This window comes from Lutra lutra, chromosome 5 (genome assembly GCF_902655055.1).
Source record: "Lutra lutra chromosome 5, mLutLut1.2, whole genome shotgun sequence".
NCBI lineage: Eukaryota > Metazoa > Chordata > Mammalia > Carnivora > Mustelidae > Lutra > Lutra lutra.
The window spans coordinates 121332511-121404599 of record NC_062282.1 but is presented as its reverse complement, the minus strand read 5'-3'; the positions used below and the strand labels follow the sequence as shown (position 1 = coordinate 121404599).

Sequence of the window (72089 nt, the reverse complement as noted above, 5' to 3'; positions counted from 1 at the left end):
GCTATTATGATTAATGTTATTAACCTGCCACTTTCCACGAGGAAATCAATATGTTTCCAGGTCAATAACAGTATTCATTGGCATAATTTTTAATGATTGAAAAGTTTTCTATTATATGAGTGCCCTATGGTTTATTTAACCAATCAAATATTGGGGGTCATTTAGATTGTGCCTACTTATTTGGCTATCATACTTCCAAGTAAAGGGAGCGGATTAAATTTTTTTTTTTAAGATTTTATTTATTTATTTGACAGAGATCACAAGTAGGCAGAGAGGCAGGCAGAGAGAGAGAGGAAGCAGGCTCCCTGCTGAGCAGAGAGCCCGATGCGGGGCTCCATCCCAGGACCCTGGGATCATGACCTGAGCTGAAGGCAGAACCTTCAACCCACTGAGCCACCCAGGTGCCCCCAGATTAAATTTTTGTGCCTATACTTACTCCTTGCCAAAAGCTCTCAAAAACTACAGTGAAGGGATTACTTAAAAACATAAACTCAAGCACAGGGAAAACAGAAGTGGAAGCAATAGCAAGAAAATTGTGGAAGCAGAAAAACAGATAGTTTAGCAGACCTAAGAAAATGAAATTTATTTTAAAGAATAGCTCTAAAAGAGCTGGTTTCTGCTAATAAGGGAAAAGCTGTGTGAATGAAGAGCCCAGTGGAAGAGTCAGGTTGCAAAGAAAATAGGCAGCCAGCATGGGTGTGGAGTCACCTCAGACTCAAGGGATCACGCTTGACTGAGCCTTAATTGTTTCACTTTCATCACCTCCAAATCCACCTCAAGCCCCTGAACAATTGTTACGAACATACCTACTTCATACGTACTGGACCATACTTGCCTGATATGGTACCAAGAGCAGATGATCCAGGCTTTTTTCGCACTTGAAAAAAAAATTATTTATTTATTTGAGAGAGAGAGAGTGTAACCATAAGCGTGAGCGGGATGGGGGGAGAGAGAGAGAGGAAATAGCAGGCTCCCCACTGGGCAGGGAGCCCAATGTGGGGCTTGAACAGGACCCTGAGATCATGACCCAAGCTGAAGGCAGACACCTAACCCATTAAGCCATCCAGGTGCCCCTCACTTTCTTTTTTTCAAGATGGATGTATATATATTCTTACACAACTGAAAATCTATTGCTTTTACAATTGACAACTTGAGTCAGTTTAAGACTCTCTCTGTTTTGTTTTTTGTTGTTGTTGATTAGTAATGCAACATATTTATTTATTAATTTTTCCTTTTTAACCTTTGGACCCCTTTCACCTGTTTCTCCTACCCTCCGCCTGCACCTCTGCCAACCACCAAACTGTTCTGTGTATCTTTTAGCTTGTTTTTGTTGCTATCTTGTTTTCAGAATCCACATATGAGAGAGACTGTACAGTCTTATAATTCTCAGATTTATTTTACTTAGCACAGTGCCCTCAAGGTCCATCCATGTGGACACACTAGCAAAATTTCATTATTCTTTATGGCTAAATAATATTCCACAGTATATATACTACAATTTCTTTATCCATTCACTCATTGATGGTCACTTAGACTATTGTGCCCATTATTACAATATGTAAATTATAAATAATGTTATTGTAAATAATGCTACAACAAACATGGGGATTCATGTATCTTTTCAAATTAGTATTTTCATTTTCTTTGATTAAATACCCAGAAGTAGAATTGCTAGATCATATGGTTCTATATTTAATTTTTTGAGGAAATTTTCACAGTGGTTGCATCAATTTAGATCCCGATGAACAGTGCATGACGGTTCCCTTTTTTTCCACATTCTTGCCAATACTTGTTATTTGTTGCCTGTTTGATAACAGCCATCCTAATAGGTATGAAGCAATCTTTCATTGTGGGTTTGGTTTTCATTTCCTTGATAATTAATTATGTTGAGCAATTTTCGTATACCTGTTGGCCATCTGTGTGTCTCCTTTGGCAAAATGTCTCTTTGGATCCTCTGCCCATTTTTAATCAGATTAGTTTTAATTGCTGTTGCTGTTGTTGTTGTTTGGTTTTACTATTGAATTGTATTAGTTCTTTATATATTTTGGATATAAGCCCTTTATCAGATATATGATTTGCAAATATCTTCTCCCATTCTACAAGTTGCCTTTTCATTTTGTTAATGGTTTCCTTTGCCATGCAGAAGGTTTTTGTATGATATAGTCCACTTATTTATTTTTGTTAATATTGCTTTTGCTGTCATATTCAAAAAATTTCACTAAGATTTATGTCAAGGAGCTTTTTGCCTATATTTTTTTCAAGAATTTTAAGGTTTTGGGTTTTACATTCAAGTCCTTAATTCTTTATTTTTTTAAAAGATGATATTGGCTTTATTCAATGATTCATGTATCGAGCAGCATCCCATCTAACAGAAAAGGGTTCTGAGGAACTATACAAAATGAAAGAATTTTACAGTCAGAAGGAAGAAGCCTTTAATTCCTTTTGAGTTAATTTTTTGTATATGGTATAAAACAGTGGTTAAGTTTCATTCTTTTGCATGTGGCTGTTCAGTTTCTCCAACACCATTTATTGAAGAGATTGTCCTTTCTCCATTGTATATTCTTGACTTCTGTGTTGTAAATTAATTGACCACATGTGTATGTGTTTATTCCTGTCTCTCTATTCTGTTCCATTAACCTTTGGTCTGTCTTTATTTCAATACCATGCTGTTTTAACTACTATAGCTTTGTACTATAGTGTGAAGTCAGGACATGTGATGCCTCCAGTGCTGTTTTTCTTTCTCTATATTTCTTTCTCTCTTTTTCTTTTGCTATGGCTATTTGGGCTTTTTTGATGGTACCATACAAATTTTAGGATTATTTAATTTTCTTGAAAAATTGCAACAGAAATTTGATAGGGATTGCATTGAATCTACAGATTGCTTAGGGCAGTAGGGACATTTTAACAATTTTTATTCTTTTGATCCATGAGCATGGCATATCTTTCCATGTATTTAGGTCTTCTTCAGTTTCTTTCATTAATGTCTTGTAGTTTTCAATAGACAAGTCTTTCACCTCCTCAGTTAAATTTATTCTCGAGTATTTTATTCTTTTTGATGCAATTGTAAATAGAATTGTTTTCTTGATTTCTCTTTCTGATAGTTTATTATTGGTGTATAGAAATGCAACAGATTTTCGTGTATTGATTTTGTATCAATCTTACTGGATTCATTTTTTTAGTCCTAAGGGTTTTTGATGGAGTCTTAAGGGTTTTCTATTGTTATTATAATCAATTTCTGTAAACAGTAATAATTTAACTTCTTCCTTTCCAATATAATGCCTTTTCTCTCTCTCCCTTTCTTTCTTCCTTCCTCCCTCCTTCCCTTCCCTTCCTTTCCCTTCCTCTCCCCTCCCCTCCCTTCCCTTCCCTTTCCTCCCCTCTCTCTCCCTCCCTCAGTTCCTTCCCTAAGAGAGGGAAGCTCTGGCTTGAACTTCCAATACCATGTTGAAATAAAGTGGTGAGAGTAGGTATACTTGTTTTTTCTTGATCTTAGATGAAAGCCTTCCAGCTTTTCACGATTGAGAATGACATTAGCTATGGCTTTGTCATATATGACTTTTTTTTCTTATGTTGAGGTATTCCCTCAACAATACCTCAAGGTATTGGTATTTCCCTCTGTACCAACTTTGTTTAGAGATTTTATCATAAATGGGTGCTGATTTTTATCAAATGTTTTTTCTGCATCTGTTGAGATGAACATATGATTTTTATCCTTAATGTTGTTAATATGGCATATCACATTGACTTATTTGTGAATGTTGCATCACTGGAATAAATAGAATTTAAATAAATAAATAAATAAAATTTTAAAAGATTTTATTTATTTATTTGTCAGAGAGAGTGAGCACAGGCAGACAGAGTGGCAGGCAGAGGCAGAGGGAGAAGCAGACTCCTTGCTGAGCAAGGAGCCTGATGTGGGACTTGATCCCAGGACGCTGGGATCATGACCTGAGCTGAAGGCAGCCGCTTAACCAACTGAGCCACCTAGGCGTCCCTGGTGTATAACCTTTTTAATGTATTATTAAATTTGAGTTGTTAATATCTTGTTGAGGATTTTTGCATCTTTGTTCAGCATGTATATTCACCTGTAATTTTCTTTTCTTATGATGTGTTTATCTGGTATTGATATCAAGATCATTCTGGTCTCCTAAAATGAGTTTGAAAGAGTTTTCTTTGATTCTATTGTTTGGAAGAGCATAAGAAAGACTGGTACTAATTATTCTTTGAAAGCTTTGCAGAATTTACCAGTGAAGTCATCTGGTCCTGGACTTCTTTTGTTAGGAGGTTTTTGATTATGGATTCAATCTCCCTACTAGTAATCAGTCTATTCATTTTTGTGTATTTCATTATGATTTAGTCTTAGAAGATTGTATGTTTCCAGGAATGTATCCATTTCTTCTAGGTTATTCAAGTTGTTGGCATATAATTTTTCATAGTAGTGTTATGATCCTCTGTATTTTTTGTGGTGTCAGTTGTAATGTCTCACCTTTTATTACTGATTTCATTTATCGTGGTCTTTTTTTTTTTCTTCTTGATGAGTCTGACCAAAGATTTATCAATTTTATTTATTTGTCCAAAGAGCCAGTTCTTAGTTTCATTGATCTTTTTTTTGAAGTCTATTTCATTTATTTCCATTCTGATCTTTTTATTTCCTTCCTTCTACTAACTTTGAGCTTTGCTTTTTTGTTTTTTGTTTTTTGTTTTTCCTTTTGTAGTTCCTTTAGCTATAAAGTTGGGTTGTTTATTTGGGACTTTTGTTGTTTGTTCAGGTAGGTATTTATTGCTACAAACTTCCCCCTTAGAACTACCTTTCCCTGCATTCCACGATTTTTTTTTAAAGATTTTATTTATTTATTTGACAGAGATCACAACTAGGCAGAGAGGCAGGCAGAGAGAGAGGAAGGGAAGCAGGTTCCCTGCTGAGCAGAGAACCCGATGTGGGGCTCAATCCCAGGACCCTGGGATCATGACCTGAGCTGAAGGCAGAGGCTTTAACCCACTGAGCCACCCAGGCGCCCCTCCACAAATTTTGATATGTTATATTTCCATTTTTTTATTTCTATCAAGATATTTTTGATTTCTCTTTTGGTTTCTTCTTTGACTCACTTTTTTTTTTTAGTAACGTTGTTTAATCTTCACATATTTGTGAATTTTCCAGTTTTGTTCATATAATTAATTTCTTCTTTTAAGGATTTTATTTATTTATGTATTTTGTGAGAGCAAGAGACAGACAGACAGATAGACAGAGAGAGAGAGAGAGAGAGCGAACAGGGGATGGGTAGAGGCAGAGAGAAAGAATCCCAAGCAGACTCACACTCCCAACATGGGGCTCAATCCCACAATCCTGCGATCATGACCTGAGCTGAAATCAAGAGTTGATCTCCCAACAGACTGAGCCTCCCAGGGGCCTCCATATAATTATTTTTGGATTTCATACAATTATGGTAAAAAAAAAAAAGATGCTTGATGTGATTTCAGTCCTCTTAAACTTTTTGAGTCTTATTTTGTGGCCCAACATGTGATCTACTCTGAAAATGTTCCATGTACACTTGAGAAGAATGTGTGTTCTGTTGCTTTTAGATGTAATGTTCTGCATAGATCCATTAAGTCTTTCTGGTCTAATGTGTCATTTAAGTCTGGTGTTTCCTTGTTGATTTTCTGTCTGGATAATCTATCTATTGATGTAAGTGGGATATTAAAATCCTCCACTATTACTGTATTTCTATTTATTTCTCCTTCTAAATCCGTTAATATTGCTTTACATATTTAGGTGTTCCAGTGGTGGATGTGTAAATATTTACAAATGTTACAGCCTCTTTTTGGACTGACCCCTTTATCTTTATGTGACACCCATCTTGGTCTCTTATTCCTGTCTTTGTTTTAAAGTCTATTTTGTCTAAGTACAGCTACTCCAGCTTTCTTTTGGTTTCCATCTGCATGGAATCTCTTTTTCCAACCCTTTACTTTCAGTCTGTATGTGTTCTTAACGCCTGAAGCAAGTCTCTTAGAGGCAGCAATACGGATGGATCTTTTTTAATCCATTCAGCCACTCTATGCCTTTTGAGCCCTATTTACATTTAAAGTAATTAATGATAGATACATACTTACTGCCATTTTGTTCATTGTTTACTGGCTGTTTTTTGTTGTTCCTTTCTGTTCCTTTCTTTTTCTCTAGCTCTCTTCTTTTGTGCTTTGATGACTTTCTTCAGTGGTATATTTATATTCCTTTCTCCTTATCTTTTGTGTATTTACTATAGGTTTTTGCTTTGAGATTGCATAGATTATACGTGACAACTTGTATCTCTGACAGTCTAATTCATGTTGGAAGCTGGAACAAAAAGAAATGCTAAAATGAAAAGAATTACTTGGAAGTCTGTTTTAGAAGCAGCTAGACCCCTGGTTCCCCCATCACTCTCCACTGCTGGGAAACGAATCATTTGCTGCCCTAGCCAAAGATAGAAGGTTTCTTCCCCAGAAAAGAAGAGAGTAAAATCGGGATTCGCCAAGGATTCACAGTCACAGTTAAAGGTGGAAGTTTCATTTGGAACTAAGTGAGGTCTAATGAATCCCGAGTTCTCCAGGCTTCTCTCGTCCCTGGCAGCCAACCCCTCTGCCTCCAGACTGAAGGTTAGCAAGTCTTCTCTGTAGGACGTGACTGACCTAAGAGGAATGATATAAAGACCTGACTTCCAAATTCCCTCAGCTCAATTATTTGGCTAGCCCATTCTATAGCAAAGCCTGCTGTTGTCAGTCTTTGTTGAAATGATCCGGACTTCTAATTGGCCTTTCCTGACTTTTTTCTTTTAAAGACTTTATCTATCTCTTTATCTATTTACTTGTCAGGGAGAGAGAGAGAGAGACAGAGAAAAAGAGCACAAGCAGGGGGAGAGGCAGACAGAGGGAGAAGCAGACTCCCTGTTGAGCAGGAAGCCCAATGAAGGACTTGATCCCAGGGTCTTGGGATCATGACCCAAGAGGAAGACAGCCACCCAAATGACCGAGCCACCCAGGCATTCCCCTTACCTGATACTTAAATAAGGCCCAGCAACCAAAGATCACCAGAGATCAGAGAAATGACTTTGTTATGACAGGAGGAGCCAAAATCAAACAAGAAAAAAATAACTTGGTGGGCAGCATAGGGGGAGGGAAAACTTCAAAAAAAAAACAACAAAACCCCAGCCCCCAAACCTTGTATGAATATTCTCAAAGACATGGCAAAAAATATTGCAACCATAAGAGAAAAGCAGGGACAAATAAAAAGGAATATTCCTAGGACAAACCAACAAAAAAGATCTCTTGGAAATAAACAATATGATGGCAAAAAGGACAATGAAAAAGTCAGTGGAAAGAGTGGAGTATAACTTAAGAAAAACTTCCCAAAAACAACAGCAAAAGAAAAAGGATTATAAATGAGACAGAAAAGAGAATGTTTATAATATAATGATTTGATGAAAATATTGGAAAGAAAAAAAATTTAATATATAAACCAGTAGATTTTGTAGCATGAGATAAAATCAGAAAAGAATTTAATTTCTAAAAGGTTTTTAAAAAATACAGAAAAGCAAGCAATAGAACTCTATTAGCACTCTTTCTAAATTAAACAGATTTTGTGCCTGGCAACAACAAAATTTTAAAAAAAAATCTGTTATATAAGGCTTATTGGCAAATCATGACCTCGATGCACCTATTTTTGATGGGAACTGAAAAGGCCTAACCCAGACATGCAGATGAACACAAAGGATACCCTCTTTATGTAAATCTCCCAGCTCGTCTTGTGTGCATGTGTGTATGTGTGTATGTGTGTGAATAAACTCTCAATGCCTCTGGCTTCTTCCATGACTACTGTGATTCAGCCAAGAGAAATTATTAACCAACAGACTTAACTTTTTTTTAACCTTCATTCCATATATTGTCAAGATTCATTTGGAATGTCTGTGAGGTTCTGTATGTTTTTAGGTGCTGAGAGTATTTTGACAAGATGAAGTATATGCTAGCAAAATAAAATAGAGAACTGAGACAATTAGGGAGAAATCCTAGACCTAATATTTCACTTTCCCTAAAATATGCAGGAATGGAGACTAAAATGTTCTTAAAATTCTCTGCTTTATTTTACTTCTAGTCTTAATGTCTATAGCTTGCAGAGGGGTGCGGAGAGCAGGCAATTGTCAAGTAAATCTGATCCACGTAATTCACAGGCATGCATTTAGTGCTCAGTGGAATCACCTAGAAGGCTCCATGCCACACCAGTTCAATCTTAATCTCTGGATATGCCAGAAGTGCTGCTTAAAAGCTCTTCAAATGATTCCAGTGTGCAGTAAGAATTGACAACCACTGATAATAGAATCTATAATTGAGGCTAAAAAAAAACTTGGAAGCCTGTGCTTGGCACTGGCTATTTATATTTCTTTAAAAGCTGGCTATTGCCAAATGTCTACTTTTTTGGAAGCTGTAGCCATAATGCCCAAATAGGTGACCACACTTTGTTAGTTTATGTGGTTTCAAATTTGGCCCTGGGCCTTCTCCTCTAGTTTCCCAGCACTCAGGTACAAGCAGGTGGGACTTGAGGTAGGAAGTGGGGACTGATTCGTCTTTCTTGGAGTGCTGGGCTGACTTGAAGCAGAAGATTAATATATGTAAGATTTCTGTTGGATTGCATGAATAAGGATTCTACATCTGGTTACGCTTCTTTATAGGAAAGATTTTAAAACTTATTGTCAAGGCATTACATTTGGGTCTAACATTAGTAAGCTCTGGACACAAACATGGGCCATTTTCCTCCTTGTGAGAGGGCTGGAACCCCACAGTGAAATGTGAGCAAATGATCACTTCAATCTAATGATTGTCTTTCTAATTGCTTCCAGGGAAGTTATATATATATTTTTTTCCTTTGAGTAATTACTCTGTATTTTTCCCCCCAGGTTTAGTGGCATTTTCTCTAAAGAGATAATAATAGAGCTAGCCTAATAGTGGAAAATAACCTCAGGCAGTCTATTTCAAATGCTAAAAAAAAAAAAAAAAAAAAAAAAAAAAGGAAAGAAAGAAGAGGAGGATGAAGAGGTTATGATGACAGGACCACAACAAAGGAGGAGGAGGAGAGGGGAGGAGGAGGAGGAGGAAGAGTGGGGTTGGAGTGCTGGGCCATCTCCAGTTAAGGGACTTTTACATATTTCTCAAAACCTCTCAGGGTATTTGCTAAAGTCTGCAGAGTCCTAGGGCCCACACTACCCCCAAATCACTATAAGAAGAGGGATGCTTAGGAATGTGCATTTTAAACAAGCTCTCCAGGTGAGGTTTATGCATTATAAGCTGAAAATTATTGGCTGACTATAGGCTGGGTACTAATAGCAGGGATGTCATCCAATATAACCCATTTATTTTTTTAAAGCTTCCAGCCTTCCAAAGCAACAGAGGGCAATCATATTTTCATATAATACAAATCCAGGGACATAGCACTTCTGGGATTAATCTCAGACCATGGGCAGTACTCTTTGATATGAAGCCAACAAAGTGACAAGAGAAGACAGACCAGTAATCATGACGGTCAGCCTTCACTGAGCACGTACCCTGTGCCAAACCCTGTCCTCAGTGACTGACAGGAGGTAGTCACCTTGAGGTCTCATGAACAGGTCTTGGTAATATTTTCTCAACTGCACAGAGGAGGACACTGAAGTTTCAGGGTAAGCAAATTATGCTAATTAACAATGCGAGTAAGGGATGGAGGACTCACGCCCTCCGCCCTCCACCGCTCAGACTATGACGAGTCAAACTATCCTGTGTCCGCAGAGAGAGCACTGCAGACCTGTGTCGTGGCTTCAGCTCTGTCAGAAGAGTTATGCAAACTCTGGTGGCCTCCCTGTCTGCAACTTCTTTGGTGAAATGAGATTGAGAATAATGGCGGAGTGAGAAGCAGGTAGCTGTGAAATCTTTGTATGAAAAGTATCAAGAACCATACAAATGCCTGCTGTTATATTCTGGTAATCGCAGCTCGTGTGAGCCAGATCTAAACCTTCCTGCACGAAGTTAGGAAATTAAAATGAAAGAATTGTGTGAGTGTTCAATCACACAGATAGAATTGCAGGCTGGCTCTAATATCAAAAGGACAAGGTGAAGGGGTACATTTTTTTAAAGGTGCTCCCTTTGTTTCCTTTCTGTACCTCGAGGTCTGACGGCCACTCTTAATATTGAATGCACTGACTCACGCTTCCACACGATTTCTTTCCAGCACATTTGACAACATTGAGTTGACATAGTATCCTGCTTTTTTAAAGGTGTCATTTTTATAGAATGTGTTTAGAAGGTGCAAGTCTCTAGGTCTTCCCATTACCTTGAACTCTGTCACTGTTTATCTTCCACCATGAAATCAAATGCCAAAAGTTCGAAGAGGAAGGATCTGCTATCCAAAGTTGGCTGTGGGAGCTGTGGGGAAATGACTTCACTCTTCTGCATTTCAGTGAACTGAAGCTAATCAAATCTGTCCTGCTTCTCTCAGCAGGCTTGTGAGAAAAATCAGCCAAGAATATGCAAGACTGTGATAGAAAGAAATAAAAGAGCAAGAGGAGCATGCTGGAAACTAGTGAGCAGGAAAAGAGGAGGGAGATATGAGAAGGGGCTGCCGGAGATGGGCAGGCTTCAGTTCTGAAATCATCTCCTTATCCCATGTGCCACCGCAACCCCACAACCTCCTTTCCATTTAAAAAACACTCTTATAACAAAAAGGTGTTTTCAGGGGGCTAGTTTCTCAGTAACAATAACTGTTATTTATTTGCCCTGGAAAACGTTGTAGGTATGTTATATATAATAACGACACCAAGAAAGTTACTATTGTAGCCCACCTTTACAAATGAGGAAACTGAAGCAAAGAAGACTCCTGCAAACATCCTCAGCTGTTAAATGGCGGAACTGAGATTCAAACCAGGCAATCTGGCTCCAAGGTCTGCTCTCATTTCTGTGCTTACTGCTTTTTGAAATAGTGTCCATCTAGATAGAGTTTGGGCCCGGTTTGTCAAATGATGCCAATTTTACAGCGAACTCTCAACTAACCTTGCAAATAAAATTAAAGCGCTTGCTTCTACTGTGTCCAGCAACAGAGCTGCACAAGGAGAAGAGAAAATGGATGGCCAGCCAGGGTACCCCACAAAACATTTTGACCCCAGCTTTCCCACTGCCAAACCACCACATTCCTGCCTGTGTCCGTGTGGCCCCACCCTAGATCCCTGATTAGTCTGGACTGCAGAGTCAGAAGAATCTAAATGGCCTTAAATTGACCTCTTTGCTTTGCTAACCTCCTTCATGCTCCCCCCCCCCCCCCCCCCCCCCCGCCACCCCTCACAGGCTCATCTCTTTCCTAAATTCAGGGCCTGGGAATGAACTCTTGCCATCTGTTAGTTTCTCCCTGGGATGTAACAACCCAGACCTGGTTAATTCATGTTTGCTTAAGATACTGGACCAGCTGATCTTTTGCCTCTTTCCTGCTATGATAGGGATACGGCATGGCCAAGTCTGAACAGTACAGGAAAGTCTGTGTAGCTCGGGGGAAAGGGATGCTAACACCGATATTCAGAGGAGACAGGCAGATAACCATAACTGAGTGGAGTAAGTCAGGCTTAAGAGAATATTGTCTTCAAACACTTGGTTCCCTCTGCTGTGTTTTGTTTTCCCACTTTTGATACAGTTAAGGTTACCTGAACTCGACCCTAAGAAGAAAAAAAAAAGTGGAGGGTAAACGTAACTGCAGAAATTGATACTTTGTCTTCTTGTGTGAGAATGATGGGGATTCCTGTTGTTGTAAGGGATCTCAAAATTACAGTTTCTAGATTTTTATGAGATATCTTTTGAGTTTGTCAGAAACCAATTTAGAATTTTTAAAGTAATGTGCTGTGGACTGATTTTGCTTTCATGGGTTTGTTTTCTTTCCAGTAGGTGGTGGTCAAAGAGGCCCAGGACGGGAAAGAAGAGATGAGCAGCTGAGAATTGAGTCCTCTGTGCTAAGGTGGGAGCAGATAAAATCCCCCCGCCCCCAGCATCCATCGGACTAGTCATCTTTAGGTTTTCTTTCTAGCCAGGCTGCTGAAAGATATGCAACAATGGACTGAACCCAACACTTTACCTTTGCTTCTCATCTCCCTCCTGTGAATGTGAATGTTGGAATTAATCTGCTTATTGTTTAAATAAATGCAAACCTTAAAGGACTGCATGGAAGCTATTGTAAACAAGCAAGGAAAAGCAGGCCTCAAATAATTGTCTGTAATTGTGGTTGAAAGGGTGGGCCAATCTTGATTCCAGATATGACAAGCAAGAAATACAATCAACAAGCCTGGAAATCAATCTCCTTATGTGCAGAGTAAAAACTAGTGAGGGTCATAAACATAAATAGCTGTGGAAGTGAAATTATTTTCATTTTATCTAAAAAATATAAATTTGGATATTATTAATATACTGTGGCTCTTCCTATCATCGCTTCGACAATTACTGGTATTTTTATATTGAGCACGGAAAAGAGATCTTTTTCTCCTTGCGTTATCAACTGGAAAGCACCTGATCCCAGAAGCACCAATAGTCATGTATTCACCCTGCGGAAGAGCCTGAGAAATGAGAGCTACAAAGATGTAGAAACTGAGAAATGAGGAAGAGAAGGAGAGAGAGAATGGAAGAAGGAAAGAGAGAGATACTCGCTAATGCTACTTAAGTCTCTGGGTATACTGTCCTTGGCCAGCTCTTTTTTCAAGCTTCCATTACACAAACCAATATATCTCTTTTTTCCTGCTTACGCTAGTTTCAGCTAGGATACACCTGTTTGTCTTTTAAGACCAAAATAATTTTGATTCCAACAAGATGACTTTTGTTTTGATAGATGAAAATGTTGTCTGTACCAGGTGATACTGTTATACTACTGAGACTTGCAGCTGATTCAAGAGGAGGAGGCAAGTAATATGGGTAAATTTCAATTCAAGAATTAATACATTCAAATAGGGAGACACCTGAACTTGGTGTCAGAGATCACTGAGGAATATTAGAAAGCAGAATAAGGATCAGTACTGAAAGACTGGAGATGGCCAAAAAGTCTCAGTTTCAAGAATAAAAAGAAGGAAAATTCCATGAACTAGATCAGTGGACTACCATTAATTTCAGAACAAATTATTAAAATTTTGGCTTCTATGACTCACAACATAAATATTGATCACTGCCACCTAGCATCACATAGAGCAAGTTGTACTAATGCCAGTGAGAATTAGTCCTGTAGTCACTATATATCTGGACCAGCCTGTCACGTGACAAGGTCTTTCTGCTAGCCTTTTGATATTTTAATTAGGTAAATTAGTAACTGTTTCTAATGCATAATAATTATTAAGTAAGTTAACTTGTAGGGAAGTTTCTGGTGGCTCTATCTTCTGTCCTGTCTGCAAATCTTTTTATTAATAGCCTGAATGAAGACACCAATGGAAAACTGACTCTATCTGTATATAGCATAAAGCTAGGAGAGAATAACTGGATGATGAAATCAAGATTCAAAATATCTGGGTGCCTGGGTGGCTCAGTCAATTAAGCGTCTGCCTTCAGCTCAGATCATGATTCCAGGGTCCTGGGATTGAGTCCTGCACATGGGGCTCATGGGAAGTCCGCTTTTCCCTCTCCCTCTGCCTGCTGCTCCCCCTGCTTGTGTGTGCCCACTCTGTGTCAAATAAATAAATAAAATCTTTAAAAAAAAAGATTCAAAATATCTTGAAAGGCTGAAATGAGTCTTATGCTTAGACCTCTGACCCATACATACAGATAACAAAAACACAGAAATTGTTCAAGTCTGGTGAAAATGTGACTCAGCAGCACATGTGACTATGAATAAAGATCCTAGTCGACTCTAAGTTCAGTAAGAAAAAATAAAGCACACTCAATTTTAGGCTCTAGTGGCAGAAGGATAGTTTCCAAAAAGAGGTGAGATTCTTGCTGTAATCGGCATGGATTTAGCCAACAGTACTACACCACACTTCACACGCCATGTATCAAAAAGTACATACAAAGAGATCCTGTCCAGAGAAGACCAACTGGGATGCAAAATCGTTAAAAAGACTGAGGGTGTTTAACCTAGAGTAGAAAAATGTTAGGCAAGACATGATAATCTGTCTTCAAAGTCTGAAGAGCTGTCATATATAAAAGAGATTGAGACTTATCCGTGTGGTGCTATAGGGCAAAATTAGCATGCTTGACTGGAAGTAGGTAATGAGGGACGATTTATGTCATTACAAGGAAGGACTCTGTAATCACTTGAGCCAGATCAAACTAAAGAAAGGACTGTTTGGGGAGACCATGAATTACCTCGCTCTTGACAGGAATATTCCCAAGGAATGTCATATATCGGGGTGGGGGGTGTTTAACTAGATCAATGCTTCTCAGAATTTAATTGCATATGAATCACCAAGGACTTATTAAAAATGCAAATTCTGATTCAGAAGTTCTGGGATGGGGGCTGAGAGACGGAATTTCTAACAAGCTCCAAAGTAATGCTTATCATGCTGGTATGTGGACTGCACTCTGAGAACCGAGGAACTAGATAACTTTTAAGATCATTTTACACTACTGAAAGTCTACAATTCTCATCAAAAAATGCACTTCAGGAACCAAGAAAGCAGTTACATCTTGGACTTTCCATAAGAAAATGTCAGTGTTTGAGAGCATAAAGGAAGCAGGAGCATGCTTGGAAATGGAAGCAGGAATGCTCCAAAACTCAGTCAGTAAATGCACATTTTAAAATAACTGTTCTAGGGGCGCCTGGGTGGCTCAGTGGGTTAAAGCCTCTGCCTTCGGCTCAGGTCATGGTCCCAGGGTCCTGGAATCGAGCCCCACATCAGGCTCTCTGCTCAGTGTGGAGCCTACTTTCCTGCCTCTCTGCCAACTTGTGATCTCTGTCTGTCAAATAAATAAAATAAAAATCTTAAAAAAAAAAAAGAACTGTTCTAAAGAAAGAAAGATTGCTGATAAACAATCTTACATATGACTACATTTAATTATCAACTTTCACTAGAAACAACCGATAATTTTTTAATAATTGGAATTAATAGCGCTTATTTCAATTTTAATAATTCGATTCTATATTAAAATCAAAACTCTGTCTAGTTTATTCCACAAAAGTCCTTTGTAATTATCCATCCACTTCAAAGTCTTTCAGCGTACAGGCTGCTTTATTTTTCTCTTACCTCCATTTCTGTAGATCAGAGCTTTCCAAATGGAATTACAGATGTCCCTCAAGATATTTGTCTTCTCAACCATTGGAAAGTCCAGGCAAATAGCTTTATCCTGGGCTCCTGAGAAAAAGACCCAACTAGATTGGCACTTAGGCAATCATGATTATCACTCATTGGTCTGGCCTCAGGGCAGTGAGCTCAACCTAGCTGAGTGTCTATGGCCTTGGTAACTACTTCAGCGACTTGCTGCGAGCATGTCCCTTTTCATCACGAGAAAGGAATCTGTGGATTTGCTAAAGGAGTTCATGTTCAAAGTGCTTAATTAGCATAACATGCCTACCAAAATTTGGCCATAGGAGAATAGATAATGAGAAAAAGTCAAGAGCTCCTGGTAGGTGTATCTTTAGGTATCTTCCCATACATTAAATACTTTTACCCATTTGTGGCAATGTTGATGCATGATAGCATCTTTAAAGGACATGTATTTCCTAATTTAGAATTTCAATATTATTTTGTAATACTTGACATATAAAATTTAGGCAATTTTAAATATCCAGAATCCCCATGAAATTCCAATGGTAAATTTGGAGAGGAAATAAAAGAATTGCTATATTTAAAATCAAATGTTGAAAAATTTTTAGTGGTTGTGAAAGTTGTTTCAAAATTTTTATTCCCTATTTGTACAAATACAATTTCTTGTTGACAGCAGCTATAAACAAATTTGAAAAGATCATTGATAAAGTGTCTTGATTAGAAATTATATATAAACTTTCAAACATAAAAACTGAGACAAAAAGTTATATTGATGGAAGTATATTCATATTTCTAAATTTAAGGTTATCTACATTCACTTTTATATCTTTCCTTAAACATCCCATTTTATTTCCTTAACAAAATTGTATCACTGGAAGGTAATGTAATGAATCATTACATTATTATTATTCTACAGAATCCCATACATATGCCTCCAAATCTCCTCTAGTTTACTCCAGTTTGTCATACAAATATTGTTATTTTCTATATTGGGAAACACTGAAATAAGTAGATTTAGTTCTATAACATGTTCTTTTACCAAATATCTTTTACTTAACTTATAGGCTAATTAATTATAAACTTGTCATAATATACAGTTAGTGTTACTCAAAGGAAACAAGTAAGTATATATAACAACTAGATAAATGTTAAACCTAAATTATTTCCTTGCTCCTCCTATGCTGCTTGAAACGGAATTGGGATATTGTTCAGAGGGCTAGCAATGTTCTTTTTCTTGACCTGAATGGTTACATAGTGTTCACTTTGTGATAAATCATTGCACACATTGTTTTGTGCCCTTTAGTGTACATATTTTATTTCATAGTAACAAAAGTTTAAAAAAATTTTTTTAAAGATTTTTTTTTATTTATTTGACAGAGAGAGATCGCGAGTAGGCAGAGAGGCAGGCAGAGAGATGGTGGGGAAGCAGGTTCCCTGCTGAGCAGAAAGCCCGATGTGGGGCTCGTCCCAGGACCCTGAGATCATGACCTGAGCCGAAGGCAGAGGCTTAAACCACTGAGCCACCCAGGCGCCCCAAAATTCTTGTTTTCTAATACTAAAAAGATATGGTGATTATAGACCTCTGAGTATATTCTTACTTCCTGTTTATACTAGCCTTGGTTTTATTACTCTCCAAGAAAACTTAATAAATGATTAACCTTATCACTTGGCAGTTGGAAGCAGTCATGAAAGGTATAACACTCACTTGATAATTCATAATAGAAACAGAATTTTCTTCAGTATGAATCATCCTGTTTTCTATATAAATTAATCAGATGACTCCAGCACTATTCAAACCAACTTAAAGGTGATAATTGGCTCTTTTAATTCATGGTACAAAATACAACACTGATGGGCCTGGTGGTTATTACTATGATGCACATAGTAGAATAGGGCTAGCCCTTGATATGACAAAGATGAATTCTATATCTATTTGCATCTTCAGATTTGGCAAACATTCATTTCTTCTGTATCCCAGAAATTGTGGCAAATAAAGTCCATAAGATAAATTGAGACAATTTCAAAATAAATTACTGAGATTATATATATTGTTTGGATGAGAATATTCTGCTTTTGCTGTGAAAATTTAGTTTAACCTATTAGGCATATCAGTCAAATGTTTACTCCAGGTTTGTATAGTGCTCCGTTTGACACAAATGCCTCATTAATGAGACAACTCATTGCCAACACTCTGCAAACTGATTTACTTGAACAATAATAAGAAAGGGCAAATATATTCTTGCTCTAGCCATACTTACATTTATTAAATATGTGCCAGGAGTTTCTTTTGTCTTGCTAGCACACAGTTAGCATTTGTCTGCTGTGAGAATGAAACACCCTAGAGAACTTGAGGCCACAACTCACGCTGAGACACGAAAGGGAATAAACGAAAGTTCATCCAGCAATCAACACTCACACATGTGAATTTACAGAGCAGACAGAAGAGCCGTTAATCTCAGCCCATTCCACAACATCTCATGGATCATGTGGCTTATTAACATTGGCATTTGTTTTTGTTAAGAAGATTCATGTTTCGGGGTGCCTGGGTGGCTCAGTGGGTTGAAGCCTCTGCCTTTGGCTCGGGTCATGATCCCAGGGTCCTGCGATAGAGCCCTGAATCGGGCTTTCTGCTCAGCGGGGAGCCTGCTTCCCTTCCTCTCTCTCTGCCTGTCTCTCTGCCTACTTGTGATCTCTGTCAAATAAATAAATAAGATCTTAAAAAAAAGATTCATGTTTAAAGAAATTATCAATCTAGTCTACATTCCTGCAAACATGAAAGCAAATGAAGAATTAGCACTACTCAGTCTCCTCCTCCACCAAGTCTTATTTGCTTCCTGTATAGTATATCTCTCGCTTCCTTTCTCCTCAATCTCATATGCCTTCTTTCCCAATCTTAGCCTCCTTCTCTTTCTCTGTAATAGTCTGCGCCCCCCGGTGGTTTGAAGCTTAAAAAAAAAAAAAAAAAGAGAGAGAAGGAAGGAAGGAAGGATGGATGGACGGAAGGAAGAGGGAAAAAGAAGAAAGAAAAGAGAAGAGAAAAAAAATCTTTCACAAACAAGACTTTTAAGCCTCCGCAATTTCACTTTTGGGATGAGTCCAACACGCTTCTCGGAGCTCGAGCCAGTAGTCACGATCAGGAACGTAACCACAGTTTCTCCCTGCAGTCAATTTCCTCCCTCCGCCTCCCCCCCCCCCCCCCGCTTTTTAAAGAGGGGAAAGGCACAGATCAAATGAGAACAGCTGGGTTAGCTGCAAAAAGAGAGCAGTTTCTGAGACTCAGCTCTGGCCGCCGCCGCGTGTGGCGCTGTCCATTCTTTGGTGCTGAATACTATACACTGGGGCTTTTCCAGCCAGGTTCAACTCTTGAAGATCCTGATAGCCTGTCAGCCAAGGTAGACTGAATCCATTTTTGGGTCTGTGTGGGGGTGGGTGGGAGGTGCGGGGGGGGGCATTTAGACTTTTTGCTAATTCTATTCCCACAGGGGGGAAAAACATTCTTCCACAGAGTGACACTGTGCATTTTATGGAAAAGTAATGGTACAGCTTCAGCTCAAAACCCAAGAGAGGAGCTCTACTGAATTAAAAAATGTGAAGTTCAGAATTAATAAAAGCCACTCTTTCTCTCCCTGATCTAACACAAGTGTGTTTGGGTCCCAAGACCCCTTGTTGATGGTTAAAGAAAGTAATTTTCTTTTAAAAAAAATCATGTGATTGGGGCGGCTCGGTCACTGGCTCAGTCGTTAAGTGTCTGCCTTGGACTCAGATCATGATCCTGGGGTCCTGGGATGGAGCCCTGCGTTGGGCTCCCTGCTCCATGGGAAGACTGTTTCTCCCTCTCCCACTCCCTGTGCTTGTGTTCCCTCTCTCAGGCACTCTCTCCCTCTCTGTCAAATAAATAAATAAAATCTTAAAAAAATAAAAAAATTAAAAAATGATTAATCATTTTTCAGATAAGCACAGTAAGGGGGTGACACTAGGCTTTGCAATATCTAGAATAAAATTTTAGATATTGTTTTACTAAGTTGAGAGACATGAGCAACTAAACTTGTTTCTTTAAGGCGGTTTCAATGTTAGTTGAGAATACATTTTTTAAAAGTATCGCTTTAACAATGTCTTCCAGATGAGCTTATTTTCTTAGGCAATTTAGATCAGAATCTGGGCAATAGACGCTTCTCTCCTCTCTGCTCAGCCTCTGTCCGATTTCAGACTTAAGACCCCTGTTCTTCACAGCAGGTGCTCATCTCCACGGGGCTCTTATAAAAATTCATCCCCTTCCCTCCCCCCAAACCATGAGATAATTAAGTAAATGAAAAGAATGCGGGCAGGAGTGCAGCAAAGTGTGTGGTAACTCCCAGCCTTCGGTTCTTGGTAGTAATATTCAAATAGGGGCACTTCTCTTTGAGAAGTGAAGGTGTTTCTCATGGCTACAGAATTTACAGTCAGTCAGGGAGCAGACTTAACTGATCCCAGCAATCGATTCCTTCCTTTCCTTAATCCTTCCCTGCTTATTTTAGCCGCTTCTCCACCCCTCCGGGAATACCATCCAGATCTTAGTCCAGGTAGATCTGACGTCAAGAGATGGCTTTCGTCGATTTGACGTGTAAACACTCATTTCCATTCCGGCTTGGAAGGGCTGGGGCTCCACTCAGCCGGGAGACCAAAGAGCGCTCGCCACCGCCCAGCCTCTCCTCGCGCACCTCCTATCTCACTCAGCAGAGCCACCGGGAGGGAGAAGTGGTCCGGAGTCCGTGGGAGAAAAGGGCTAGTGTTTCTGGCTTTTCTCCTTTCTTGCATCTTTTCTTGCTTCTTTCCCCCATCTCCTTCCGACTTGTGTGCAAGCGAGTGTGTGAGCCATGGAGCGAAGAGGCTGGACTCTGCAGTGTACTGCTTTCGCTCTCTTTTGCGCTTGGTGTGCACTGAACAGTGTAAAAGCGAAGAGGCAATTTGTGAATGAATGGGCGGCAGAAATCCCCGGGGGACCGGAGGCAGCTTCGGCCATAGCGGAGGAGCTGGGCTATGACCTTTTGGGTCAGGTAAGAGTTTACACTTTACAGAAACTTTCTGGGGCCCACGGGGACTGGCGGGATTGACGCGCGATCTCCCAAGTGGGAGCCCCAGGTCGCACTCTCCTAAGCCCAGTGGCAACGAGCAGAAGCTTCTGCAGCTCTCGCTCCTGGCGCGCTTGGAGAAAGAAGGCTTGCATTATTTATTGTTTGGGCTGGAAGCAGCCAGGCAGAACGAAGCCGCTGCAGCTGGGTAAAGCTTATTCTTGCTGTCGTCCGCTTTGGCATTTAAATCCATTCCCGCGTGGTTTGGGAGAAAATCCCTCCACGCTTGTTCACCGAACTTGAGATGCATGTAGGCTCTTACCAACCAAGAGCCCCCGGGAGAGGCACTGCGTTCGGTCCCCTGGGACTCAGCTGGTCTCTGCGTCAAGAGCCGGCTGTTTCCTTTTTTTTTTTTTTTTTTTTTTTTTTCAATATGGCAGCATCAGATCTAAGTCCTGATGCAAGGGGTCAGAGAGGCTTGGTGATGTCCGCCCTCAGCCTTTCGGGCACGCCCAGGGCATTGGAAGAGCTCCAGAGGCCGGGCTCACGATCTAGAGGCTGGGGGGCCAGAGGAGTGGCCTGGGGAGCAGGCGGGGAAGAGGTGAGCGAAAGACACGGGACACTCCCCTCGCCTCTACCGGGACATTCGGGTCTTCACCGCGAACTTGCAAAGTCTGAGCTTCACAACTTTGCTGGGTCAGTCCCCCTGAAGGGTCAAGGGGCCGGAATGACTGTGGGGAAAGCTTTTCTTTCTATTTTGTTCTCCAGCCAAATGCCTAATAGCTTCCCCGAGGGTGTCAGCTTGTGATAAAAACTTGTCTGTGCAAGGGAGAGCTGGTTTCATAGATAGCTGGGAGGAGGGTGTTAGGCATTACTAGAGTGACAGTTTAGGTGTGCGATTCCCGGGGGAACCCCAGGGGATGTGATTTCTAATCTAAGCTTTCATTTTCCTTGGCTCAGAATCAAGCCCTCGCCCCTCGCCTTGGAACTGTGCCTCAAAGCGGGGGAGGAGGGAGTTGTAAAACATTTTGGCGCGTTTTTTCTGGAGGTGGTTATAGAGATGCAGCTGAAGTCATGGATGAGTAATCGGCGTGGGCGTTGGCGATTCCATAGATCGAATCCTCTGGGGAATACGCCTCTCCTTGCCAGAGGCTTCATTCCCCAACTTGATGAGCCAAATTGCCTTTAAATGCCCAGCATAAAAATCAATACTCAGTTTGACTTCTCCGTGTCCCAGGAGCCGACTAAGACTTTTTGCTTTGCCCAGATGTTGTTCTCTGCCAGGCTCCCTGTTAGAGGCTGAGGAATAATAGGAGGAAAAGAAACTTTCAAGGAATCAAGAATTTAGAGGAGATTGGTTTAGTAACAAATAATTGGAATTGCAGGTAATTGGTGTAATAGAAGTTGCACCTGGATTCTCAATATTTGTTGATTGAGGGATTGAAGAGGGACAGGAATTGAGGAGGAGTGTAAAAAAGACAGCCCAGTGGAGGAAACATTTGTAGAGGGTTTAGGAAGAAGAGTCAAGTTGCCTGGAGAACTTGGTGAGATTGTAGAAGGCACTCAAGGCACAGAAAACAGATTGTAGGAAACAAAGAAGATACAAAGAAAGGAATTTAGAAGAAACTGCAAGGAATTGTTGGGATCTGAGCAGAGTGTGAGCAGTAGGTGGAATTGTACTGGTAGCTACTGTGGGCATCATGGAAATCTTCTGTATCCTATGGGGGAATAACTGGGGACTTAATCCTATAACCTTTGGGTAGCTAAATAGCACTGCTAACTATGTGGAAAGAGATTGGGTAAGAGACAAAAATATCCTTTTTTCTTTTTCTCACCTGTTAGCCCCAGGCATATTTCCAAACCTGGCCATTCATTATGGGAATTGCTGTTAAAATCACAAATCCCTTTGCTCGCCTGGATGGCTCAGTGGATTAAGCCTCTGCTTTCCGCTCAGGTCATGATCTTAGGGTCCTGGGATCATGATCTCAGGGTCCTGGGATTGAGCCCCCGTACTGGGTTTTTTGCTCAGCAGGGAGTCTGCTTCCCCCCCTCTCTCTACCTGCTGCTCTGCCTACTTGTGATTTCTCTCTCTGTGTCAAAGAAATAAATAAAATCTTTTAAAAAAATCACAAATCCCAAACCAAAAAACAATAAATCAGTTTTCCTGATAGGATCTTCAAAGAAGGGTTGGAATGGTCACAGGAAGCTTTAAGGAAATCTATATTTACATATGATTTGCATATGCTATATTTTCTCTAGCTATTTCCAGTTAAAATGGCATTACTAACAAATATTTTAAATAACAATTCTTAGTAAAAGATTGATAGTGTTTTCTTGATTCTGTTTATTTCTCCCTTTGTTTACAGTGATTTAGCGTCACTACCCTGAGCTTCTGAAGGCCTCAGGATAAAGACAGAATTAGAGAGGTGACCAGAAGCAAAATCAATTGATAGCAGAGGAAGAGCTAAGCACTGATGACCTTTTCCCTCTCCCCAGCTCCACGTATGGAAAGCCTTGAACTAGTGGAAAGTCGAATGGTCTCTACTAGTAACTTATAAAAATTATCACCATTGAGTCAATGGCTGTATTTTATAACAATGACAAATCATTATAGCTGAATGTAACATTGACCACATAGAGTACCCAAAGGGTTTGCCAGCTTTCTACAAATTATTCTTCTCTGACAAGATAAATTTGATGAAGTGGATATTTTTTTAAAGAAATGTCTACCTACACAATATTGTCACACAGAAACAAATTTAGTTCCTCTGAAATCTGAAAAAGAGGTATCATTAGCCCCCAAGTATACGATGAGCCCAAGTGATAAAATTGTAAGCTCAACTTACTCAACATAGTGACAAGAGAGCAAGGGCTTCCATCGGTCTCTTCCTTATAAAGAATGGGCTTAATAAAAATTGCCTGCCTCTAAGTTACATGGGTTTCAGTCTAACAACCCATATAAATTTATTTTGGATAAAGTGGGTTTTTATTTTAATATTTTTTCTTTTATAGATTGGATCACTTGAAAATCACTATTTATTCAAACATAAAAACCATCCCCGAAGGTCTCGAAGGAGTGCCCTTCATATTACTAAGAGATTATCTGATGATGATCGTGTAAGTGTTGTGCATTTGTCTTCAAACCAATAACCTGACTTATCTGCCTTATGATTTCCAGCAAGAGCAAAAAGCACTTTGCAAATATGATTATTTTTTATTGTGGTCACAACTATCTGTCTGTAGTATTTCTTGTTACTTCTATAGGATTATAATTGCACATAATAATAACTGGATTGGAGTGGATAGATTGAGTTAAATAAATTTTACATATAATATATATAAAAGTATATGTTTAAAATACTAGCTCACAAATCCAGCTGAAGAGCACAAAAATGAATATTAAAAATTAAATTGCAGCTCTATTAAAAATGCCGATACAACCAACTAACAACCTTTTATTATACACCTATTATTTATCAGCATTTTAATGTCCAGTGTGAGGATGCCAAAGAAATTTACATGTGAACATTGATTTTAATAAATTTCAACATAACTGAAAACACCTTTTTCCATTTCTGTTTGGTTTGGTTATATGGGGAATTAGTATTTATGATTGAGTTTTAAATCCACATCTTTATGAGCCAAATGTTTTCCTAAGTATTGTATTGTTTTGAAAGTATTGTAATGTTTGAAAGCATATGATCTCTTTTTATCCTTGTTTGTATACGTATTCAATGGTGAGACAAGAGCAGGAAATGTCTTGAATGAATATAGGTAAATAGTGTGAGGACAATTTGAATGTATATCTAGCGTACTATTAATTTTTGAAGTCTGTTTTCAAGATCAGCAAACACATCAATAGAAATGGTGACTATATTGGGAGTATTGAAATTTGTATACACAATGTTGCCTTTTCTCAAGAATGTGCTATACTGTTTGAAATTTATCCTGGCTGGCCTGTTTTCTGTTATCATGATTTCTGTTGCCTAGGACACTCCAGAGAATTATGGAAGCTTTGTGAGAGATAGAATACATCCTTTCAACTTGCTAGAAAGAAAATATAGGTGACAGAAAGGTGATAAAACTATTGAAAGTACATGGAATTCATAAACCCTGTGAAATAATTTGTTATTTATTTTATTTATTCTGAAACTGATAGAATTTTTAAGTAAATTGGTAGAATTTTAAAAGCTGAAAGGAAAAATAAAAAGGCAAATTATCAGAGTAGGGAATGACTGGGCCTTGGTTACCAGCAATCACACCTAGGCAAAGAACACTATATCAGGACCATGGACAGCGAACCACAACTCCTTGGCATCCATGGCTACTTTTACTCAGGTCAATAGATATGTGAGACCAAAGCAGAGGCTCAACATTATTTGAAAAGTTTCTTGTCCACTGAAATCTTCCTTTTGCCATCCCAAAGCAGATGACTCATTGTATGGGCTGTGAAAAGTAGGACAACTTCCAAGACTCTGGGCTAGGCTTAGTCCTTGAGCAAAGCAAGAAAGAGATTTCCTTGTCTGCCTAAATGCATGCCTGACATTAATGCATAAGGAAGTCAAACTGACTTCCCTTATCATCTTCACAGAAGAAAACTGGACAGAGTGGAGAAATACCTGTTATTATTACTAAAAGTATCTCACTAAAGTGAACAAATGACCCAGTTCTATTCTTTAGAGATTTCTTGATAGTTGATTTGGGAGCAAAAATCTCAAGTGATAATGAAGAAAGACTAAGAATTTAATCCCTAACATAACTTCATAAAAAAGGAATCCATATAATCTCATGAAAAATTTATTTTAGAAAAATTTATTTTTCTAAACTTTATTTTTATTTTGTTTTAGAAAACATCCTAGAACCCATAGAAGGTAGCAGTGGGAAGTTGAGCTAGATGATCTTTAATGCTCTTCCCAAATCAAAAGGATTATTTACATTTAAGTACATGATACCTATTATATACATAAAAGAAAGATATCCCTAATTTCCTCTATTCTATTTGGTCTGCTCTTAATAGAGATTAATGTGGGATTTGGAGTTAATGACATTAATCATAACACTGTTTCCAACAACTGAATGTTTATCTGATCAGATGGAGGAGTGCCTCTTCTTATATTCCATTTTTTAAAAATTGCTTTTGATTTTCACTTTATTTTTCTTTTTTTTTTTTGATGGGGGATAATATTCTTTCAAAATAGCCTTCTGAAATGCAGCAATAGGCTATCTTTACAAGTATGTTAATGAAATCTCCAACTGTAAGTGACTCTATCAAGGATTAGTACTTGTTCCCTAGCAGCCAGCTTCCAAAGACCAACTCAGAGGACAGGCAGTATATTCCAAGCACTGAGGTACTTTAAGCCAAAACAATTAAGCTTGAACATACATGGTCTTTAAAAATAAATTATAATGACTAATGTCTAGGTTTCAAGTCCCTCCCAATATTTATAATAGGTTTGCCATAAATTTTCTAATTGAAAATTCAGGACACTCTTAGTGGGTGGTTTTATCCTTTAGCAACAAATTATTTTTTAGATTTTATTTTTGGATCGGACTCATGAGTATTCACACATTAACAACATCCCACCAGACACTGGACTGTCATCATGTGTACAACAGAGAGAATATGTTTTGGGTAGGAAAGAGTCATGTTGCCCAGTGAAATAAGAGCATAGTATTATTTCATAATGAATATAACCACAAGGCAGTCCCTCACCCTCTCAGGGTCTCAAGTATAATAGGATTATGCCATAAAGGTGGGAAAGGTAATTTTTGTATTGTCAGATCTCTTTGCATAATACATGAGATTAAATTAATGGTAAGTGTGCATGGTCAGTGGTACTCATTCATCACCCTGGATCTGTTTCTCATATTAAATACTCTTAAGCAGGAGCTTGAAGCACAGGGGAGTCAGAGTTTTAGACTTGCAAAGACACAGCACCTCTCTTGTCTGGCATAACATCTGCAATTTCTACCTTTTGCATGTAAAGAAAGAGAAATTAAGCTAAAAGAGCAGTCTCTGGAATATCCCAGCTTGTTGACTCATTCCATGAAAATGGACAAATTTTCAGTTACAAAACCCTAAGACAGAAATAAAAAATCAGTCTTATGGTCCATATGCTGATGAAAGGAGACTAAACTTTTACTTCCACTGGAAATCATAGTATAAATAATTTGAGGGAATCATCACTTCACTGACTCCTTCTCCTCCCCCTAAAGGTACAGTTTACTGTAATAGAGGAAATGTGGATCTCTGCAGTGGGTAGTCTCTTCTTCTCACTGAGCTGCCAGTTTGATCTGCAGTCAAACGAAAACATTTTTGAACTGCCTCAACTGTGATGGGGAGGGTACTGGAGCTAGTTAGAGGGAAGATGGTTACACAGAGGTGACTTTCTGACTTCTGATTTTCTTGCTATAAAACTCCTTGTAGGTATTATGGGCTGAACAGCAGTATGAAAAAGAGAGAAGTAAACGTTCAGTTTTAAGAGACTCAGCACTAAATCTCTTCAACGATCCAATGTGGAATCAGCAGTGGTACTTGGTAAGTACTTACAGAAGGACTGAATAGGATCTGGGCTATTTATTTTGTTACATCTGCAAAATAGATTTTTTAAAAAGATAGACAATTCAGTAGAAGACCAATTTACCTGGAGATTAGAGCTGATGGGAACTTCCATGATCTGGATCTCCTGTTTTACTAGGTGGAAGTGTCTGAAACACAGATCTTAACTGCTATGAGAGGAAGGATTGTTACTTTTCTTCTCTTAAGCTTATCTGGAGCAAAGGCAATAGAATCATGTCTTGCAAGAGTTCCAAAACAGTAATCATCGCAAAAATCACATTTTGTCAGAGTTACTCTTGAGAACCTTTAAATCATCCAAAGGGCACAGCGAACATGATTCAGTATATACAGCCCTGAGTGGCAATTCTTACATGCCAACAAGTGAGAATTTCTGAGCCAGGGAACACAAGGAGAGACAAAAGTCATCTACATGCAGATATGTCGACTTGCAAACTGATTTACTTTTAAGATACCATATCCTCATTGATATGTGGGCATTGAGTAGAGAAATTTTTTAAAAAAGATTATTTATTTGAGAGAGAGAGAGACAGAAGAGAGAGAGAGAGAGAAAGCACAAGAGGGGAGGAGGGTCAGAGGGAGAGAGAGAAGTAGACTCCCTGCTGAGCAGGGAGCCCGATGTGGGGCTCTATCCCAGGACCTTGAGATCATGACCTAAGCTGAAGGCAGATGTTTAACCGACTGAGCCACCCAGGTGCCCCTGAATAGAGAAATTTTAAGTGCTCTTTCTTGCCTGCAGAGTCTTGCTCCATGCCTGTCTCCCTTCCATTTTAATATGAAGCTTCTATGTCAGTAATACATGTTTATGGAAGTGGTATTTTTGTTGAGAATACTATAAAAGATAAATTTTCATGACAACCATGAGCTAAGGCTTAGATATCTTTGTTGCATAAAGGATGGGAAAAGGGATCAATTCCTCTTGACATTCTCTTAACCTAGGCAATACTCGCTCATTGCAGTAGAAGAGACTCATTAACATTTGTGTATTGACTATATGTCAAATACTATTCTAAGTGTTTGACATGAATGAACTCATTTAGTTCCTACATCATATTGTAGATACAATGATTATACCCATTTGGTAGATGAAGAGACAGAGACATGGGCAAGTTTAGTAACTTGCCAAAGTCATCTGGTTACCTGTGGTAGGGTCATAATTCGTGGCTCCAGAGGTCATACTCTTAACCACCACACTGTGTGATTGTTCTTGCAACTGACACAGGGGCCTTCTCTGGCTTTGGCCAGAAATCGATGTGTAGTTCCTACCTCCTAAATCATTTAGTTTCATGTTGGCCTAGTAAGTTCTTTCAAGAGTTTTCCCCTACTGGGGTGCCTTGGTGGCTCAGTCTGTTGAGCACCCAATTTTTAGTTTCAGGTCAGATCAAGATCTTATGAGTTGTAGGATCAGCCCTATGTTGGGCTCGGTGTCCCGTTGAGAGCCTGCTTGGAGATTCTCTCCCTCTCTACCTTCCCTCATTTTTATGTGCTCTCTCTCTAAAGTGAATGAAGGCATCTTAAAAAAAAAAAAGAGTTTTCCCCTACTTTTTGAGGAGAATCAATCCGGGGAAATTCATTCATTGATACTTTAAGCTGTTATTATTAATAAATTTCTTACTGTCCCTTTCACCAGAAACTGGCACTTTTCTAAAGCTTCTCCCTCAAATGCTTGGAAATGTGCTCATCTCTCTATTTCTTTGCTATCCAGCTCTTCTCACTTAGAGTCCCACACACTGTAACTATCAGAAAATTTATCTGAGAAAGAAAACTTCAAATCCCCTCTCATAGATATTTACTCTCTTAAATCACTCATACTTGGAAAAAAAAAATACATCACTCATACTTGGAAATAGGCAATTAAATTGCAAGTCCTGGTGAGAAGGCATCCTCCTGAGCATTCTAGGTTCTGCTTTTAGAAAAGTTGTTAAAACATCCATGAATGACTGCGGACCAGACAATGTAAAGTAGGCTCAGTGTGGCAAGGGTGGCTCAGGATTTGGGGAGAGATGGGAACATGCAACGCCAAATAAAACTTTGGTAGATAAAAAGCTCGAGCATGTCATTATAAATGAATGAAACTTAGGGATGAACTTCTTAGAAGCTATGTAGCTCAGTGAGAAGGGGCACAGGGTGATTCATCCTTTCAAGTGATTTTCCATTGGAACAACTGGGAGAGAACAGCACTCTGATGATTCACTTGGCTTTGCCATCAACTTTGTTTTTTATTTCACCTAATTGCTTTCTTCTAAAAAGTAGAGTGACCCTAGCAGGGGGAAAAAGATGGGTCTCCAGACTTGAGCTTCGGTTCTTATTTTGCAGCAAGTATATCATGGTTTTACCAATTCTTTGTTTTTCTTTACCAGCAAGATACTAGGATGACTGCAGCCCTGCCCAAACTGGATCTCCATGTGATACCTGTTTGGCAAAAAGGCATCACAGGCAAAGGAGTTGTTATCACAGTCCTGGATGATGGCTTGGAGTGGAATCACACAGACATCTATGAAAATTATGTGAGTCTGGGCCCTCCCATGACTACAACTTAGGGAGATGTCTACAAACACACATAGTTAAGGCTTTCCTTTTCTCAAGTGGAAGACTGCTCTGATGTTGGCCTCAGGAATTAGGGCCAAGGTCTTTGCTCTTTCCTTCACCCTCCTGCCAGCAATATGAACTTTTTTGGTCCCGTGAGCACTGAAAGAATTCAGTGGAGCCAAGGATTTCACAAAAGCGCTTGTGTTGAGGAAGTGGGGAGGCACCTATACTAGCTAAATTATTAAAAGCCATTCAGACTCTACATCACTTGGTACTTGGGGGCATTAAAACAAGCAAATCAAGAATAATGCCTGAGATCATTTTCACAGTCTTCTTCCTCACATCCTTTATAGGTGAATATCTCTGACATTGTGAAATTATGTGAACGAGATTCCTTCCATACAAATTCAAAATGTACACCCCATGGTGTAAAAATGGCAAGCTGAGAAAAGAAATGTTTATTATGAACAGAAAATAAGTAAATGATAACTGCTTGTCTGTTAAGTACTACATGATATCTTAGGCCTTTAGATCAGTGTTTCATCTTTAAGGTTGTCCCTCGTCTTTCTCTCATCCTTTCCATTCCTTCAAAATTCCCCAGCTAAAGAGCAAAGGATAAGGGAAGAAAAAGAAGAGATTAAAAAGATTAGTAGAAAGTAGGAGTTATTGAAAGATGTGGAAAATGTAGAGAAAAATACCGGTTAGCAGAACTCCTATGTGGGAGATGTTTAAGTGGAGCAATCTGTTTGGAAAAGGAGGTGGGGCCTAGAAGCTTGTCTTCTATTTCAAGCACACTCTTTTTAATTAAATTACATGTTTATTTCATGTAACTGGAAAGGCTGAAGGAGATCACTGCAGACCTGAGCCCCCCCCCCCCACAGTCATCTATTTGCACCTATAATTATGAGAGATGAGTATCCAAGTGTCACTAACTAGCTCTAGAGCTTAGTTAAATCATTCAACTCTCTGGGTCTCAGTTTTCTCTTTTAAAAAATGAGGTGGTCGAACTAAGTAAACTGTGATTCCTTCTGGTTTTAATATCCTATGAACTTCAGAGGTTTGCTAATGTCCACTGAGAATTGGATGATTGCTCACTTTTCTGTGTACATCTTTTATGCCTGGTTTATGGGTATAACAATTGATCAACAACTGGGCCAGAAACTCTGAAATGCAGATTTCTGAGCTATCAGCCAAGATGGAGGGAGTAGGGGCAAAAGGCCTGGGAAGTGCTACTTTTTTTTTCTTTTTTAAAATGATGCTACAGGGTTATTTCTATTGTCTCTTTAGGATCCAGACGCTAGTTACGATTTTAACGATAATGACCATGATCCATTTCCCCGTTATGATCCCACAAATGAGAACAAGTGAGTAAATATGGATTTGGCGGGAATATGTACTTTAAAATGCTTTTATCTTATTTGAGAAAATTACACTATAAATATGATCCATATTTCAGCTCTCAAGAGAAGTTTTCATGCACACCATCTACACCACAATATTTTGTTGCTTTTAAAACAGAAACCAATGTTTCTATTTTTATATTTCTTTTGGCTTCCAGGACCACATTTCAATTAAACTTTCTTCTTAGGTTATGCAATGCTCCCCTCAAATGGTGCTGATAGTTATAGCTTTAGAAAGAATGTTTGGGTCTTAAAGAGCAAAATCCTACATCCCATCTTCTCCAACACCAATTCCTTTATGAATCCTTTCCTATTAGCAATTCCTCTATGAATCCTTTCCTATTAGCAAACATATTTGATGTTAGTTGTGGAAATAAAAATAGATGACAAAGATCACAAATTCCCATGACTTCTTTTGGTGGCCACAGCCACGCTCATCATTTCCCTTAGAAAAGTATGGCCAGATACCAGACAACAGAGATGTATTCTGAGGCCTGGCCCTCAAATCCAATGCATTTTCTGGGGGCATTGGACAAGTCAGTAGTCTCTCCCCAAATTTTTGCTGTGTACTGTAAAACTAAAGGGAAGAGAAAAAGAGTATCTTCTGACTCCTGATTCTTGCTAGTAACCACAAAGTGTTGAGGGAGGCCAAGAGCCAGAGCTAACAAAGCAAGAGGCCAAATAAAGAGCCAGAGGCAAGAGACTTTTTAACCATTTTTTCCTAGCTGCAAAGAAACTTCATCCTTTAGCCACATGGTCTCATGTGAGGAGCCTTCTTTTACAATATCTCCCATAACTTCAAGAAGACTTCCATACTTCCTTCTTCATTGTCATTTTCTTCATTTCATTTCTTCTTTTTTCATTTCTTCTTCATTTTCTCCACCCAGACTTGCCCCAGAATAGATCAAAACCAAGGCAAAATTAGAGTTTGTTGTTTCAATTGGGATGTAAAGATTCTACATAAAGGGGTTCCATTTTCTCTCTGTATGCCTTTTCTCTCTCGGACTATTACCCAACTTGGGTCAACTGAATTCTCTCCTGCTTGCTCTTTTTCTCCCTCCTTCCCTCTTCCTTTCTTTCTTATTCTCACTCAGAATTCCCATGTGGTTGGTGGAGTAATGTTGACCGGAAGTTATTTCTTTGGATGGTTCCCCCTCCAGAAGGCCAAAAAAACCCGGAAGAGAGTTGAGGCTCATGCCCTTAGCCTCAACTTCTGCATGTATATTTCCTCCTTGGGGAGAAAGGGAAGCTTGGGGAGGTTTCCAAGATATTGCTTCTTTCTGTACCATTTACTTCTAGAGTTTATTTCTTAAAGGGGTTAACTAGAAACAATACCTAGAAGTTAGAATACTCCAGTAACAATACAATGAGAACCACCAGGGGGTGCCCTTGAAGGAAACTGGGATATCTCAGGAACTTATAGCAGGAGCCCCAGACAAATTTTCAACCATATTTGTAAGTCAAGGCAGTGCAGAGGCAGGAGGAATGTGTGCTCTTTTGGAGCTTGACCTTGTAATGTTAGCCTGGCTGGTAGTCATGGCTTTGACAATTATCAGTATAGAAGGTGACTTCGAGAAATTCATTGACCTCTCTCCCTATCTCTATTTTCCATTTTGTCTCCCAAAATGGGTGATAAGGCACTTGCTCTCTATCCTTCTGAACAGAACTTCTAAGGAAATGGGCAATAAGTTCTTAGAAGAAAGGGGCAGTTTATTCTAAGAAGTTAGAATAAAATAAAAATGACAACTTTCATTCTGTCCCCTTGGTCAAGACCAAAAGAGAAATCTGCTCTCAGCTAGATGGGTGCAGCTGAGGAGACTATTAGCTGGAGCTGTCAGCCTTCTTCCTAGGCTGTGTCCTCGAGGTCTGGCCCCAGGATCCAGTGTGGATGATAAATTGTGTGGTGGCTGCATGATAGCCAAATACTTGATAAAATGATAGTCTCAAGAGTTTCTCTACTCATGAGAAGGAGGGGCTCAGATTTCCCTTTCTTGTTCCCCCCAAAAGGGGAGTCTTCTATCCAATATTCATAATACTGGATAGCCAATTCAATAGCCACATTTCCCTCAATTTACAGGGCTCCAAAGCCTTCAAAGAAGTAGCTCATATAATGGTACTTACTTTGTGCCTGAATACACTGAGTTTCCAGAACAAAGCCTGCCATGGACCTCCCACATAGTGTCCAGTTAGTGTGACACAGACAAAGAGTTAGGAGTATAGGATAGGCAGCTAGATTTGGGTTAAATATTAGCTTTACCACTTTAAAGTTGGGTGACCTTGAATAAATTATTTAACTGCTTTAGTGCCTCAGTTTTATCATTTATTAAAAAGGGATAATAATAATAGCTACTTCGTTGGGTTATTATGGAGATTAAATGAGTTTATATACGTAATTAGCTTGTATAGTATCTGGTACATAGAAAAAGTTTTGTTTGCTATGGTGATTATGATGATGATGACCAAGCCTCTTCATTTAGCATCAAAGACAGACCTCCTTTCACTAAGAAATCAACATGACAAGAATTACACCATCTGAGAGGAGCAGTGACAGAGACAAGTCCATTTTCTGAGCCAATTCAGAATCTGCTCTTTGAAAATTACACAATAAGTAACTACCTCTCAGGGTCCTCTTGCCTATCCACCAAAAAGGGAGCATCCCTATCATTTAACAAAAGGTAAAATAAAAAATAGAGTTGCCCTTCTAGCATGTGTCAGAAATAAATCCCCTAGGTTTAGAAAATGAATGGCTCCATTTTGTCTTGGGCTTTATAGCAGTTAGAGACCTATTATCTCCCAATTCCAAGGGCATTATCTCTCCAAACTATCTGTGTTGCTGCTGTTCTTTATTACTATGTAAATGAGATTAATAGAAGCTGCATTTGAATTCTCCTCTGCAAATCAAAAAAGGAATCACTAAATAATAAAATCTCAAAAGTGCAGGTAACTCTTACTATTAAGCTGGCATGAATCTATATTCAGAATTTCAATACCAATTACAGATTATTTTTCTAGTTAAATAACATGTGTGACAAGGGTATTTTAACTAGGATAATAGTAGTCTTTAAACTATCTTGTGGAGTAATTTTTTAAAAATCAATTTGTTTAAATGCCAGTTACTACCATTGTTCTAAAATAATAAAGAGTTCTTTTATCTCAGAGCCTAAGTTAAGGAAAGAAAAAAAGCTGCAGGTCTACAAAGAATGACATAGTACCACTTTGATAAAGCCTTCCGTTTTTCTTAAGGTGTGGAGGTGGGAAGTGAGGGTAAGAGGAGGGAAAAGTATCAATCCTTTTTTGTACCGTGATCCTACTGCACCTTTCAAGAGAATAATTTGCAGTATGTAAAGAGAGATAAATCACAGGTGTTGTCACTTTGCATCATTCTTAGGACAGAGGTGCTATCTGTCAACAGTTTGATTCTATTGGCTCAGGCTGGACATTCTGCTATCCTGGCCCTAGGGAAATGGAAATAGAGGTGGTGGTGACTTCTAGAAACACACTTTCTGGAGGGTGACAACTCAGTTTCTCCTTCTACAAAAGCAAAGAGAGTTAACCCATCAAAGAAGCATAAGGCTCCTTTTATGAGCTCGATGTGCACACATTCTCAGAGAATGGGTGTGTTGGTCAGGGCAGCTTAGGCTGCAAGTGAGAATCCTAATTCAAAGATGAAGTAAGCTGGGGATTTAAAAAAAAAATCATCCAAGGGATGGTCTAGCTTTGGGCTTTCTAAGATCCAAGAGCTCAAATAATATGCTAGTAGGACCTTAATCAGTCTATCTCTTAGCTGCTTGCCTCCAATTAGCTACATTCTTAAAAAGATTTTTTTGGCGGGGGGGGGGGGGGGGGCCTGGCAGCAAAATCCACATGGGTCACATGGAACTTAAAGCTGTACATTCTTTTTTTTTTAAAGATTTATTTATTTATTTATTTGATAAAGAGAGAGAGATCTCAAGTAGGCAGAGAGGCAGGCAGAGAGAGAGAGGAAGAAGCAAGCTCCCCGCCATGCAGAAAGCCCGATGCGGGGCTCGATCCCAGGACCCCGGGACCATGACCTGAGCCGAAGGCAGAGGCTTTAACCCACTGAGCCACCCAGGCGCCCCAAAGCTGTACATTCTAGAGAAAGAATAGAATTCTCTTCTCCAGAATATGCAACAATCCTTGAAAGCTGTCTGGGAAGAGGAGGCTCATGACAGAATCACAAGGAGTATGAGAAAGTACTTCCCTAAAGGAGGAAATGTTAGGAGAAAAAAAAAAAAAAGAAGAAGAAGCAGATGTCTGCTACATTAGGAAAGACCTTGAATTAAAAATAATTACATTGTTCTGACTTAGGATTCCTCTCCAGTATTAACATGAAGAAATAGAAACATCATTTAGCAAAAGGAGACCAAGAAATCATCTTTAGTACTTTAGGAAAAAAAAAAAAAATGAGAGATAATGAGAGAGAGAAATGAAACAGAATTATTTTGGGTAGTCAATGTAGAATTTGTATATTCCTGCTGGGCTAAATTAACAGATGTCTAGTGTAGTAGTGCCTAAAACTAGGTGGCTGGCAGTGCTGCTGAGAGCTAACTCTTCCCCTCTTTCCTATGGCGGCTCCTGCAAAGCACCAACAGCCTCTACACTGCTCCCAGGGGCTTCCACTATGGGATGAAGCCATTAAATAAATTCACATTAAAGTTCTCTTGACTTACTGACCCTCTTAAGGTCAGGGGGTGGTGGGAAAAGATGATTATCCTCAGATTTTCAGAACTGATGCTTTGATGGTGGACTCTGCTCTGTTTTAGAGATGGACTTTTCCCTCCAGATACTTTGAAAGCAGCAAATATCCTCTTTACCTGATGGCAAAACCAGTCTTGTTCAGACTTCTGGCCCTGATCAGAGTTGCAGGACGACCCTGGTTCCCCAATTAGCTGGTAGTGTCCTGTGAAAATTTCAAACTCCCCCTGGTACCAGAAAACCCTCAGTTGCTTTAGTTTGGTGGAGGATGGTTAGAGTGGGGGGAAAAGGACTTGAGAGGAGAATTCTAATCTACTTATCCTGCTAGGACTGGTCCAGGATAACCTACTTCAAGGAAGTCACTAGACAGGGATTGAGGAACAACTTCACCAAAATGTATGGAGCAGAAGCCATTTCTCTGAAACAGTACACTAGCCACCACTCCAAGTTCTCTACATGCAATACGGCATGTGTTGTCACAAACCCCCGAGGACAGATGACTTACTCAAGGTCACACCACTGGTCAGGGGCAGAAGCTGGAAAGTGAATCACATACTTCAGCTCCAGTTCCTGTATCATCTGATACCTACACTTCATCTAAAACTATCGGGCATTTCATCTAAAACTGTCGGGCAGGAGATCAGCAATAAGGTTGACAAAAAATTAGTATGGCCACGTACCAGGGACTCAATGTGCAAATGACAGTTGCACTCATTCCTGTTTTATAATTCCTATTTTTCATCTTCAGACATGGGACCAGATGTGCAGGAGAAATTGCCATGCAAGCAAATAATCACAAGTGTGGGGTCGGAGTTGCATACGATTCCAAAGTTGGAGGTAAAGCGGAGGGTTGCTCCTAGAGTTTTGAACTTTTTTTTGTAACACCTGGTGTAAATGAGGGGGGAAAGGAGGTTTTCAATAACCAGAAGGAGAAATGAATTCCATGTAACATGTGCTGTAGGATTTAAGTGTGATTTGAAAACAAATCAATGGCTCTGGATTCCTAAAAAAATGATAGCTGAATTTAGCCTATACATCTTCATGGGGAGAAAAATGGAAATGTTGAAAAGCTTTTGATCCAAAGCTAATTTTCTCTGTGTGCTAATTTACAAGGGTTTGTTATTGAGTGCTCGCTAAGGGAACAGAAGGAGGAGGTAAATTTAGGCAAAGACTTTCCCTGCCTCTCAATTCTCTCATTCTTCATTTCATAGCAAATAATGGTCTTAAGAAAATAAAAGAATGCATACTGGTTACATGAAGAAGCCAAAGGTTATCTTTGACAGCACAGATTTAAAATCTAGTAGTTTCAGTCAGAGTCTTTGTGGAGAAACATATGGTAAATTCCATCGGGGCAATTAAATAGAGGAAATATTTACAAGCCTTAAGGGAAATTATCACAATATTATACACCTGAAACTAGTATCTCTCCTCTTTTCACTATCCCTATCTTGGGCTTTTACAGTTATGCTAGCAACTTTGCGTTTAGTTTGTTTTCCAACTCTATGCTAACTAACTGGAATTAAAATTAAAAACTTAAAAAAATAGTAAAGGGAAACCAACAAGGGCTAACAAGTGAAAACAGGCGTAATTATCTTTAGGCCTAAAGGAGCAAGAGGAAAGAGAGGTCAGTGGCAACAGAAGAAAGTTGGGGCCATGAGAAAGAACCACTGGACAGGAGCTATGACCTTGAGTGCAACAACAGGGCTTCCTCTAGGCGACGAGGATCCCAGCAAATGATTACCTCACTCTCCTCTCATCCCCCACCCTCCTACTATGGTCTTCAGTTGACTGATGCCCACGGGAAGACAAGAGAACCCATTGACCCAGTCCATGTTCCTGTGAAGATGGGTGGACGGTGGACCAGCAAGGGCTCACATAGAATATAATCATTTCTCTCCTCTTTTCACTATCCCTATCTTGGGCTTTTACAGTTACGCTAGCAACTTTGCGTTTAGTTTGTTTTCCAAACTACAATTAAAAAGATCAATTGTAGAATATGCCAATGATAGTAAAACTCCTTTAAAACTCTGCACAAGTATACATTGGGTTTGATTATTATTTCCTTTTAAGAGATCAAATAAACACACATCGTGGCACATATAATGAATCTCTCCCTAATACAGCACACTATTACATTTTGTGTCATTCCTGATTTCTGTGATACCAGCATTGTCAAAATGCTGTGTTTTTTCCCTTTTCTTAAAGCACTATGTTAATTAAAAAAAAAAAATGAAGGCAGAAGCACAAATCAGGTAATCACCTAGAGAAGTACTTCACATTTTAAGTCATGATGAACTAGCTATAGTTTGCAAGAGAATCTTCTGATCCCTTCATTTTATAGAGAAGTAATCAGGAACAAAATTCTCAAGGTAACAGCTGGTTTGTGGCAGTGTAAGTATAGAAGTAAAACACAAGACTTCTGATTCCAAGTCCGCTGAGACTTTTTCATGACTCCACCCTTTGATGGTCTAGCCCCGAATGCATTTTTTAATAATACGTTTCACTTATTAGGCACCACTGACTCTACAACACATAACATGTGGTGTGCTCTAAGTTAACAGGCGGGATTTGGTTGTCAAATTTCTGGGATTCAAGTCCAAGCTCCCCAGTTTCAAGTTGGGTGGCCCTGAGCAAGTCATTGTCCCTCTCTGGACTTATAGTCCACCTGTAAAATGGGGGAAATTAGGACATCTACCTCAAATCATTGTCCTAATGATAGAGGAATCTGTATGTTTAAGGCCTTAGCATGGTCACTGCATATAGTATATCCTCAATGCACATAAGCTGCTACCATCCCCATAAAGACTGAAGAAACTGAGGCACAAGATGTTAAGTGGCTTGCCCAAGATCACACGGCTAGTAAGTAGAGCTTGGATTTTTTTCTTTTTCCCAAAGTAAATTTTTAACCAGTTTTGTTTCAATCAATATGAGTTTTGCTAATTATGTTAATTACATGTTCTCTTACCTATGCTCCATAGTAAATAATAGCGTGCAAATATGAGGCTGTGCACTCTACTACATCATCAGTCTGAAGCCAGGAATAACCAGGTAGCTGTCCGTATTTGTCTAAATTGCTTTTGCCTTCCTGGTTCTTGAATACATGAGTCTGATGACAGGTGACAGCCTGTTAGAAAGTACAAAGAGCTACCGCGTCTGCCTTCTCCTAATGAAAAATGATTCCCCCTCAGGAGAAAAATCCACGGCAATGATTTCATCCTTGAGATTATTTAGAAGAAAAGGAAGCATGTTCCTTGAAAAGGTTTCTCACAAACACATAAAAGAATGGCCTCTGGGTTATTTTTAATCAGGGCTCAGAAACAAAAAGAGTTCTTTCCCTATTTGTTAGTTTCCTATTGTGGGTAGATCTTTTCAACCCACACAGTGTCCCAAACAGAATCCTTCGTGTGGCACAGGCTAGGCAACAGTCTTTCGTGGTATAGTCATGAACAGACAGGTCAAGGGAGGGTTGTTCAATGCCTTTTTTCAAAAGCTGTCTTGTCATTTTCAGGCTGTTGGGACAGCAAAGGGAGGGAAGACATTTTGTAATCAGTACCAATCATGGTCACTGCTTGTGCATAGAGTTATCTCTAAAAGGGCAGATACCAAAGCTTATGGAGGCAGTGACTTGTATCTTCCGTCTGTGCTCATAGCAGCCTGATCACAGGCACTTGAGATCCAGTGGTTACCCTGTTTTTTACTCTTTTGAGAGTCTTCTGTAAAATGAATATTAAGAAAAATAAAATTAATATTAAGAGCATTACACAATTCTACATGTACATGCTGACATCCACTTACGTGTTTTTTGTCTGATTTACTGTTTAGGCATAAGAATGTTGGATGGCATTGTGACTGATGCTATTGAAGCCAGTTCAATTGGCTTCAATCCCGGACATGTGGATATTTACAGTGCCAGCTGGGGCCCTAATGATGATGGAAAAACTGTGGAGGGGCCTGGCCGACTGGCCCAGAAAGCTTTTGAATATGGTGTCAAGCAGGTAAGATGCTTAACACAGACCCACCTGAAGTGAAACATGACCATTTGGATAGGAAGGAAAGGGACAAACATTTAGCTTATATGGAAAGAAATGGCTTTGAATTTCTTGTCATTATTTACCATTTGAAATGCATTTAGAGAGCCAAATCATTCTTCAGAGGGACAGAAGTTAAGGGTCCAGAGAGTTTTCCCCATTTGGGTCTGACATGCAACATAGACTCTTTACTCTTAGAATAGTTACTTTAAAAAATATTCTGGAAATAAAATTTTAAAAAACTAAAAAAAAAAGTAAATAAATCAGAAAAAGTTTAATAAAATAAATTTAAAATAAGAAATACTCTGGATAGGTCCTTTCTCATTTTCCTGCTGCTTTTGGATTTGTACACTAGGGAAACTACTAACCAGACTTCTTTCCAATCTTTAGAAATGCATCCTTAAATAAAGCTATGTGCTACTTCTCATTTTGTACATGCCAGGCACGACTTGTGCCTTGGTGGTATTGCTCTGTTCACTCTACTCTTACCAGGATTCTAAGGCTTCGTTCTGCACAGGATCAAACAAAAGTAGGAACTTTGGAGAGCACAGACTGAGAAGTCATAGAAAGAGTAGCCTTGACGAGTTGCAGTCAGCTCAAGAGTCCCTTTTAATGCAGCTGCAAAACAGATCTGAATAATGCCTGATTTTGTCATTCTATCAGTCAGCCAGAAGACGCAAGCGGCAAGAAAGAGAGGAAGTTCAAAGATTCAAACACGGTGACATAAGCCAAGGGAGGAGTGCAAAATTATGAGCAAGTGCTAAGGGCCAGAGTGCTAAGGGCCTGCCAGTGAGGAAAAGAAAGAAAAACTCTCCCAGAGATCCATGTCAGAGAGGACCCAGAGGAAGGTAGCCTGGTAGAGTCCCAGCCCGGAGGCTTCTTAAATGCAGCCTCATGAGCTTTCCCACAGGGAGGCTGGAGGACCCGACGTTGAAACCGACTCCAAATAACTATCTCGGAGAACCTCTTGCATGTATTTGTGGGGGATTTCACTGGGGCGTGACAGCGATCCCAAGAGATGACAGATGTGATCTAGTCTGGCTTTTCCTTTAGGGGAGACAAGGAAAGGGCTCCATCTTCGTGTGGGCTTCTGGGAACGGGGGGCGTCAGGGTGATAACTGTGACTGTGACGGCTACACGGACAGCATCTACACCATCTCCATCAGCAGCGCCTCACAGCAAGGCCTGTCCCCCTGGTATGCTGAGAAGTGCTCCTCCACCCTGGCCACCTCGTACAGCAGTGGGGATTACACCGACCAGCGAATCGTACGTTGCTTTTGTCTGACTCCTCTGCTTAGGTAGGAGAGGGTGGCTCATGTCCCACAAGATCCTTGGGTCGGTACCTTGGGTAAAGTTGATTTGCTTAAGCTTGAGGGCTCAGCTGGAGACTCGTACCATACTCCCCTGAAAGGCCGGTGTATATCGGCAAGTTTTCTCTCTCAAGGGTAATGACGTCTCTGCCAAGACGATGTTGCCTGTCGTTTTTAAACTTGCCCCTGAGAAGCCACTAAGCTGTCATTACATACAGCCAAGAATCCAAATGTCTATTCTGCTTGTGTGATGCCTCCCTGAAAATAGCCTTAAAGAAGATTTCAGGGTTGTAGGGCCTGTCCCACCCTTGGACTTGTTAATCTTTAATAGTGGGGATATGGTCTGGCTTGCTCTTTAGCAGATGGTAAAAATACAGAGCACACCCTAGCTCCATCTCCTAATAATGGGTGACCTGCAGGAAAATAACAGTCCAACGTTCCCCCAAGATGAACTTCTTAGCTGCTGAATAAACAGCTCAGGAAGGTTATATACCCAGAGGGCATCTCTAGCTCACACTTGGCTCTGCCTTCTCTTCCATGAGTCAGACTGCCAAGGGCAATTATTGGATTTCCCTTGAAGGGCACATTGATGAAGGGTCATTCAGGGGATCTGAGAATGGAGAAAGTTACTTTTAATTCTAAAATGTCCCAAATTTAACTCCTGATACAGAAAGAACCAACTGGCTAAAGCATGTAGATTGTAATCTCAGTGGAATAATAGGTCATGATCCAATTAGAATGTGAGTGAACCCCATAATAGTTAGACGTTGGAATGTGTGTAAATGCCAATGAATGGCATCTCAGAACAAACAAACAAACAAAAACCAACACCTGTCAGTGCTCTTTTTCATAGAGGATCACTATTCTGGAACTCTGACTGTTTCTGTAACTTACTCTAGTTTAGACGGTAAAACACTTGGCTCAACTTAGAAGCACTGGCCTCCCTCTCATGCCCTTATATTCAGTTACTCAAATAATAGATGGTGATGTTCTACCCAGAAATTGTTTACGGCAGGCCTATTTGATAGCCTTTGAAGGAGGCCTATCAGACATTTGTTTCCCTTGTGCTCAGAGACCCCTGGCTCGTGTTGTCCCTGGGGGTATCTAGAGTTGCTTTTCTGAAAATGGACTGGTAGGCATTTCAGTGAGCATTTCACAGACTGGCCCTCAGCCGAGCTATCGCACGTTGAAGCCAGAGGAAGTTTCCATCTTCGTAAAGCTTTCTCCTTAGGTAAATCAGCCAGCGGAGAAGACAGCTGGTGGATTCTATTTGAGATGCTGGCAATAACGTAGCCTTTGTCTTACGCAAACCAGGTCCTCAACTCAGTCAGCTCTGGGGGCTTACATGCGTCAGTAGGGAAAAAGGGCGGCCTCGCTTCCGCAGCCCTCTAAGGAGCAGTGCCACCATAACTTGCGAAATTCAGCGACTCCAAGTGGGAAGCCAAAGGAGGTGATAATAGAACAAATTATTTTTTTACACCTCCCTCCCACACATTGAAATCTCTAGCTAAAAATGATAACGCGGGAGCCCGGGTGGGTGTCTTGTTAGTAATCCTTTGGCCCGACAACTCGCTCAGCCAGCACCACTGCGGTCCTTAAGGCAGTCTGATTGGAAGTCTTTTTGGTTTCTTGCCTTCGATTTCGTCAACCTCTTCATTAAGCTAAAATTAGCCCGGGTAATTCCTTATGTGCAGTAATATTGTGTAAGAATGCTTTCACAGACAGGATCTCATTTTGGCCTCAGCTTCTGAGTCAGGATATGTCAACCTCATTCTACAGATGGGGAAAACGAGGGACGTGCCTGTGGGGACACATCTACTGAGTAGCAGTTTTACAGTTTGAAACCAGATCAGAGTCTAACATACTTTTCAGCTGAAAAACACCATTCTCACCGAAGTGCAAATATGGACGCTAACTCAGGGCCATCAAACTATGTCAACAGTGAGTGCAAACTATACACTGAACACATTTTGTGCAAGTAGCTCAAATGGCCCAAATCAGAGGCTTTCCACCCTTGTGCCAAAGAGGTAGTCAAATGTCAATCTCAAGGCAAAAGCGAATTTTGCATGAGGCAGAATTTCTAAATATGCCAGACGAGACACAATGGACCTGCTGATTAATGGGCCAGCATGATTCACAGCGATTTTGAAACTGTCCCTTCTTCGCAGACAGCAATTCGTTTGGGAATCTCAGAAGAGAAAATATTCATAGTGGGAGTACTTCATCCCCAGAAAAGGCAGCCTGATGCCAGAATTATAGACAAGTTGCATATAGAGGAGAGGGAACTAAAATATCAGCAGATGGCAAACATCCGCCTGTGGTTTAGAGGAGGAAGTAGGGAAGACAACCAGCTGAGTTTCCTGATCGTAGCAGATGCGGCCATAGGTAGGGTTAACCCCCAGGGACAGGGGCACACTCCTCACGTGTTCTCCCGCATTTCTTTCCCTCCGGATGCTACCTAGACAAGTGCTGACCTGCACAACGACTGCACAGAGACCCACACGGGCACCTCGGCCTCAGCGCCCCTGGCTGCTGGTATCTTCGCTCTGGCGTTGGAAGCAAAGTAAGGCCCAGGAAACTTGTAATCACCTTTGCTGCCTTTTCTTCTTCTTATTAACAGCATATCTTGTTTGCTGAATTATGCTTACAATAGAAAACTTAGGACATGATAAAAAATAATCATAAAAACAAGTTCTCTTCCTTTTAAATTTTAATGTAGATTTAACACACACACCTTACAAAGTGGGGACCTCTGCATACACATTATTTTGTCATTTTTAAATATCTATCCTATAATCTTTTAAGAGCATGCTCTCTTGGCTAAGTCAGTGTTTCTTGACCTTTACAAATTCACGCTTTCCTCCCAATTTCCCTCCCACACAGCGGCAAGGCCTTTTCACTTCTGTTTCTTCCCACCAGGAAAGACCTTGTGCAGATAACTTCCTGTGGGTAGTATTGGGAACAAAAAGCTTATAGAACTTCCTTTTTTTTTTTTTTTTCCCTTTCAGATTATATAAACTCAGTCCTAGAGCTGATCTAACATATCAGAGGAGAATTAAAAACAGAATTTTTATCTTTTTGTAGTATCCCATTATATTAATGCAAATTATACTAAGGTCTTCAAATCATGATTAGATGCCCACTCTTATCCATAAACATTGGTTGTCATCTCTGATAATTTCCTCAGGACAAACACACCTGATTAGAATTTCTGGATCAAAGGGTGTACATGTTTGTGTTTTTTTTTAAAGATTTTATTATTTGACAGACAGATCACAAGTAGGCAGAGAGGCAGGCAGAGAATGAAAGGGAAGCAGGCTCCCTGCTGAGTAGAGAGCCCAATCCCAGATGCTTTAATCCACTGAGCCACCCAGGCGTCCCAAAGGATATACATGTTTTAATGATTTTGGTACTCATTGACAAGTCACTGCTTAGAAAGATTGTATCATTTTATTTTCCCAACAGTGTATATGTGAAAGCACAAGTTCACTTACCAAAGTTACTTTTGTCATCTTTTAAATGTTTGCTATTGATAGGGGAAAATGGTATCTCAACTTTATATGCCTTCATTTCATTAGCAATGAAGCTCAGTATCTTTTATTCTTTGGTCATTTGTCATCTGTGATTGCTCGTTTATGACCTTGATTTTTTTTTTTTTAATGGCCTTAGTTTGGAGAAGCTACTAATGCTTGGTTAGTTTGACATTTAACTTTTAATTTTATTTATGTCTACTTTTTATTGCAATGAAGTTAGTATATATATGGTTATATTTGTCCATACTTTAAGATGTTTTCCTTTGCTTTCATGCTTAGGAAAATATTTACAATCTCAAATTTGATAAAACATTTATTTATATGTCTTTTATTATGCTTCATTTACCATATTTAAGTTTAAATTCCCCTGGAATTTTAGTGTATGATGTTAAAGAGGGATTTAACAGTATATTTAACAGTATTTTTTTCCTCATATTGGTTACCCAATAATCCACTTATTGATACAGGGGAAAAAATTCTAACTGCTGCACACACTGTGTATCCACAGCTTTCTATTTGTCCTTGTTTTTGCTTTCTGGTGGTAAGAACACTTTAAACGTCAAGTCAGGCGTTATGTTTACATGATAGAGGAAGTGGTCAAATTTGTAAGTTACTGTTATCCTTCCTAATAACAGGGTTATCCTAGAAGGATATCTATATTCTTTAGAGAGAGAACAAAACATTCTCCTCATGTCATATTCAGTAGACGAGGTTGATAAGAGCAGAAAAGTAGAACACCTTAGCCTCTGCCACAGGTGGAAAAACCCTGAAGTTGCTAACTCTTTGTTCTGGAGAGTCCAACATAGATCTAAGAGCCCTGGGGCCACCTGTGGAGTTGTAGTTTGTCCTGGTGTCTCAGCCAGGAGATGGCCACAATGGCTAAGAAAGACAGACCTAGTAAGTTTTGTACCAAGAATTTACCTCCTTGGAGGGGCTGGGAAGATGTCTGGTAAGAGAAGAGCAAATCCAGTGACTTAGTCAGAAACAGGGATGTTGGCAGCTCTGGCCCAGCAGTAGAGATGTGTTCAGAATGTGAGTTCATTTGTAACAGGAAGGGAATGGACAGGGGGCAGTGTTTATGAACACAAGGGAAGATGGTGTCAGCAGATCCTTGAATTTGGATTCAAGGAAAAATAACTTAAGCACTCATAAGTGTGAGGAACAAATGACTTAAAGTTCTAGGCATATCACTAGCTATGTGACCTTAGGCAAATTAATCTCCAGCTGAGGGCTTAATTTACCATCTAGAAAATGGAGGGGTCAGAGCAGACCACTTTTTTCAAACCTCGTCGCTTTATAAGATTCTCTGATGTGATATTGAAGGTATCAGTGAATAAAGGTCATCCAACATGAATTGTTGAGTTTGGTGGAGAAAAGTCCCAAGTAGAAGAAAGTAAGGTTCACTGAAGGCAAGCAGTTTCATGCAGGTGGTTAAACAGTCTTACAATATTTATGATTTGAGGATATAAGCTATTAGTTCCAGGGAACTGTTGAAAAAAAATCCTTAAAATTTTAAGTCTTCTCTACCCAACACTTATCAGATGCATGTAAATATAACTAGCCACACCTAAGCGATCCTTGTCTAGTGACCAGAATAATAGAAACACCCATCTCATGAACAGATGTAATATTAATTTAGTATAAGAACTGAAAATTTAAAATTGTAACCTCTGATTTCTAAAATTTCAAACATTTTTCTGTGCAGGGAGAAAATGAGCTAAGAATGATCTAGCCTTATTAACTCGGTTAATTTTTAATAGGTCATTTTTAAAGCAGGAGCTTCATGGATTGCTCTGAAATAACATGGGTGATTTTCCAGCAGTTCATGAGCTTCTTTGAAACTAGATGCAGAATGGCTTGTGTGCATGACATTTTTCTGAAGGAATGGTCTATAGGGTCTATCGGATTCTCACACTGTTTAAATTTAAGAGAGATTAAGAATCCGTGATCTCTCTGGTACATATGATAAGAATTAATTCCTTTCTTTTTGATTTGAGCATCAGTAAGATAGATATAATCTAGCTTACATTTCATATACTTCATGCCAAAGCAGGGAGAAATTCTTGAAGTGTCTGTTCTCAAATAGACGGTTTTCTGAACACTATTCAATTGTCTATATGGGAGATGACTATTCCAGAAACTCTCAAAGCCAGTTTTTCTAAAAGTGTCCCTAGATAATGAAGACTGGGAGAAATCATTTAACCAGGTGCTGCTCAAGGAACAACTATGGATACTGAAGAACAATGGTGGGCTAAATTCATCAAGAATAACAATATTCAGAATTTGTCAGGGTCTTCCTATGGGCTGGACACTGCGCTAACCTCTTTGTGTACAACACTAATTCAAATCCTTACAATAGCCCTGTGAAAAGGTTATTATTATTATTTTTTATTAACATATAATGTGTTATTAGCCCCAGGGGTACAGGTCTGTGAATCGCCAGGTTTACACACTTCCAAGCACTCACCATAGCACATACCCTCCCCAAAGTCCATAACCCCTCCACCTTCTCCCTTCCCCCCTCCCCCATGAAAAGGATATTATTAGTTGCATTTTATAAAAGAAGAAATTGAGGTTAGAGAGGTTGAAGAATGTAACCAAGATCCCACAAAGAGATGCAAATTCAGGTCTGTGTAAGCTCAAACCTGAGCCATGAGCTACTGTCCCTCATTGCCTCCCACAGCCCTGCAAGGGGGAGGAGATGCTGAAGGGCAGTCTATCATCCCCTCAGAGAAAGGGGCCTTCAGAAGATCGATGCTGATCAAGGACTGCCATGACTCGTGTGCTCCTGAGTTTCTCATAAACGGTTCTTTGTCACAAGCAGATTACTTATTATGTTACATTAAAGAAGACATAGCTGGAATGCAGGGGAATGGGAAGAGGAGAAGGAAGGAGAAAGAATGGTTCCTGGCTCAAATGTGTATAGAGGAATACTTTCCTTTCCTGGAGGAGTGATTCTTAATACCAGCATAATCAATCACCTTAGGAGTTTAATTAGTAGACAGACTCCCAAATCCAGTGCCAGCCACTCAGATTCACAAGCATCTGGTATGTGGCCTAGGAATCCCCATTTTTAACAAGTATCCCAGCCAGCTTCAATGCTAGTAGTACTGTTACTAAATTTCAAGAAACAACTGCTGTAAAAAGGTTTTTCTATAATCTCATCCAGCTGTGGTTGTTAAGATGCTCGATAGGGCACTTAATAGGCATATTATATATATTTATAGATATATATAATGAGAGACAGGAATTCCTTGAACTAGTGACTCTGGCACCATTATTATTAAGCGGTCAGTATACTTAAGAAAGATAGCAGGCAATAACCGTAGTCTTATTGTACAGATGAACCAATTTTCTGTTTCCATGAAAGGCTAGAGGAAGGGAAATAGAATTTCAATGCTGCATAAAACCTTTTGATAAAGCACATCAAAGAAATCCTTGACTCAGAGTTGTGCAATGTTGGCAAGTCTCCAGTTTAGAAAATCTTTAATATCAAGGCTTACTTATAGGTGTTTAGAGGCTGAACCAGGTAGCCTGTAAGATTTTTCACATTAGAATTTTGTCTCCAGATTACTTTACCCACACTAATTAGAAGCAATGCTTAATTTCAATGTTTAATTCCATAACCCTTATTTTCTATAAACATATCCTTGATTAGCAAGCTAATGCAGTTTTAAAAAATTTAATTATTGTGGATGCTGTTGAGCACTAATTAACAAAGGAAGGCTGTCAGGAATGGGATGCACTATTGTTAGCAGCTCCTTTTCACTTCTGAAATGCAATCACACAAATGAAGAATAACTCTGTTAGGAAAACAAGCTTAATTTTCCTAACTGCATGACAATGACGCTCCCTTGAATATTTTGCAAAGAATAGGTAAAAGAAAATAAAAATAATAAAACCTGCAACTAAATATAAAGTAAGTGTTCTTCTATAGAAAGTCTATGCTTTGTATTTGATTATTATAACTCTGCCTTCCTTATGCCACCCTAGTACAATTCCTCTTCCCAACTTCCATATACACACCTGCTTGCCCTGATGGTCCAAATGGGAAACTGATGTTTCCCATTGACCACACTGATAAGAGGCTTTTACCTAAAACTTCCTTTAAAAAACCGGAAGGAAGCAAGAATTTCAATAAAATGCTTCATAGAACAGAATTAGTTTCTGCATTAAGAAAATAGCCATTTCTGCTCAGCTAGTTAATTATTCCTTAATGTGGGCTGGCCAACATGGAAACACAATCTAAATGAGGTATTTATGATATTGGGCAAATAGAAATCTCGATTGTAAAGAATTCTGAAGATTATCATACTCAACCCCTTCATCTTACAGAGGAGTCACCTCAGGCCAAGGGAAATGAAGTGACTTGCTTAAGATCACATAGGTCTTTGGTAAGATATGGTTTGCTGTGCTTTCTATTACTCCCTATTCTGGCCTCATGATTTGAAATCACTTCTAATTGTCTGAATTGGTTATATGCCTGTATGCTTTCTTCCAACTCCTATCATTTTAGCTATGACGTAGAATTGGCTAGATAGTTTTTTGAAATATAAATATAAAAATCATGCTCCATCCACAGATGTTTTGACACAATAGGTTTAGGATGGGATTTAGGAATTTTCACTATTTATATGATTAACAGGTAATTATGATGCAAGCCATCTGGGACTCTTAAGTCTATGCACTCTATCAGTCCTCCCCAGAGTTAACTCTTATGTTTGTCAGGGGCTGAGATGGAAGAGAGAGAGAACTAGCCTACCAAGTATCAGGAGAACTGATTAAAGCAATAAATCAGAAATCAAAGAATTAAGCCTTTGTTAACTACAGTGTTTTAAGCAAGAGTCAAAAATCAGAGATAATGCTGACATCCCCCACCCCATTCCATTCTCCCCCATGGAAGAGTGTACAGTTGAAGGGGAGGTTGAAATAGTGCAGACATGGGGGTCATGTCACTGTTGAGGGAACCCCAAACGAAAGCCCTGCTAGTTGTATTTACTCTGGGGTGAGGCAAGAGTGAAGAATGAGAGGAAGGTACAGGGTACTGAGTCAGAGTGGGTAGAAGTGTCTTCAAGTTCTCTTCTTCCTTTCCCCAAAAGAGGCCTTGGGCACAGGCAGACACCTAAAGAAAACCTCTGCCCACCACCTTAGATAAGGTGACCTAGAAATGAAGGCACAAGGGGTGGGAATATAAATACGGGACGAGTTTGACTGGGTAGGGGGCCTAAGTCCTTGATGACAACTCCTTCCACGGACTACAGTGCATGGGCTGTGCACCCAGGCTGGCATGGGGAGAGCAGTTTCCCCAGAAAGCCTCCCAGGTAGAGCCTTTGTCATGCTTCTGAAGAGATCTGAAAATCACATGGGGGATTTTAACCAGAAACCAGACTCCTCAATGTTTAAGAAGGTACTGCCTCTTTTTTGTCAACAGGGATTGCTTAACCAGCACATTTTGGGCTCTGGGGGAAGAGAGCAAATTGAGCCAGATTCCCCTGATGGTTGTTACACAACTTAGTGCTAAGATGGAAAACCTAAAGACTACACACTTGGGTATTTATTTATTGAATAATACTTGATTGGCTTTTTAGAAACAACACAAGTCTCAAAGCTAAGGAAAAACTTGGGATCTTGAAAGAATCTAATGACAAATAGTAATAAGTTTTAAAATCATTGGGGCCACCTAACACTCAGGCATATTCAGTCATTCAACCAACCAACGTTTAATTCAGCATATACCCTGGGCCTGGCATTCTTCTGAATGGTACACACTGGAGAACTGGATAGATAAAAATCCCAGCCCTTCTTACAGCTAATTCTAGAAGGAGAGACGGATGTTACTAATATAGGAAACATATATATGAGTTGCACAGTAAGTTGGTTGGTGGTAAATACTATAAAAGAAAAAAAAAAAAAAGAACCAGGATAAGGGAGATCAGGAGTTTGTGAGGAGAACTGAAATTTTAAATAGAGTGATCCGGGAAGGGTGCATCTTCATTTTAACAGATCCAACATTCCCAAGTGTCTCTGATGTATCTTATATTGCTGATAAATTAATCTTACCAAGATTTCTGATTACACCATTTCTTGTTCAAAAATCCTTGATTCCCCATTGCCCAAGGGATACAGGGTAATCTCCTTTTCCTGGCATGCAAGGTCCTCACCATCGGGCTCAGTACTCTATCACCTTTTCCCTGCTCCCACCAACCAGACTACCCACTGTACTCCAGCCACATTCTACACTTTCCCCCTTGTAGGTTTTGTTCTCTCTTTTCCATCTCCCTTTTCCATCTCTCCACTCCCTGACATTCTACCCAATCTTCGAAGTTCAGACGGAACACTTCCTTCCAGCAAAGCTTTCCCAGATCTTCCATCCCCAGAATTCTTCCTCCTCTCAATTCCTGTAATATATGACACCATGAACACAGCAGTCAGCAGATACATTAGAGTTATACAAAGGCTTAGTTCCTTTGCTGGATTGTAAGCTTCCTAAAGACAAGAAAGAACCACCTCCTTCAATATCCCCAAAGTATTCAGTGTAGTACCTTGCAAGAGTGATCTCAAGTAGCTAAGAGTTTCTTGACAATTTGTTTAAATTTTTAATTACTGGAATTAGTTGTAGTCTACATTAGAACTACATTAGAATGTCGTTGATGTACAGTCTTATATGAGTTTCAGGTATAAAATATAGTGATACGACAGTTCCATGTATTACTCAGTGCTCAAGATAAGTATACTCTTAATTTTTATATATAAGGAAAAGAGGCAAAAGGATTTAAGGATAGGTAACCAGACTGTGTCTTTAAAATCTGAGTCTTCCTAAGAAAAATTCAAGGCCTCATCTGTGGGTACATAATGTTGAAAGTACCAACGCTATTAACAGATAGCAGAAGACTGAAGACATAAAGGAAGTGTTGGCATTTAAAATTTTTGTTCATTTAAATTTAAGTAATTAAAAATCAGGGGCCAAATCCGACATTTCTACTATATTGAAGACCAAATTTTACTCATAGTAGGAGCTTAACTTAGATGGGAGAAGTTTTCAGTATATATCTTAAATTCTGAATGAAAAGACATTCCAAAAGAAATACATACCAGAATTATACAAGTACACTTGCAAAGGGCACTTTATAATCTGTAAATAGAAGATGCTTGTTTCTAACACTTAATTTTACAAGGAAACATTTTTTTTGTCCCTTAAAAATATTCTGGGTCACTTCCCCTCCAGCCCAAATCTCACCTGGCGAGACATGCAGCACTTGGTTGTCTGGACCTCGGAGTATGACCCACTGGCCAATAACCCTGGATGGAAAAAGAATGGAGCAGGCTTGATGGTGAATAGTCGATTTGGATTTGGGTTGCTAAATGCCAAAGCTCTGGTGGATTTAGCTGATCCCAGGACCTGGACCAGTGTGCCTGAGAAGAAAGAGTGTGTGGTAAAGGATAACAACTTTGAGCCCAGGTGAGTGTTTGCAGGATTTTTAAAGAAATGTGTACCCATGGCAATATTTGATTATAATGTTTGTCACCCTGTCTATGTTTTTTCTTACCTACCCTTCTGAAGCGGATGGAGATAGCATTTGCCATAGTTCCCTGTGGGTCCATGGGAATCACTGAGAGATCGGAAATCTGCAAATCATGTTAGCATATTGCCCTTTTCCATTTCCTGGCCTACCTATATTCATATACCTATATAAGATGTATCGTTGTTTTATATATCACTAAGAAAAATCACTGCCAATTAAACTGTTACCAATGATCAGTTTGAAGATTGATCCCAAATTCAAAGATATTAAGATAATTTTTTTCAAAAAATGCATCTTAGAATTGACTAAATGCAATACTTGCCAACCAGCGTTATCCCAAACCTATTTCCAGAAGATCCTCACTTCATGCCACAGTACTATGTGATTCATGATTTCTCTTCTATGAGATATCCTCTACCATACTGCTTTTATGGAGACTATATCCAGCCTACCAGATCTGGCCACAGAAGCAGAATCTAGAGTGACTGTTTTGTTGATTCCATCAAGGCAACCATGATTTTACTAAAGACCCACTCACACAAAATGCCTGAGGGTGGGAGCCCTGGGGTACATTCATTATGGAGATAGTATCATTTCTGAAGAGGGTCGATTAGAGCAGTAATGGACCACTTTTTGATGGGTTCAAGGCAAACCTGCCATTCGACCCCACAGCAAAAAGTATTGTATTCTTGTATCTGTGTTCCTTAACACCTTCTTTTCTATTCTATCTTATTGTGGTAAGAACACTTAACATATGATCTACCCTCTTTAATCTTTAAGTGTACAACACATTACTGTTGATTCTAAGTACAGCTGTTATAAAGCTGATTTCTAGAACTTATTCATCTTGCTTAACTAAAATTTTATGTCCATTGATTAGTAACTCTATTTTCCCCTTCCCCTACCCCCACGCAACCACAATTCCACTTTTTGAATCTACAAATTTGACTATATGAGATACCTCATGTAAGTGGAACTATGTAGTATATCGCTCTCTGTGGCTTGTTTATTTTACTTAGCTTAATGTCTTCAAGATTTATCCATATTGCTGCACATTGCAGAATATCCTTTTTATTTTAAAGCTAATATTCCATTCCACATCTTCTCTATCCTTTCATCTGTTAATAGACACATCTTAGCTATTATGAATGGTGTTGCAATGAACACGAGATCCTAAGATCCTGTTTTCAATTATTTTGGATAAATATCCAGAGGTGGGATTGTTGGATCTCTTTTTTAATTTTTTTGAGAAGCCTCTATACTGTTTTCCATAGTGGCTATACCACTTTGCTTTCCCACTGATTGTGCAAGGGTTCAAATTTCTCCACATATTCTCCAACACTTGCTGTCTTTTGCCTTTTTTGGTAAGAGCCATTCTGATAGGTGTTTGGATTTGCATTTTCCTGATGATTAGTGAAGTTGAAAAATTCTTTTTTTCCATGTCAGCCATTGGTATGTCTTTTTTTAGAGAAATGTTTATTTAAGTAGTTGGCTCACTTTTTAGGCAGGTTATTAATTTTTTTTTTTTTTTTTGCTATTGAGCTGTAAGAGTTCTTTATATAGTTTATAAATTAACCTTTTATCAGATATATGGTTTGCAATATTTTCTCCTGATTTGTAGGTTGTCTTTTCATTTGGTTGATGGTCTTCTTTGATATGCAGAAGATTTTTAGCTTCATGTATTCCCAATTGTTTTGGTTGCCTGTGCTTTTGACACCTTAACCATGAAATCACTGCCAAGACAAATGTCATGAAGCTTCTTCCATATTTTTTCTTCTATACTTACAATTTCAGGTCTTGTGTGTAAGTTTTTACTCCATTTTGAGTTGATTTTTGTATGGCATTAGATATGTGTCCAGTTTCATTATTTTGCATGTGGATATCCAGTTTTCCCAGCACCCTTAGCTGAAGAGACTCCTCTTTCCCCATTGAGTATTCTTGGCATCCTTGTTGAAGATTAGTTGACCATATACACATGGGTTTAACTCTAAGTTCTCTTTTGTTACATTGGTCTATGTCTGTCTTTATGCCAGTACTATACTGTTTAGATTATTGTAGTTTTGAAATATATTTTCAAATGAGGAATTGTAATGCCTCCAGTTTTGTTCTTTTTCAGGGTTGTTTTGGCTATTTGTAGTTTTTTGTGAACCATAAAAAGTATAGAATTTTTAATTTTTTAATTATTTTTTATTTTTTAAATTTCTATAATAACCTTTTTATTTTTATTTTTATTTTTTTATTTCTGTAATAACCTTTTTTATTTTTTTATTTTTTATTTTTTTATTTCTGTAATAACCTTTAGCATTTATACTTTATAGTTACTTCTGAATTGGGTTCTAGTCATTAACAGGGAGAGCTTAGCTAACTATCTAAGCAAGACTAATGTGTATATATTTGCCTAAAATGCAAAGAAGAAATGATGTACTTTATTCAGTGATTAAAAAAAAAATGTATTTAGAGCCCTGAAAGGTAATGGAGAAGTTATCATTGAAATTCCAACAAGAGCCTGTGAAGGACAAGAAAATGCCATCAAGTCCCTGGAACATGTGCAATTTGAAGCAACGATTGAATATTCCCGAAGAGGAGACCTTCATGTTACACTCACTTCTGCTGCTGGTAAACCTTTTAAAAATATCTCATTTATTCTAAAGCATTTGTTTACATTTTTAAGAATATATTGAATGAACTTAAATCCATGGTTTTCTTTTTATTTATATTACTGAGTTTCCCAATAGATGTTTTTCAGGGCTTAAAAAAGTGTGCCTATTTTTCATTTTTCTTGCCATCAGAACTCTGCCTACTCATTCCCACTTGTCCTTTGATAAGCAGAGAATAAGGTATATTCAAATAATATCAATTAATCTTTCTGATTTTAAAATGTTCTCATTTTTATCATTCATTTAATATCATTCATTTCTCTTAGGTAACACATTAGTGAAAGTTACTCTGATAGTTAATAATGCTGACAGATATATCAGACACATCCTAGGTATCAACTGAAAAATTAGGAATTCTGATCCACGAAAGAGGACTGAGAAAACTAACAAATAGTCCATGATGATATTGTAAAGGCCATACGATATTATACACAGGCAATTACCCTTCCCTGAGAAAGTACTAACTCAGATGAGATCATGGATGGGGAAGAGCTTGTGAACCATGAAATATAATCCAACCAGGAAATGCTTCCTAATCCTCTTTCATGTTTTAGTAGGATTCACCTAACTAAATTCAATTGCTATAGGCTACATATGAGGAAGGATGAGCTCTCTTTATCATCTCCTTCCAGGATATAAACTTCCGAGAGGTTTGGACTGGACTCTGTTAATTTTGGAGTTATGCTTTCTAGATATATTGAAGTTGGCCTGAAGTATGGGTGGGATGTTTTCTCATTGGTGGCCCTAGTATGAATTTGACCGTTTCATTTTGAGATATATAGAGAGAGCTTAAATTTGAAAACTTAGGTTTAACAATTAGTACTAATACTAGACAGGAAATTACTAAGTTGATATAGCTTTATTTTTTTAGGTCTACACTAAAACATATTTTAGATCTTTGACTCTATAGTTTATAAATGTAGTTCGATGGATTCTCCTTATTCAAATAAACCTTAATCAATATATTCATTCAATATTTTACCAAAATATTTATTGAGAATTTATTATATGCCAGGCAATATGCTAACTGCTATGGATAAAAACATTTTTTTAAATGAATGTCTCTATCCTGCTCTTATAAAAAAAGGGAAAGTTAGGGGGGCTAATCTCTCCCATTTTTCATTTTCAGTTAGCAGATGCTAGAGTTTATCCTATTTTTAGAGTTGTTAGGACATTCATTAACTGATGTTTGCTCTATGAAAATAGGGACCAGCGCTGTACTGTTGGCTGAAAGAGAGCGGGATACATCTCCTAATGGCTTTAAGAATTGGGACTTCATGTCTGTTCACACGTGGGGAGAGAATCCCATAGGTACCTGGACTTTGCGAATTACAGACATGGTAAGTATAAATGAAAAGATAGAGGACCGCAGGCTCACTTTCAAACATTTTGAAGTCCTTTAAGTTTCGTATCATCATTCATCAAGGCCGTAAGGAACTCTGGGCACTCCCTAGTAAAGTAAGGAAAAGGTGTAGTGTTTCAATCTCTGCCCCCTTAGCTCCTTATTATTTCTTTCTTTTTTTTTTTTTTTAAGATTTTATTTATTTATTTGACAGAGAGAAATCACAAGTAGACGGAGAGGCAGGCAGAGAGAGAGAGAGAGGGAAGCAGGCTTCCTGCTGAGCAGAGAGCCCGATGTGGGACTCGATCCCAGGACCCTGAGATCATGACCTGAGCCGAAGGCAGCGGCTTAACCCACTGAGCCACCCAGGCGCCCCACTTAGCTCCTTAGATTGGTTGGATCGATTGACTAAATAAATAAATAAGACATATTATAAGAAAGAAAAGAAGATACATTGGTTAGTAATATTACAGTGTGACAAATCCAGGTGTTCCAAAGTCAGAATGCAGCCAGCCCCACGACATGCTCAGCCACCAGAATCACCTGTACTAACAAAGATAATGAAATGCTACAAAACCTTTGCTATGACATTCTGCTGGGGTCACATGAAGAAATTCTTATCAATATTTACTGCAGTGCTATTTACTAGTTGGACAAGGTATCTTATTCAATATGACGTCTTTGTTTTGTTTTGTTTCAGTTATGAAACAAGCTGAAAAGCATTTCTCATTTCTCTTTCACTGTTTACTAACACTCTTTGGTATATTTCTAAAATTGTAACTCACAGTGACAAAAATAGAGTAAGGAGTGTCTGAACAAAAAGCCAAAAACATCTGAATTATCTACCTTTGCATCATTTCTCCAGCATTTTTCACAGCCTGAGCACATTAATGAATAGGGCTCTGGTCTGACCTTTCCCCAGATAGAAATGTTACAAGTTATCAGCACTAGATTTCAAAATCTAGATAAACTATTTAAAAATAATTGATTTTAGGGCGCCTGGGTGGCTCAGTGGGTTAAGCCGCTGCCTTCGGCTCAGGTCATGATCTCAGGGTCCTGGGATCGAGTCCCACATCGGGTTCTCTGCTCAGCGGAGATCCTGCTTCCCTCTCTCTCTCTCTGCCTGCCTCTCCATCTACTTGTGATCTCTCTCTGTCAAATAAATAAATAAAATCTTTAAAAAAAATAATTGATTTTAAATTTCTGAAGATCTCCATTTAATTAATACAAATTCTATAGTCATTGTTCCTTTTTTTTATTTGAGAGTACCTTTCTCCTAAAGACTGCTAAAATTGTAATTTAGAACCCGAATCTGTAAAATTCCTACTTCCTTAGAGAGAGCAAGAAGTGGTCCTATTCTTGAACTTGACCTCTGCTCTTTAACTCAGTTTTTTTTAAGGTTACTTTATTTATTTTATACAGAATGAGTGAACAGGAGCAGGAGGGGCAGTGGGAGAGGAAGAGGGAATCTCAAGCTGACTTCTCACTGAGCATGGAGCCCATTGTGGGGCTTCATCTCATCACCCTGAGATCATGACCTGAGTCAAAATCAAGAGTCAGACGGTTAACTGACTGTGCCACCAAGGTGCCCCAACCCAATTTTTAAGAAAACTAAGAAAATATGTTTATCAAGATGAGACTATTTTATATCAAGTCTATAAAATCTGACTTTACACTTGCAGACTTTTTTTTTTAGATATTTTACATTTCAGCATATTATTTTTAGCATAAATTGTTGAGCTTCTGAAAATCATTACTGTTTCCATAAATATACAGTTTTTAAGGGCTGGTTAATACTGAAGGCTATTCATAATGCTTGGTAGAGGCTTTTTTCCTCCCCACTGGAATGTTTCTACAAGTTGATAATTATTAAATATAATGCTATTTATAGAAGGTAAAGTCAACTTTCCAAGAACAGACTAGAAAAGAACATTCATGTAAAGAGTTCTGCTTTTTTAATCAAATGAAGCAAATAATCATGCTTTAAATCCTTCAACCTATAAAATGCCATTTTTCATGGCAACAGTAAATCCAGTGACTTGCTTCTGTGTACAGAGCGCTCTACCCATGGAATGTTCTGAATTTTTAAATTAGATCTTAATAGTTATTTCTAAGGAGTTTGACGTTTCTTAGAACACATCCTAAAATTATGTGTATGCTTATTCCTTAGTCTGGAAGAGTGCAAAATGAAGGAAGAATTGTCAACTGGAAACTGATTTTGCATGGGACCTCTTCTCAGCCAGAACACATGAAACAGCCTCGTGTGTACACTTCCTACAATACTGTTCAGAATGACAGAAGAGGAGTGGAGAAGATGGTGGACGCAGGGGAGGTCTGTGGGGCTCTGTACCTGAGGGTTCTTGGCACACTCTTCTTTGAACCCTAATCAAAATGTAGTGAGGGGAGCTAGATCTAACTTTCAGGCAGGGAGTAAATCAAACATGGGTGGAGAGGAAAGGGAAGGGAGGGCTAAACCATTTTCCATAAAGGTCTAATATTTCTTAAGTTTATTCTTTTGTCCAGAATTTAGAAATTAAAATTGCTGAATTCAAAATTATGAAATCCTCTGACATAACTTTTCTCCGTTTATGAACTAACAAATTGTAAAGACAGCTCTCTTTATGCACAATCACACATGCCTAACATCTGTATTACACTTGGTTTTTAAGTTTTTGATTTGTTTTGTTTGTTTGACACTGTGCCATTTCATCAGTGACCCCTCTAACCTAGAGAAGGTTAGAAGGTTAGAAGGTTAGAAGGCATTAGTATGTTCATTTTCCAAAAAGAAAAACAAGGCTCAGCTAACCAAGTCTTATAGGCTTCTCTTTACTAATTCCTTAGCTGACATTTCTTGGCAGCTCCAAGGGAAGCTACTGAATCACAATTTCTCTGAGAAAATTTCATAGGATAGCTAGTCAGTCATTCCCATTCCTGTCAGTGTCGGCTCACTGAGGTTGCTGGCTTCTCCCTTATCAGACAGTGGGCAGGCATCCCATTTTCTTTATCTTTTAATCACCCAGCATCTAGCACAGAGCCTCAGATGTAAGAAGTAGGTTATCAGAATTCCCAGAATGAGTTTTCCTGACGTCTGACTCGGTGATGGGTATTTTGGAAGATACAAAGACATAATATTTATTTAAGAAACTTATAAACTAGCTGTGTGAGGTCCTCAGCTCAGATTCTGCCTCCATTTATATCCTGCAAAGTATCTCCCCTCTGTTCCTCCCCCGCTTTCCAAGGACCTTCTCTTCACAATCCCAGAGGCAAGCTGACTTTGTGGGTATTTCTCCCTCCAAGATTCCTTAAGGACTATTAATGAGACATAGTAGTTGTGAAAACGTTGAGATACTTCCACAATGGTTGACAAAGAGCTTCTTCTTTGCTCTATCCAGTCCTGCCCTAGCCAGTCCATCACCCTAGTCTCTCCCAAGACCCCTTTTTAAAACTCAGGGGCTGAAAGGGTAGCTCCTGACAGAACAAGGGGCCTCCAGGAAACTTCTTCCACATGTAGCACTGTTAGTGCCTTCTCTAGGACTTATTAAATATTTTAATATCATCCCAAAACATGGGCAGGGAGGAAAGGGAGTAGGAATGGTCAACTATTTACTTTTCATAAGATGAAGCTATATTAAAAATTTTTTTCTTTTCATCCAAAATTTATAAATTTAAATTAACAAATTCAAATTTATTAAATACCCTGAAATGAATTCTACTACAGCAGGCTGACAAATGAAGGAGACCAATACATACATCATCTCATTCAGTCTTCAAAACCACCAGACATTAAAGTATTCTTGGTCCCATTTTATAGGCGAAGTTCAGAGAGATGAAACAGGTGTCAGGGGTATCAGTAAGCACAAAAATTAAGACTGATCCCTGAGTTAGTATGTTTCTAAGCCTCATGCTCCCTCTGCTTCTCCAGTGGTCTCCCATGGAGTAGACAGTAGGCATGGGCCAAATCTGGCTTGCTTCGCTCTAAAGAGGACTTTTCTTCCTTTTGTCGGTGGCATTCTGTGTTTTAGGAGCAGCCCACGCAAGAGAACCTGAAAAAGAACCCCCTTGCATCAAAAAGCCCCAACGGTGGCAGTTCCGGGGGCAGAAGGGATGAGCTGGTGGAGGCAGCCCCATCGGAGGCTATGCTGAGACTCCTGCAAAGTGCTTTCAGCAAAAACTCACCCCCAAAGCAATCACCAAAGAAGTCTCCAAGTGCAAAGCTCCACATCCCTTACGAAAATTTCTATGAAGCTCTGGAAAAGCTGAACAAGCCTTCCCAGCTTAAAGACTCCGAGGATAGTTTATATAATGACTACGTTGATGTTTTCTATAACACGAAACCTTATAAGCACAGAGACGACCGGCTGCTGCAGGCTCTGGTGGACATTCTGAGGGAAGAAAATTGACATCTGTGTGTGGTCCTGAGTTGGAAATACTCATGCTTCCTCCTTCCCCTTAGATTTTTGCCTGTGTCTGAAGTGGTTGCTTTTGCCATTGGTTCTTATGCTTATAATATCCTTTGGTGGTACTTTTGCTTTTGCTTCCCAAACTAGACATGTAAAAGGGACGAGCTCAGGTTGAAAATCCCACTTCTGAATTGATCATGGCTCCTTCAAAACATATCTTCCCTGCGTGCACAAGTGAAATGTTTTGTTCTTTCTGGAGCCACAGTTCATTTTGCTTATGGTCCTCACACCACACTAGAATGCCTCCTTGAGCCCTCCCATTTCATTTCTCAAAAGAAAAGGCATCCCCTGGACTAGAGATTAATTTGAAGACGTAATCTGCAAAGAATGAGAGCAAAGAAAACTGCTCTTATGACTTGTCCCTTGTCTTTGCCACATGGTTCTTTGAACTGTGATGCCCAAGTGGGTTTAGAAAATTTCTAAGTGAAAGAGTTCACAATTAGACCCATTCCCTTGGCTTTTCTACCTCCTAGTACTACACATTCAGGGAGTGGTCATTTGGCCATTTTGGGAAGAAGGAGAGTCATCGAGATCCAGAAACAGTCCTCAAAATCTGTGTTACCCAGTTTGAGCACTTTTAGACCATTTTTCTTTGCTTGGTGAGCTGTGTAGAGGGCTCTGTGACTCTAAAGGTGTCCAGGACCTGTGTGTGCTCTGTCCCCTTATGGAGGTTTCCCCTTATGAAGGTTTTTGTTACCATTTCCTTTCTCAGCCACAAGCTACATACTGAGAGAACTAATCCATATTACTTTCTTAGAATAAAACTTACACTTGGGACTTGGCAAATTCCTAGTCATATATTTTTTTTAACAATACTAGCAGGAAACCACTCACGACACAGAGAACCAACATAAACAGGAAAATATTTATAATGGGGAGATTTTTCTTTTAAATTATATTCATTCGAACAGGTTTTTCTGGATCTTTAAGTCTGGGTGTTCATTCCTTGCCGCTGAAGGCTCTTCCCCAATCTCACAGCTGATAGTGTTCAATTGTTTACCAAATTGCTTCCAGGATTTAACTCAAGAGGCCACAAACTCCAGTCCACAGGTCCCATTTGTCCCTCAGGTAGATTTTGTTCAGCATGTCAAATGATTTCAAAATGTGAGTGATTACTGAAAATATGAAATTTCACATAAAGTTTGATTCTCAGACCCATTTTCCCTCCTGGCAATAGTTGGCTAGTGCTGCATAGCAGCTGCCCAGCCAGATTTGAGTGCCGGGTTCCCGATGTGCCCCGCTCCGTGTTGCTCACTGTAGCAACCTCAACCCTACCGGTCGGCACCCAACAAGCATTCCATTTTTCCCACTGCTGCATGAAACAACACATACAGAGTGTAAATGCATTCAGAAAAAAAAAAAATCATCTACTTCTTTCAGGTAAGATCTGTATAATCAATAACTATGAAAACTTGCCATGATGATCCGGTTAAATTATAGGTGGAGAAAAATGGCATTTGAGACCCCTAAAAGTACCTCTGAAATCCAGTTTGATATATTTGTTTCATTTCGCCTCCCCTGAATACCGTTTATACCGAATTCACGAGCTGCCAACCCCTAGCTTCCCAATTTCTAGGCGCTCACAAAGGCTCATGTCACCTACAATGCCGGCATTCTCCCACTGCATTTGTTGTTCGTAATTCTTTCGTAAAGTTGGAACTTCAGGATGCTACAGATGAACTAGCAGAAAAAGAAGACTAGAGTCTGTCACTTGCTATGGTTTGAAGTGTGGTGGGTAAGACCAAGCTTCACCTCCTAGTCTACCACTTGTATTTGTGCACAAGAGGAGTATCTGCAGAGCAATCCCCGTGATGCTTCAAGGATGTTTTTCTCAAACAGCTGCAGTATCGCTCTATCCTTAGAAGTCTCACATGTTGTTTGAGACAGAGTGTTGGACAGAATTTTGAAAATTGCAGCACATCAAGAAGTATTAAAGCCAGAAAGAACCAGAGAGTTATTAGTTAAGTTGTCAACTAAAAAAACAAAGCTAAGACCCAGAGAGGCCAATGAATAGTAATAAACAAAAATTCTTCTTTTCCCCTTTCCTACTCTCATGCTCACTGTATGAAGCTTTCTTTTTTTATCCTTCTAACGTATCTTTTCCTGGTTAAGATGCCAACCAACGCATTGGATTGTAGCCAAAGTTTCACCCTAGAGAAGCTTTAATATTTAAATAAAGTCATGTTTGAATGTTTCCAACCTGGAGTATATTGTTCAGGCATAATGTATTTTTGTCAGTCTTTCTCAGTGCCTGTGTGGATTTTTGTGAAAATGTAAAAGAAGAAACTTATATAATAATTCCCTCGGAATTTTAAACTCTATTTTCTTTACAGGTATTTATAATGTACCAATGCTTTTATCAGAATTTTAAAAGGCATAATAAATTATGTTAAAGAACCAAAAATTTCCTGAGAATAAGAAAGTTTCATCCAATAAAATATTTTTGAAAGGCATGTTCCTCTGTCAGTGAAAAAAAAAGTATAACATGTATGTGTTGCGATATTAAAAGTGACATTTGTCTAATAGCCTAATACAATGTGTAGTTGAATTTAACATGTGTTGTCTTAGCATTTTTAAGGGAACTCCCACATTACACACTTGATGTATTAACCAGAATATGTAAAATATGCTTATACATAAGAATAAATGGTTTCTCACTAAGTCAAAAAGGAAAAAAAGCTCATGTTTCCAACAAAAACAAGATCCCCTTCTCTTACTGTGTTTTCCAAATGAACTGTAAAAAAAGAAAAGTTGAGGGTTTATATTAAGATGCTAATTTCGTTTGAGAAAAATGGGCTTTCTCAAAGGCAATTTAAGAATTTACCTTAATAAGTATTTTCATTTTCCTTCATAGCTCAGTCTTTTACTTTTTTCACAACATCCAAAGTTATAGGACTGAGCCTTCACTGAAGTGTTGAGGAAAAAAAGAACAAAAACTAAAGGACTGACTATGTGTGAAAGGACTAGCAACAGTTTGTAAAAAATGATTTCTTTATAGGCCAGCTACAGTAGCTCAACATTTGACTCTCCCCAGAGGCCACTTCATCAGAAACTTCCAACTTCCAACTTTGATCTCCCATCCTCAGGTCCACATCCCTCTCCTGCCTCAAACCTCCATCGCTAGAATGACCACCCTACTACTTCAGAACCTGACCTCTTCCTCCCAAGGGGGTTGGTTTTTCCCCAGACTCCATTCCTTTCTCCCGAATCATAAATACTCAGTCAAACTAAAATAATTTTTTCAAGAATTCCAGAAGAACACTTCTATCTGGCTTTTGTCCTTGAAATCCAGCCATCTTCAAAGTCTACCCACTAGGAGAGCTGAAGATAGCTCTCTATTTTGCTTTGAATGCCCATGAGGTAATATTTTAGATTAGCCATATGCAGGCTGCAAGTACAAATCCAAATACATATGAAGATAAATGTTAATTCTTAAATACAATTTCAAATCCATAAGGAAGAAGAATAATGTTTTCCTAACCGCCTCCTAATTTTGCAAGGCTACAGTACTAATACACATGATGATGATGATTATTTTCTCCACTCCCTCAACCCCTGTGGACCGGGTATAGTTTCCTGGGCCATCCATGTTGAGCTTGACCCAGTGATTAATTTAGCCAATGGATGTGATGCAAGCAAAGACCTTCAATTTGCCTGCACAGTTTGGCTTGGCTCTTGCTTTTCAGTGTTCCAGTGCTATGAGAAGAGTAAATGCTTCTGGGAACTACTGTCCCTACAGCCTGTTTCCAGAACAAATGTATATGGAGCAGATTCACATTATGGAACCAAATCCAGCCAACTCACAGCTGCCTAAATAAGTTGCACTTGTCACCATGGCAACTTAGGAGCATGAGAATAAATACTTGTTGTAAGCAACTGAGTCTTGAGGTAGTTTGTCATGCAGCCTTACTGTGCCAACAAAACTGACTATACAATAAAAGTTCCATTTGTACATTATACTACCAATACCATCCATCCCTTTCAAATTGTACCTTCCTGAGTCTAGAGCACACGCACAAAAAAGAGCTAATATTAAATCATACACCTTTTAATGTTGATCCCATAGCTAAACAAAGACCTTGTCCAAACTTTAAAATTGTCATTTTTAAAGTTATGCCTTAGTTTAGTTCATCCTGAAACCAGAGCTAAGATAATGAATGATTTTTGTATGGGTAATTTATTTAGGAGGTAACGGTAGAGAGCAGAAGTGACTCACACATACCTGAGAGTCACATTACGTGACACTGATCTAGCCCAGGACTTCTCAAAGACTAGAACTGATGTTTCAACTGAGAATATCATTGGTAGAAGAGAATTCAGAACAGACACCTATGCTCTCCTTACTCCCCCATTTCTACCCCATCCAATGTCTTGATACTTCCATTAACCTCTCTCAGAATTTAGATGCAACCCCAGGGCAAGGCAAGAAAATTTGATTGGCTCAGATCAAGTTTACACTACTTATTAGAAAGGCAATGCTTAATAGAAACAAAGATCTCTCATAAAAAAAATGAATAATTTTTACATTACCTTTTGGATTGCAATCTGTGTATTTATAAAGTCTGCATTACCTGAATATTGCTACATATAGATATTATGAAAGCATTACTCTATCATCAATTAATGACAAGGAGTTGACTATAGTTATTAGTCATAGCATATCTGAGGGAAGCAGAAATCACATTCCTGGTTTCTTTTTTTTTTTTTTTAAGATTTTACTTATGAGAGATTGAGACAGAGTACAAGCAGAGGGGTGGGGCAAAGGGAGAGGGAGAAACAGACTCCCCACTGAGCAACGAGACTGATGCAGGACTCCACTCCAGGACCCTGGGATCACAACCTGAGCTGAAGGCAGATGCACTGATTAAGCCAGCCAGGCATTCCCACTTTCCTGGTTTCTATGCTGAGCCTCTACCAGGTGTGTTATTTCCACACAATCTGCAGCCGGGAACTCCAGAAAGCCCTTCCACTCTCCTCCAAAACCTACGCACTCTGTACCTTCATCTAAGCCCATACTGCAAGTATCTTAATTGAATACTTACCTGAAGAGGGGGGCCACAAGCTCAAAAGGAGCGCTTGTTCATTGAAGAGTATAGGGGAAACCTTCTCAGGTTTATTCCTGGAGGGTTGTTGTGATTATTCCCTTCCACCTTCCATCCCTTCATCCCTGTTCCTAGGAGCCCCGTTGACAAGGGATTTAGAAATCTAGGTGATGTTTTGAAGTAAGCAAGGTAGCCTTTAGGCTTTACCTTAAATCCTGTACAGTTACTTGTAGCAGCATCACTTTTTTTAAAAAAACATTTTATTTATTTATTTTAGATAAAGTGAGCACGAGCAGGGGGACAGAGGGAGAGGGAGAAGCAGGCTACCCACTGAGCAGGGAGCCCAATGTGGACTTGATCTCAGGATTCTAGGATCATGATCTGAGCCAAAGGCAGACACCTTACCAACTGAGCCACCCAGGTGCCCCACATATTCACTTTTTTTCCAGACACCACCAGGGCCCACCCTGAAACTTGTTCTTGGAGAGGGTCTAGCACTTTCCCTACTTCATGCACAATTTCCAGTTTACAGCAGGTGTCACTTGGGTGCTCCACAGTAGTGTGCCAGTTTGTTTTGGAAGATGTGGTGATTTTTGGATAGTACAAATTTTGAAAGATTTTATTTATTTATTTGATAGAGAGAGATCACGAGTAGGCGAAGAGGCAGGGAGAGAGAGTGAGAGGGAAGCAGGCTCCCTGCTGAGCAGAGAGCCCGACTCGGGACTCGATCCCAGGACCCTGGAATCATGACCTGAGCCGAAAGCAGCAGCCACCCAGGTGCCCTGGTTAGTACAAATTTTGAACCAAAATTTTTAAGGGGCTAGAAGTGAAAGAGAAATGTATGGGCTATTTCTAGCTATCTTATCAGAGAGAATCAGAATGAAGAAAATGCACTGTTGAGATCTTATCTTTCCCAACAGATTCTTATCTCTCCCACAGGTAGATTGAGCTCACCCTGTTTATCTGAACGTTCACTCCGTGGCTCTGATCATTCCTTACCAGCATCTACTAAACATGAATGAATGGTCCTGAACCTGTTGCCACTTTGTTAATGATGTTCTTTTTACTTACAGAAACCACAAGGCCCTATAAGCTTATCAATTGGTTGCTGTAAAGGATATTATTCTAATCATTAAAGGGCCCCCCCAAAAAGTCTGAAATTGTAATACCAACCAAAGTGGTGAGAGGTGTGGGCTCTCGAGACAGCCACAAGTGAATCTGAATCTGGGCTCTCCCGTCTCCCAGTTCTGTGCCCTTGAGCAGGTTACATCTCTCTGGGCCTTATTTCCTCATTTATAACAAAGAAGTCTACCACTTCAGGTTTGCTATTAGGATTAAATAAGATAATGCAGATAAATAATTTAGCATAGCTCCTGGACCTAGTAAAAGTTCAATAAATGTTAGTTTTTGTTATTAGTGAAACTGCTGCTCTTATTATTGTGGTGTCATGAAAAGAAAATGGATTTTAGAGCCAAACAGATTCGAATTTGTAGCTCTTATCTACAAATTCAATACAGAAGAAAATATTGGAATCAATGAAAAAGAGAGGAATACCATAAATTTTCACTGGTCAAGATGGTGTTGCTTGGAGAACTGTCATTCCAATGTGAACCTTCTTCTCACACTGGCATTGTAGCCAATGTAGAGTAGACTACAATGACAAGGAGTGCTCAGAGTGATAGCTGGAATTAAAAGAGCAGTTACCTTAGGCCAGGGAAAGCCAGAGATGACAAGTAAAGAGCAAGGAGGTATCAAGAAAAGGAAATCATTTGTTTAATTGTGTCTTATGTTGAATCTTCTTTTGTGTAATGAGTTGTAATACCAGTTTTCAAATATAAACATTTTATCCAGCATTGAACATTAGTATTAAAAACAATGAAAAGCAATGAGTTTTTAACTATATGCACAGCACAGTACATTTTCTAACTGAATTTTCTTAAGGATTATACAACAAATAGGAGACAAATAATGTTATTGTCCCTGCATTGAAGACAAGGAAGTTGAGGGAGTGAGAGGTAATGTGGTTTGTTCAAGGTCACACAGATACACAGTGGTCGAGTTGAGATTTTAACTTGGCAGTTATTCCAGAATCCCAGTTGTATACCTTATATCAAGACAGAAAGGTGACATAATTTTAAAAGATATTTATAGTATGAGAATCTAATGAGCTCTGTGTATCTTATACGATCAATTATTTTCTGCTATTTGAAATAATAGAAATAACTTTTATTAGATTATTACTACAATGTAGTAAACACACACATTATATATTTTCACAAGGATGAGTTAATTCATAAGAATAAAACCTACTATTTCTAATGTTTGTATAATTCTGCAAGTGAAGTGCTTTTACAGATACAGAAACTGAGATCCAGGAAGGTTATATCATCTGCCCAAAGTCACATGGATAAGCCAGGATTTTAAAACTAGTCTCTCTGACCCCATCTTTTCACTATGCTAATGTGTTTTTAACTTTATATCTAAATTGTTTGAATTGATGCCTTAACGGGTAATTTCATGCTTCCAGAAACAGCTAGATAGATTTGATATTGCTTCTTTACCTCCAATTTTAAAAATCCTAATAAATCTGAAAGTGGTACAGGGCGTTGACTTTGTTAGTCATCACTCCTTGACCTATCTTGGAATAAATCAAATTTCTTCTCTTAGGGGGACAACAGGCCAGCCCGACAGCTCAAGCATCCTTTAAATCAAAAATCATCCTCACGGCGCCTGGGTGGCTCAGTGGGTTAAAGCCTCTGCCTTCAGCTCAGGTCATGATCTCTGGGTCCTGGGATCGAGCCCCGCGTCAGGCTCTCTGCTCAGCGGCGAGCCTGCTTCCACCTCTCTCTCTCTCTCTCTCTGCCTGCCTTTCTGCCTGCTTGTGATCTCTGTCTGTCAAATAAATAAATAAAATCTCTAAATAAAAAAATCATCCTCATGAATTTATGTGTAGTGTAGACCCAGAGCTGCTAAACCATATTGAGAATTAGGACATTACAGTCTAGGCACAAACTCTCAGAGTTTTCTACTATGTTGGGACATTTTATTTGCCTTCCAATTCCTTGGCCTTCCTACATTGATGTTAATTTGTCCTTTGTTTCCCTGAAGTGTGTTAGTATGTTCTGCAGCATATTGATCAGTGGGGTCTGCGCGCAGGTATATGGGAGTGAGAGGAGAGAGAGAGAGAGAGAGAGAGTGTGTGTGTGTGTGTGTGTGTAGAAAAAGGATTTCCTGGTCATGTACATTTGTAAAATGCTGAATTAACAACTGAGATTTTCACATTTCTTCATTGTATTTTTCAGAAGTCTTTTTAATATACTAGAGCCCACTGTAATACACTGAAATGTAAATCATGTGGATACATTTCTCCAGACAGAATCATTTTTTTCCTAGACCATCATCCAGGATGAGTGTTAGTTCACTTGGGTAGACATTATCTTCTAGCTTAGTTAATAACTTCCCAGTTTGATTCCAGGTTCTATCAGAAGTAAGGCTTATGATCCCCATGTACCTGATAATTTCTGTAATAAAGCTCATAGCTCGTGCCTTCTCCTCCTCTTAGTGCAAAATGCTGCAGTGCCAGTCAGCTGACAGAAAACAGGTGCCAACTGTTGGCAAGAAATGAGTCAGAGCCCATCAACTTGTTACTGAGGGACAGCTGGAACTCATCTTCTTGAGGGGCGGCTATAGAGATGTGGGGAAAAGAGAGAAACTACCAGTCATTTGTGTCCATAATACAGAGTGGCCACTGCCCCAATTTTGTTGAGGGCAGCTCAGTTTATCTCTGCGTCTGAGCATAAATTAGTATTTCAAAAGTATCTTGTTAGACAATAATTTTATCTTGTTAATAGTGCATGGTATGGATGCCCTTCTTAACTTGCAGATAATGAATTTACCTAAATTGTTTTCTACCCGCCATAATCAGAGAGTCTCCAAATTAGAAAGCAGTTATCTTTTTTTTTTCTACCTACTTTCCTACATTTCAGAGTGAATGCTGGGAAGGATTCCGGACAAAGTATTTTCCCTTTGTAAAAAGGAATGCAGACAAAGAAGCCTCTCTTTCTTCATCCAGACCTCATTGCATCTTCATACGTTGTCCTGGATCTCCCCAGCTATCTAGAAACTTTTCCTTATGTAGTAAGTCCATTTCTAGAGGAGCTCCCTAATTCCATAAGCTTTGGGTCTCATCAAACCTGGATCTGCCTACTGTTCACCTTTCAGATCTAAGTCACCAAGTCTATAAAATCAATTTTTACCCACTTGTCTCCATCTCCAATGCCACTATACTGGTCCATACTACCATCTTCTTTCAACAAAGTTCTCACTGATCTCCTTTCATACTGTGATATTTCTAAATTGTGTATCTTATCACATTACTCTCTTCTCTAAAACCCATTGCACTTAGGAAAAGGCCAACATTGACTTGGTTTTGAAGCCCTGGAAGTTGTAGCCCTAACCTGTCTCTATAGCTTCATGTCATCTTACTGCCTAACTCACTCTCTGGGTATAGCACACTGGCCATTTTCCTTTTACTGTAATGCCCCAAAGAAGTCTTGGGGACACACTATTCTGCAAGAAATGAACTTTCTCCACTTCCTTTCTAGTTAATTCTGTTCTACTTGCCTTTCAGAGCTCAATTTATTTATTTTTTAATTTTTATTTATTTGACAGACAGAGATCACAAGTAGGCAGAGAGGCAGGCAGAGAGAGATGAGGAAGCAGGCTCCCCACTGAGCAGAGAGCCTGATGCAGGTTTCGATCCCAGGACCCTGGGATCGTGACCTGAGCTGAAGGCAGAGGCTTTAACCCACTGAGCCACCCAGGTGCCCCTCAGAGCTCAATTTAAAAATCCCTTCATTGGGGAAGCCTTCCTGACCAGTGTGCCAGGTTAAGTCAGAACCTCTGACATATGCTTCTATAGAGTATGCATCTCAAGGATGATCTCATATCTCATTTTTTTCGTGTCTGTCCCTCTGGTTGGAATGTAAGTTCTACTAACATCTCTCATGTTAACTGCTCCAACCTCCTTAAGAAGATGGGTACTCAAATACTTAGGGAATATTTTATTAAGCATTGGGTTTACTTAGGGAATATTTTATTAAGCACTGCAGGCAATGGTATGCCTTGAAAATTAGAAACAAAGGAACCCACCATAGCACATACCCTCTCCTACCCCCTTCACCCCCCATGTTGCATCTCCTCTCCCTCATATCAGGGAGATCATATGATAGTTGTCTTTCTCCGATTGACTTATTTCGCTAAGCATGATACCCTCTAGTTCCATCCACGTCGTCGCAAATGGCAAGATTTCATTTCTTTTGATGGCTGCATAGTATTCCATTGTGTATATATACCACATCTTCTTTATCCATTCGTCTGTTGATGGACATCTAGGTTCTTTCCATAGTTTGGCTATTGTAGACATTGCTGCTATAAACATTCGGGTGCATGTGCCCCTTCGGATCACTATGTTTGTATCTTTAGGGTAAATACCCAGCAGTGCAATTGCTGGGTCATAGGGTAGTTCTATTTTCAACATTTTGAGGAACCTCCATGCTGTTTTCCAGAGTGGTTGCACCAGCTTGCATTCCCACCAACAGTGTATGGTGAGTGCTGTGAAGTGTGTAAACCTGGCGATTTGCAGACCTGTACCCCTGGGGATAAAAATATATGTTTATAAAACAAAAAAAAATAAAAATAAAAATAAATATATCATTAAAAAAAAAAAAAGAAACAAAGGAACCAAATCATACTTCTTGAGCAGCCTGGGTAGCTAGCGCTAGCATTCCCTTCCTGGAGATGCATAGGTACTAGCTCCAAGGTGAATCAAACAGAGGTGGTTTCAGTTCTGATTCTGTGACTTACTACCTGGGTGACACTGGATGATTCTTCCTTTCTAAGTCTCAGCTTATTCACCCATAAAATGGTGAGAGTGATTACACTTACTTCATACGGTTGGTTGTTTGCTTATTGGCACATACTTGTTAAACATCTACCATATGTCAGGCACTCTGAGAAAGACTAGAAATAGAGTAATGTACTACAAGGACATAGCCTCCACCCTCATGGACATGTTTTTATCCATCTTTGTATCCCGAGCATTACTAGCACAATGCCTGGTATATAATAGTTCAATATGCAATTGTTGAATGATGTGATTGAGTTCTTTATTTTCCCACCCATTTAATGCACAGTTGAAATGAAACTGCAAGGAGTAAAAGTGGAGAAGAATCATAGCTGATATTCATGGAGGACTCAAAAGGTGGCAGGCAGAACACTGGGCATGATTCATGCATTGTTTCACTTAATCTTCATTCAATGAAATAGATCCACTTATTATCCTCATTTTATAGAAAGGGAAATAGAGCACAAACAGCTAAAGTTACTTGATCAAGGACAAGTAAATGGTGAAGATGAATTTGAGCACAGGTAACTTTACTATATTGATAGCACCCTTCAGTTATATTAAACTCTAGCTGAGAAAAGAGAGTCCCAGGGAAAAAGGAAATGAGAAGAGAAATTTAAAGCTCACAAAGCCAAACACTGACATCAGAAAAGCAGCAGGAAGATATCTTTCTTTCCTTTCTCTATTTTCATCCAGCTGTTTACTTATCAAGATCTTGTACAACTTTTTACTTCTTTTGTTTTTATGTTCTACATTAGGTAATAATACTTAACTATGTTATAATGTAAAGTTGGATAAAACATAGTCTAA

At 39.2% G+C, this 72089-nt stretch overlaps 1 protein-coding gene across 1 annotated transcript; it reads left to right on the top strand.

The window, feature by feature from the left end:
- The first annotated feature begins 18583 nt into the window (after positions 1-18583).
- PCSK1 (proprotein convertase subtilisin/kexin type 1) lies at positions 18584-62351 on the top strand. The gene is made up of 15 exons (XM_047731434.1): positions 18584-18601; positions 19724-20242; positions 23270-23374; positions 26685-26795; positions 29195-29341; positions 30651-30727; positions 36228-36316; positions 39302-39474; positions 40561-40773; positions 43280-43380; positions 51576-51809; positions 54332-54489; positions 55737-55870; positions 58043-58204; positions 59895-62351. Exons 2-15 carry the CDS (start codon positions 20063-20065, stop codon positions 60270-60272), a joined length of 2262 nt encoding a protein of 753 aa, XP_047587390.1. The 5' UTR covers positions 18584-18601; positions 19724-20062; the 3' UTR covers positions 60273-62351.
- Positions 62352-72089: the final 9738 nt, after the last annotated feature.

Coding starts and splice junctions, on each gene's coding strand:
- PCSK1 (XM_047731434.1), top strand. CDS start 20,063: ATGGAGCGAAGAGGCTGGACTCTGCAGTGTACTGCTTTCGCTCTCTTT. Junction 36,317..39,301: donor ATACGATTCCAAAGTTGGAG/GTAAAGCGGAGG, acceptor TTTACTGTTTAG/GCATAAGAATGTTGGATGGC. Junction 40,774..43,279: donor ATTACACCGACCAGCGAATC/GTACGTTGCTTT, acceptor GATGCTACCTAG/ACAAGTGCTGACCTGCACAA.